Source organism: Pelmatolapia mariae, linkage group LG7 (assembly GCF_036321145.2).
Source record: "Pelmatolapia mariae isolate MD_Pm_ZW linkage group LG7, Pm_UMD_F_2, whole genome shotgun sequence".
Classification (NCBI taxonomy): domain Eukaryota; kingdom Metazoa; phylum Chordata; class Actinopteri; order Cichliformes; family Cichlidae; genus Pelmatolapia; species Pelmatolapia mariae.
The window spans coordinates 12,474,418-12,545,430 of NC_086233.1; the positions used below are offsets into that span (position 1 = coordinate 12,474,418).

Genomic DNA, 71,013 nt, shown 5'->3' on the forward strand with positions numbered 1-71,013 from the left:
CTTTGCTCAAACACTTCTCACAATTTCGCGTCCACTTTAGCAACCAGAGACTGAAAACTTTGTCGTATCTTTCTGTTATTCAGTTATCAGCGAGCTCTATTGAACAAGCTGCTGGACAGCGAGCGGGGGGCGGGGGGCGATTGAGAGACACTCGGGGGCGGGAGAGAGAGGCTCGGGGGCGGGGGTCTGACTCACACTGTTGGTGTGAGGAGTTGCACAACAACACGAACTAACAGAAGTTGTAAAATGTGGAAGGCCTTCACGCAGCAGGACATTACTGACTCCTCTCCAGGTAAGACACAGTCAGTAGTAAGGAGACGGTGGCAGCTCGCAGAATTGTGCAGCAGCTCGCTTCAGTAAGTTCGTGTGTGGCTGAATCATAAAACGCGTCATGGAACAGGATACAGCCTCATTTTGGAGAGCTGCACAACCTTCGTAGCAGTTAACTAGTTAGCAGCAACGTTAACGTGCTGCTTACCCGGACAGAAACGAGACCTTATAGATTCCTGGTCTATAGTTTAAACATATTATTATAATTTTTTTTTCTATTTTAAACAATCGTGCCGCACCAGGCCCGGAAAAGAGCACGCAGCAGAACACTTGGACTGAAATTCACATCCATTTAATTTCCATGTTTCCATTGCCACTTTAAAGTAATTATCGGCGACCTGTCACTCAAGCTAAATGAAGTAATGGTGAGTGTTATTGGGGTAATTCTCTTCTCTGCAGGCTCTTCTTTCACAACAGGAAACCACTGCAATACTCGTAACTTCTGCAGCTCCTGGTTTATCTTCCTGTGAATATAATTTTTGTACTTTTGACTTAGACCAATTTGGATTATACATTAAGTTAATCAATTACAACTAAACGTGAGGTAATTGGATAGAACAGAGATGTGGCATTGGGTGTATTATGTGATAGCATCTCTGTCATTAGTTTAAAAAACAAAACAAACAAAAAAAAACCCCAAACAAAACACATCCATATAACAATGACAATATTTATGTATCAAACAGGAGTAACAAGCTGTACCCCCACCCCTCCTGTCTGGGTGTGTGGTTTCTGTGTAGAAGTGAACATTATATGTAGAAACAGTATAAGAAAACCACTGTACTTGTTTACATTTCTTGAAGAGGTTTCAACTTTCATCCAAGAGCTTTTGCAGTTCTAAAACCAAATGTTGGAGAGTACCAGGTATTGGGGTTTGTCCTTTAAGATGTTTGTTGACCCACTCCTTATCATATGCTCATCACATGAGCCAAGGTGTGAAAAAAAGGTATGGGTCATTACAACTAGAAGTTTTAGGTGAAACCACTGTGAGACTTTGCCTCACTCTATCATGTGACCTGTTGAGATTACCCAATTAAGTTTTTGTTGTTGTTGTTTTACCAACAGTAGCCAAAAGCCAATGGGCAATAGTTTCATAGAGCACTCGACATCGTTGAATATGAAGGGAAAGGTTGAGTAGTAAGACTGTCTATACAGGAAGCGACTAATAGTCATGTGGCATCCAGAGATTGCCAATGACATTGAGCAACTTCAATCAACAACGATTTTCTGCTGGCATATGAGGGCGTGGCAGCTATGTCAGATTGTTGTTCTTTTGGCTGGTCCCGTTAGGGATCCCCACAGCAGATGCCACCATCTTACCTTAGCATGTCTCATCAACCCTCTGCATGTTCTTCTTCACTACATGAAGAGTTATGTTTATGTCAAAAGCTGCATGTGAGAAAAAAGATAATCAGAAGCAATGCATTTCATTTCACAGGTGCGGGTATTCCTTGAGACTTTTGCCAAAAGTCAAAAACATATGTGCATACAACTTAGCAAAAATGCATTTGTGGGTTGAGTAGCATAGTTGTGCCCATGAACATGCCAAACTCTACCAATGCCAAACAGCTTATTCTGCTATTCACTCTTTTTCTTAACTTCTGGTAATCAGATGTCCTGATTAGTGCATGATTAGCATGGACCTTGTTACAGCGATCAGTTGGTATCTGCTCCAAGCATGTCATATTTGCATTTGGCAATGCATTTATTACTTTCTAGGCTGGACTATTATAATTAATTATTATCAGATTGTTTTGAAAATTCCTTAAAAAACCTTCAATTGATCCAAAACGTTTGCTTTTGGTTTGTTTTCATTGGACTCTTAAGTTGCGAGAGAAGGTACAAAATTGTTAAAATAACTCATCTAGTCATAATAACTTAGCACACACTGAGATGGAGTACCAGTTATTTTGAGTCACTTTTAGTGATCTGGTGGTCTAAAAATAGCTTTGTTTTTTTTTCAGTAAAACTAGAACAAAGGCTTGAATTATTGTAGTCACCACAGGACCCAAACCTGTTGTCCAAACCTGGCAACAGAGTCCTTTTGTAACTGGAGAAAAGTTAATGAAGAGTTAATGACTCCACATTGCAATTAAGTACAGTATCCAGATGAATGAGTCATTAAAAAAATTACCCTATTCAAGAGTTGTTATGATTTGGATAACTATCCATAGAAATCTGATTCTTGTAATAAACTATAAAAATGCTCTTATATGATGTTCAGTTGGGTATTTAAACATACCCAACTGTGCAGTCTTGTCCTATGGATGTGACATGTACACTGCTAAATTGAATGTTACAGCTGTGACTCAGGGGTTGAGTCGGGTCATCCACCAATCAATCAATCCCTCACTCCTCCATTCAGCATGTTGAAGTGTCTTTGGGCAAATTGAACCCCAATGCTTTCATCATAATGATGTAGGAGTCTGCACGTGACAAGTACAGGGTGGGCCATTTATATGGATACACCGTAATAAAATGGGAATGGTTGGTGATATTAAAAGTCCTGTTTGTGGCACATTAGTATATGTGAGGGGGCAAACTCCTCAAGATGGGTGGTGACCATGGTGGCCATTTAGAAGTCGGCCATCTTGGATACAACTTTTGTTTTTTCAATAGGAAGAGGGCCATGTGACACATCAAACTTATTGGTAATGTCACAAGAAAAACAATGGTGTGCTTGGTTTCAACGTAACTTTATTCTTTCATGAGTTATTTTGCAAATATGCGCTATGAATCCTGGGATAGGTTGGGCCACGACGGTTTTACACCAGACCCATCCTTCAAATCTGGGCAAAAGGAGGAAGTATTTGGAGGAGTCTTTGAATTTGGACAGCCTTCGTCGCATCGTTGTAACGCAATCGGCCTACAAATGCGGCCTCCGAAGGATGCAGCCCCTGAATTTGGACATAGCTACGATACCGGAGGTTGCTTCTTCTTCTTCGGGGTTTAACGGCAGCTGTCATCCTCGTAGATGCATTGCTGCCATCTTCTGTTTCAGTCCGTTATTACATTCTTAAAACCTACTTATGCCTACGTCTTTCAGTATCTTACAAAGCTTCAAACGACGCGTCGACTATTAAATTAGCCATCGGCGATCGTCGACGTAATCGTGACTAGTCAACTAATCGTGGCAGCCCTAATTGTTTTTCTCCTCTTTCCATCTTCTCTCGCGCGTTGCTACATGGGAGCCTCAAAACAACTCTCAAATGACCTGCAAACAAAGATTGTTCAACATCATGGTTTAGGGGAAGTATACGAAAAGCTATCTCAGAGATTTCAGCTGTCAGTTTCCACTGTGAGGAACATAGTGAGGAAATGGAAGACCACAGGGACAGTTCTAGTTAAGGCCGGAAGTGACAGGTCAAGAAAAATCTTAGATTAGCAGAGGCAACAGATGGTGAGAACAGTCATAGTCAACCCACAGACCAGCTCCAAAGACCTGCAACATCATCTTGCTACAGATGGTGTCACTGTGCATTGTTCAACTATTCAGCGCACTTTGCACAAGGAGATGCTGTATGGGAGAGTAATGCAGAAGAAGCCTTTTCTACGCACATGCCACAAACAGAGTCGCTTGAGGTATGCTTAAGCACATTTGGACAAACCAGCATCATTTTGGAATAAGGTGCTGTGGACTGATGAAACTAAAATTGAGTTATTTGGGCATAACAAGAGGCGGTATGCATGGCAGAAACGGAGCACAGCATTCCAAGAGAAACGCTTGCTACCCACATTAAAATGTGGTGGTGGTTACATCATGCTGTGGGGCTGTGTGGCCAGTGCAGGTACTGGGAATCTTGTTAAAGTTGAGGGTCGCATGGATTCCAGTCGGTATCAGCAGATTCTTGAGAACAATGTTCAAGAATCAGTGACAAAGTTGAAGTTGCACCAGGGCTGGATATTTCAACAAGACAACGACCCTTAACACTGTTCAAAATCTACTAAGGCATTCAGGCAGAGGATAAAGTACAACGTTCTGGAATGGCCATCTCACTCCCCAGACCTGAATATTATTGAAAAGCTATGGTGTGACTTAAAGCGGGCTGTCCATGCTTGGAAACCATCAAACCTGACTGAACTGATGTTTTGTAAAGACGAAAGGTCCAAAATACCTTCAACCAGAATCCAGGCTCTCATTGGAAGCTATAGGAAGTGTTTGGAGGCATTATTTCTGCAAAAGGAGGATCTACTAAATATTGATGTAATTTTTCTGTTGGGGTGCCCAAATGTATGCACCTACCTAATTTAGTTTAAGTAACTATTGCACACTTTCTGTAAATCCTATAAGCTTCATTTCACTTCTCAAATATCATTGTGTTGTACTATATGATATATTTAAATGAAATTGCTGATCCAAACAACCAATGATTTATGAAGGAAAATCATGAAAATTATCAAGGGTGCCCAGACTTTTGCATACCACTGTATATGAAAGAACACCTAGAGAAGTAAGTTCAAGAGCTACATGTCTTAAACTAACAGGTCAGTTTTATAACAGATGATCTTGATTTTAACTCAGTTTAATTTTATTTTTATTTATATGTGCCAAATCACAGTTATATACAAACTGTAATGGTTATAAAGCATAAAGAGTAGGGCTGGGTATCGTCACTGATCTCTAGAATCGATTTGATTTGATTCAATTTGAATCGGGAAATTTTGCCTCAGACAGTCAGAAATATTATAATTCTGATCACGTATCAGTACATATCCATATTTTTTATATATATAAAAAGAAAGCTGACACTTGGCAGACTTTATCAAAGGTGTAAACATCACAGCAGATGCCTTTGTGTCAGAGTAACTGAGGATAAAACACAGAAAAACATGAAGGCGACTTTCCTGGTCTGGGATTCTATTGCAGAATTTGACCTTAAAAATATTCTGCGGTAGATCAAAAACGAAAGAAAACCATTAATCAACATATGAACATTACCTGATGCTACTGAAGTGAAGCAGAGCAAAGTTACAGAGGTTGTATTAGGGACACAGCTAAGCATTTTGCATAATTTTAAAAAGTTTAAATTTGTTCAGTATTGAACAGCAGAAATGAGGCTTTCTTTTCAGAAGAAAGGAAAAGGAAAAAAAAAAACAGCGGCCGACAGCACTGTAAACAACGGTAGACTTGCGCGTAATAAACAAGCGAATAATGCAGAAAACAGAGATTTCTAGATTGGAAGCTGTTCTTGAAGTACACAGAGAGAGAGTGAGAGCTGTGCATGAAGTGTGATTTTTATCGTGCTGGAAGAGAAACAGCAAAAGTAAGGAATTCATGACGATGTTTATGTGAAGCGAAATGTGAAGCGTAGTTTGGATCTTCTTTTGCTGCTGGTTCATTCAATATTGTTTGAAGAGAGATAAAACCTGCAGCTTCAGAATCTAGTGCAAAAAGGACATAAACACAAAGCATGGACCCGCCGAAACATCAGAATCAGTGAGCTGTTGGCTTTCAGCCCCGACCGTGTCCATGCCCGTGCCATCGGGTGAGAAAGGCGACATCTCACTGATTCCGATCCGTCGGCGGGTCCGCGCTTTGTGTTTACATCTTTGTGCAGTATCTGTGTACCTGCTCTCATTTACTGTTTTAGCTGTTTTGGTGGTTGTTGAAATTTTGTGAGGTTTAACCTGAGATTCTGGCGTTTCGGACAAAATAAATTTATATTTAAAAATCGATTCAGGATTTTAATGAATCGATATCACGTTATCCAAGCTAGAATCGATTTTAATCCCTAAGTCAATAATCAAAACCCACCCCTAATAAAGACCATCCTGTGACCATGTAGTAATACAATAATTCATATAAGCAAAGACCAAGAAATGCATGTACATTTTAGCTGCATAAACAGACATCTTATTTCATATGTATGTACATTCAATTCAGTTTTATACAACCAAATCACAACAACAGTTGCCTGACACTTTATATTAAGATAAAGACCCTACAATAATACAGAGAAAACCCAACAACCAGATGATCCCCTATGAAGAAGCACTTTGGTGAAATGGAGAAAGAAAAAACCATCTTGTAGCTGGTAGAAACCTGTGGCAGAACCGGCCTCAAGGAGGTGCAGCCATCTGCCGTGACCGGTTCAGAGTGAGGGGAGAACGAAAAAAAAAAAAAACACTGTGGAAAAGAGTCAGAGATTAATAGTGATTAAGATTAATAACAAAGATTAATGGTTAAATGCAGGGAGGGGTATAAACACATAGTGAGTGAAGAAGAAATACTCAGTGCATCATGGGAATAGCCTAGACCTATTGCAGCGTAACTAAGGGAGGATTCAGGCTCTCCTGATCCAGCCATAACTATATGCTTTATCAAAAAGGAAAATTTTAAACCTAATCTTAAAAGTAGCGAGGGTGTCTGTGTCTTAAATCCAAGTAGAATCTGGTTCCACAGAAAGAGGGCCTGGGAGCTAAAGGCTCTGCCTCCATTCTACTTTTAAATACCACAAGTAAGTCAGCAGTCTGACAGCGAAGTGCTCTAATGGGGTGATATGCTACTATGAGGTCATTAAGATAACATGGCCTGATTATTCAAGACCTTGTGGTGGGAGTATTTTAAATTTGGATTTAAATTCTGGATTTAACAGGAAGCCAAGCCAGAAGCAGATATAGGAGAAAAATGCTCTCTCTTTCTAGTCCCTGTCATAACTCTTGCTGCAGCATTTTGAATTAACTGAAGGAAGTAGTTCAACCTAGAAGTAATAAATGCATTAACTAGTTTTTCACCGTCATGCTTACACTTTATCCCAGTTTCTGCGTATTATGACTGGAGTTTTTTGTTTTTTTGTTTTTTTAATGTTTTAAGCAAATGTTCCATGATTTTAAATAAGTCATTTCAACTATTCTTTGTTGCAGAGGTGGGTAGGTGTGATGCAAACATGGAGGTGCAGAACAACAACCAGCCCGCCTTAGACAAACACAATAATCTCTACAAGATACCAAGCCAAGAAGATCAGGTAGGTAGTAGTATTGACCCAAAAAATAGTATTGGCCTTTTTTTCTTTCTTTTTTTTCTTTCTTTTTTTTTTGTTTGCCAAAAGAAGAGCATTACATGTTCCAAAATGTATAGTGTCTATATGACATTGTAAGTTAAGGCAGTGTACAAGACAAGTTTAGACACTGTGGCTAACAGAGTTTAATGTTTTTCTTCTATTAGCATGTGGTAGTTGATGATAACTACCATCAACATATTCAAAATGTTCTGTCTGTATTAGCCTTAGACTTTGAAACAACACATAGTATTGAAAGATATGTTAAAATCACCAAGCTGAAAGAAAAAAATGACGTCTATTGAGATCATAATATGCTGCTTTGTTTTACTGCTGATGGTGTTTTCTTGTTCAGAAAAATGTTCCAAGCTATAATTACTGCTGCACAATGGCAAACTTCCACATTGAGAAGAAGATCGGTCGGGGTCAGTTCAGTGAGGTCTATAAAGCAACATATCTGCTTGATGGACAGCTGGTGGCACTCAAGAAGGTCCAGGTACAGCTCTTTGTACTTAGTCGCCATACATGTGGTGTTAGATCTCACTGCAGTGCAATATCATTTCCTGTTTATGTTTATTACAGTGGAAATTGGTGTTTTGCAAGTTAATGTGTTTAACTTGATTACTTAAAGTATTTTATTTTACAAAGTAAACTGTACACGCCTTATCAAATACATTCTTCTGCTTAATCATCTGCAACTTGTAGGCATAATGTTAATTTATTTTAGTCTTTGCTAGCTTAGCTTTAACCACTGTTTAACCACTGGTAGCATAGTTGTTTACATGAATGTAATAATAGTGCTAATAATACTTGTAATATAATTTAGCCTGTTTGTATATTTGGAGGCCAGACTTAGTGAAGTGGAGATGCTACTGTTCCACACCATTTAAAGTTATACAGGTAGCTAGTCTGTAGTTGGTGTGTATTTAAGTAGGGTTGGGCGATATGAGGAAAATCTAATAACACAATATTTTTTGCCTATATCATGATCCACAATATGTATATGTTTAAACAACCTCCAAAAACAAATCTTGTTTTCAACCATAGTGCCTAAACTTATTCAAACTGACCATTCATTATTATTTCTACTTTGAATACAAAAATCTTAACGAATTCAAATGTTTTATTTTAACTGTTTTTTTGTTTTTTTTTACCATGAGTTGCACACAGGTTTTTCACAGCTGATTTATTTATCATTTTCTTTGGTGTGTGGGAAGACGTTGACATGCAGAGTTTAAAACAGTCTTCATTTTTCAGTGACTGACTTTTTAGCTGGTGGAATAAATTTGTGATGCTGCTACCTTTTGCGGCAACAGTTTTATGGCATGTTTTGCAAATTACTGCATTTATTTTGACATCCTCCTCGTGAAATCTAAACCACAGTGAGTCTCATTCCCTCTCTCATGTGAACCTCTCTTCTGATATATAGAAAGGAAAATATGTGACTATATGAAAGGACTTATGACTATACGCCTAAAACACTGCAAACTGCTTAACTCACGGTAAAAATTAAATTGGCTGCCTGTAAAACCAAGATGCATGAAGCTGAATTCAGTTCTGCTGTGTTACCAGTATAATACCAGTATAACTCAGGAGTAGAAGTATGTTGGGCTTAGCTTTAAACCTGCAAGGTGAGGATTGAGTGAGGCGACTAGTGGTAGCTATCACAGTTGCACCAAACACAAACTAAGACATACTTTTTCTTGGAATTTAGTGAAATTGTAATTTATTCAAATACTATCCTTCCAAAATTTTGCACTCACAAAAGTTCCTGCAAATAGAAAAGCAATAAGACTAGCCTAAAAAGAAAAGTTGATAAATCTTTCCCAAAGTGTTTATTGATTCATATCTTCAACTCTTCCATCTTAATTGCATCAGAGTAGGGTGCAAGAAAACATCCCACCTTAACAGCTGTTGATAGCTACTAGTTTTCATGTTAAGTAAAATTCAGACAAAACTAGGAACACATTGCTTGAATAACATTAACACTGTATTTCATCTTCCACTGACTGATGTTTATTTCCCTCAGGAGCCTAAGATACCTGAGCTCTTGATCTTCCTTCTGTTTAATAAACCAATTAGAGTATAGTTATAGTAATCCATATGAGATCTTTCATGAGATCTTTCTGTCTGCTCCCACGCTACCAAATGTTCTCCATTATAGTGTTTATTCAAACTCAACACTCCCTAGACCTGTTTAGAGTTAAGTATTTTAATATTTCACTGCACAGAAAGACTTCATCTTCTGTGTTCTTATTCTGAAACATGAGTAAGAAGTTTTGTGGAAAACAAACCATCTTTTACTTGTTAATAACAATGGTAAATGAGGAAAGCTGTGATTTTGGCATTCACCCACTCATAACTGTTTATTAATTGACACATTATTCTACCGTGAGAAAGAGGTAGACATGAACATCTACGAAAGATCTCAGAAATACTTATAATTTAATAAAGATAGTCTGACAAAGAAGATGGAGATGGTTTTATGATCTATTAATAAAGTCAAACTAAGATTTGATCATGTAATCAGTCTAATGCATATAATCTTGTTACTGTGGATATATGCTAATTGAAACAACAGCAGCAACTCAATGGTGCTGAAAGGTATATACAGGTCTTATACTGACATGCCCTCCCATCCAGACATCATCTTAAGGAAAGGTCTTGCATATTTCAGCAAGATAATGCTAAACCGCATACTACATCTATTTAAACAGCATGACTTTGTAGAGACGACGTTAAGTGCTGAACTGATGTGCCTGCAGTCCAGACCTTTTACCAGTTGAAAGCAACTAGACAAGAATGGCACAACATTCCTCTCCATCAACTGGTCTCTTCAGTTCCTACATTTTTATTCACTGTTGTTAAAAAATGCGGGATGGTACACAGTGGTAAACATGACCTTGCCCCAACTTTTTTTAGACCTGTTGCTGCCATCAAATTAAATAATTAGCCAATATTTTTCGTAAAATTGTTCATTTTATCACTTTAAACATTTGGTATTGTTTTATGTGTTGTGAATAAAACATGGGTTTATGACATTTGCCAATCATTTCATTATGTTTTATTTACATTTACATATCTTTTCCAAATTTGGGGGAATTGGGACTGTATTTCCTGACGTGGTTATTTCTTAAAACATTTAATTTTACAATAATGGACTACACAGCACTGGGGGTGAGTTTCAGTACACTAGATATCTATCTGAAAGTACTATAACTAAATGTAAGGCAGTGATTCCTCCATTGTTGTTTTCTTAAGCATCATGAGCCAACACAATGTGGAGGAGCTATCAGAACTTTACTCATACAGAAGCTAATTATCGTGTCAGTAGTGTCACAGTCTCAATATAATACAGCCTTAATAATTACTGATGGTTTATTTAGATTGTTTCTCTTCTATTGACTGCTTTTAGCTGACTTGAGTAATTAATTTTTCCAAATCATCTTTTCTTCCCTCACCACTAAATTGCTTGTTGAAGATTTGCAGAAGGTCTCTTTCAGTTAAAATGAAGTTCTTTCTTTCCACATTTGCTCACAATGTATCTTTGCAGATCTTTGAGATGATGGATGCTAAGGCTCGTCAGGACTGCATCAAAGAGATTGATTTACTGAAGGTAAAGTCTGTCAAAGCAAATTATACTCTGGTTGATAATAAGTGAATGAGTGCGAAATTGGGTGGCTGTTACTCAGGAGAAAGACCAGGTCATCACTAATTGGAAGGTTGGTGGTTCAATCCTTGGCTACTCAAGTCTGTGTGCCTAATATCCTTGGGCAAGATTCTAACCCCAGGTGGCTCTCCGACGTCGCCATCGGAGTATGAATGTTAGATAGAAAGTACTTAAGGATAAAAAACAGTGCTTGTGTGAATGGGTGTGAATGAGGCAAGTTGTATAAACTGCTTTAAGTGCTCAGGCAGAGTAGAAAAGTGGCATATAAGAACCAGTCTCAAATCTGAGGCTACATCAGAATGCTTTTTACCCCCAGCCATTAAAGACTTGTGGTCACCAGAGATGGGCAGTAACGCATTACAAGTAAGTTACAAGTAACACGTTACTGTAATCTGATTACTTTTTTCAAGTAACGAGTAAAGTAAAGGATTGTAATTAGATTAGTTACTTTTCCATAAGCATCCTGCGTTACTGTGTTACTAAACCGTGATTTTGTTTGTGAGAGTGTCTAATGACAATGATGTACGAATGTGCGACGTCCGTGGTAGCAACACACGTTTAGATCAACAGTGGATAATATGGAGTGTGGGAGAGAGTACGACCATGCAGCGTTTAAAGCTTACTTTGAGTTTGATTCCGTAAAAAGTGACAAAAACATTAGCGTCCACTGTACACTCTGCGTAGGAAGAAAACTTGTTTCTACAGCGAAAAAAATTAAACTTCAAATCTGAACAAGCACCTAGCATGCTGCCACGACAATGTGAAATTCAGAGAAACCCCCGGATCCCCCCACTGACATGACCGCAAACCTCCACCGGCCCTACTCCTGCTAAACAGGTGACAATAAATATAAGAGCGACAGGACTCGGTGCCGCTGAATCTTTGATTTCATTTATTTTTTGCTGTGTTTTACTTGCATCTATTTGAAAGAGTGAGTGTAAACATAAAAAAATGATTTAATTTTATATGCTGGAATAAGCGGAAAATAGGTTTAAATGTTAAACAAATTTCTTCCAGTCAGAGAATGTTGCATACAATTTAATTTTTGCTTGATGCAAAGTGCATAAAGTTAAAAGATTAACAAATTTTAAAAAGAGACTTTTTCATTTGATTCAATTTTATATGATTGATTATGCAGAAAAAATACAATTGGGCTGAAAGGTCTATTGCTTTATTATGTATTCAGGTTATGTATCATGTTTTTAAAAAGTAACCAAGTAGTAAAGTAACTAATTACTTTTGAAAATAAGTAATCAGTAAAGGGATTACTTTCTTGGAGAAGTAATCAGTAAATAGCGACTAATTACTTTTTTCAAGTAACTTGACCAACACTGGTGGTCACCCTGCCAGACAGGTAGATGGCATGGACCCAAGTTTGTGAATGCTATAACTTGAGAGTGAGGCAACTTAAGAGTTTCAAGTTCACCATAGGTGTATCTACTAAAAATCTCGGATGTGTTTAAAACTCAGTGACAATGACCTTGGCGAAGGTCACTGAGTTTTCAGGAAATCTTGTGAGGCAGCACAGGATTTTGAAATTAATGCCATTTGATGCCGCCAGTATTTTATAAAATGTGTTTGAAACATTTGCATGGACGGCTCTGCTATACGCCTTGCTTGTGACAGCTCCATTGACGCTACCATTTTTCTTTTGTCCACTGCAGCAGCTGAATCACCCCAATGTAATCAAGTACCTTGATTCTTTTATTGAAGAAAATGAGCTCAACATTGTTCTGGAGCTTGCGGATGCTGGAGATCTGTCCCAGATGATAAAGGTCAGAAAACCCTATGACTCGTTCAAATCTCAGTCAAAGATCAGAGGAAATGTTTTCTTGTGAATTCAACAACTCGAGAACGATGCAAAATAGGATTTTGAAATTGATGCCATAGGTGTGTTTACTAATAGGCTGAGGGATAGTGCTAGGAGTTGCCAATATTTTTCCACTTCCTTGATTAACTTTTTGTATATAAATGGCCCTGAGTATTCCTGTGATCATTTGAATTTATGCTTGCATTTTGGATACAGTTATTACTTAGTATGTAATTTATCAATTCACATATAAAAATGTATTGTTAATTAATAAGCTCATATATAATAAAAGTCTAAAGAAGTGATTTAAATATTTAAGTGCACATTAATTTCAAATATATAATGATAAAGATATGAGCTCATTGTTTGTGAAGGTGTTAATAAAGGTTTAATGAATATTTGTGTGGCCTCATTTAAAGTGAGGACTATTTTTGCCTTGTAAAGCGTTTATAAATAAAGTCTCAGCTATCTTCATTTTACGTCCCCACATGAAAGCTAGGCAAAGAGGGTGGGGGACAGTAACAATTTGATCCGGATTGGAATGAAAAGGACGCCAGGCAGAGGTGTTTAACACAAAATAAGTTTTTATTATAACCAATAACCATATAAACAGTATCAACAGAAAGAGGCAGCAACGCTGCTTTGACGATAAATCAGACAGGCCAATCCAAGGAAAAGGAGGCCGCTTCACCTACAAGAAACAACTGCCCACTCACAAAAGAGCCACGCACGGTGGGGCTGGTCACACACGCACAGTGGGCCTTTTCCACACCTAGGCCAGACTCACACACAGACCAGCGCAGAGGAAATTCACCAAAAGCCTCTCCCACACCCGCACTGCTCTCCTCCAGCTTATATCACCTCTGGAGGGTAATTGGTGGTAAATGAGGGCAGATGAGCAGCAGCTGTGTCCCAAAGGAGAAGGCAGGGGTAGAGAGAGACAAGGAGAGGGGCAAGAAAGAAGGAGGAGGAGAGGGAGAGGACAACACCACGGCCACACACTCCCACAGCCTCACAGGATGTAACACTTCACGACAGAAAAATGACACAGACAACCACACAGATACATACAGATATTTATTGCTAAATGCAAACATAACCTACCTGAGGTTTGCACAACACTGAAATGTAGATAAGACTGGTGTGTGTGTGTGTGTGTGTGTGTGTGTGTGTGTGTGTGTGTGTGTGTGTGTGTGTGTGTGTATATATATATATACACACACAAAATATACATATATCCTTGTGAATGATGCTGACCCAGTATTGCCACTGATGTATCCCATAATGTTTGTGTGTGTGTGTGTGTGTGTGTGTGTAAAAGCTAGACAAAACACTTAAAGTGCTAGGAATAAAGAGCTGAAAGTGTGTTTAAATGATTGAGGGATAGTTAGAGCAATAATATTGTGTCATTGTTCTAACACGTAGAATTGGATTAGTTACACTTCTTCCTTCTTTCTGTTCAGTACTTCAAGAAGAAGAGACGACTTATCCCAGAGAGAACAATTTGGAAATATTTTGTGCAGCTGTGCAGCGCTCTGGAGCACATGCATTCACGCAGAGTAATGCACCGTGGTAAACAACTAGTCACACTCCACTTTGCATTTTTACCATGCACACCTCCTCTCCATTGCCATCATTGTGCTGATGTAGTTAATCTGCTCAAACCATTCTCTCACCTCAGTTGTTGTGCATTCATATCTTCCTAAACTTCTTTCTTTTGTCAGTCAAAATTAAAATACAAGGAACTGATATGTACAGGTGTATCCAACAATTGGGAATAATAACATGTTACATGATGTTAAAATAAAAAGAATCTCTTTCTAAAGGAAAAAACAATTTGCAAAATGTTGGATCCTGTTGTTATTTGCACTTTATTCAACACGCCCAAAAGAATTTTAGTACGGAGTTTGTATTTTAATACTGTGGTACTTGCCAGGTTGAAAAAGATTTAGGTAGGCCAAAAAGCAGAATCTGATTGTCAGAGAAGTTGTGATTTTTATATTGATAATGATGCTTTCCATTAAAATTAAAAAAGAAAATCACAGTAAGGTGTCAGTTTCACTGAAAATCAGATTATGCTTTTTGGCCTACTTAAATCTTTTTAAATCTGATTTTCAAAGAAATTGTGATTTTTTTTTTCTATTTTAATGGAAAGTATTGTTAAATAGAAAAATAACAGCACAGACCAAACATTTCTAATATCCCCCCAAAACCAAGCAAAGTTGAATTGGTTTGTGATGTAATTACAGCAGTTTTCACTGGACATGGTAAATGTTGGAACTGTAACTTGTCTGTAAACAGAAAACGGCATGGTTCTTTCTTAAAATTGAATTAGCCATAAGCACACCTCTCATAGTTGCAGGAAATCAACTACTGTGTGTAGAGTGTATATAATGTGACTAGATTCTTGGGTTTAGAACAGAATTGCAGTGTATTTGCAATGAATGTCAATGTGTGCATGTGTTTAAACCAGATATCAAGCCAGCCAACGTGTTTATAACAGCCACCGGAGAGGTAAAGCTGGGAGACCTTGGACTAGGACGCTTCTTCAGTTCCAAGACCACTGTAGCACATTCTTTAGGTGAAGCACACACACAACACACATTTATGCACAATTTCTATGTTGTGCATAATGTTCTGTCAGATCAGCTGTTGATTCAGGCATGCAGATCATATAGAACACAGGATTAAATATTTTAGTGACGAAAATGGAAACTGTATAAAACAAAAATCTAAACAAAGATATCTTGGGGGTGTGGTAATAAAAAAATAAAAAAATAAACAATTCACTGTCGTGTGTGTTTTCCTACTATAAGGTGTAACACTCAAACTACTGCATAAATAGTGTTTTCATCTTTTTCATTTGTGCACAAAATGACAAGTCTGTTGTTTTCTGTGTGTCAGTGGGAACACCTTACTACATGTCACCCGAGAGAATCCATGAGAATGGCTACAATTTTAAGTCAGATATCTGGTCCCTGGGCTGTCTTCTGTATGAGGTAGGTCCAAAGACACTTTGACCTTTTCATTGTGTTTATAGTGAATGATTCAACAGAAAATGACTTTCTTACCCTGGAAACAAGAAAACCAAGCTTGTGGTGCCCGTTGGCTGATTAGTGCTGGTGCTATACTATAAGTGAATCTACTATGAGGCGAACAGTATTTTCAACAGGTTTCAACTTCAAACCCAGAGGTGGGATCTTATAAATAAGCTTAAACGTTTTCTTTTATTTACACTTCCGCCGAGCACCCTGGCACGAGAATAGAGACCTCTCTGAACACCACAATGTTACTTGAACTCCGGTTAGGAATAATATTTCACTTGTAGGTAGTGCCAACCAAGCTAATTCATTTTTCTTCTTTCCTTATCCCATGAACCCCCTTCCTCTTTGCTCCAGATGGCTGCACTGCAGAGTCCATTTTATGGGGACAAGATGAACCTTCTGTCCCTCTGTCAGAAGATAGAGCAGTGTGATTACCCCCCTCTCCCCCCGGACCATTACTCTGATAAGGTAAAGTAATACAAAGCCACGTTTGGTTTTGATTTGAATTTGAGTTTCATTAACTTTTTGGTTTATTATGTTGCTAGTTTTATTTTTCTGTTTGGCAAAAAAGGTGTACAGAGCCCTGCAGGGGCCATATGAAGAATACATAGGTCCTTATATTGAGCGCTTGAAAAGCTATTCCATGAAAGCTAACACAGTTTGTTTCAACATGTTAGTTGTTCACACAAGATAAGTGAATATATGGAGAGGGAGCCTACCTTCTCCACTCGCACTGACATTGGTAAACTTGGACAGATAATCATAGATTTGACCTTCCCCGATCAATAACGCACAAGCGCAATGCTGTTGAAACAGTGGCTCATTCCAGTCATTGCAAGTTAAAAGGTTTAGACAGCATAATGTGTGGTATTTTGCAATATAAAGAAAGTACTATATTTGCCCTTGCATTTCTTTCTGTGTCTGTGGTCTTACTGACCACAGAAAGTGCTTTAGCTACAAGCCACATTTAATACATTCATACAGTGTTATATTCTTTAAACTTTAAACACAACCTCATAACTTTGGTTAATTTAGTATACCAGGTGCATAACTTTGGACTGTGAGAGGCAGGCACAGGGAGAGCATGTATAATCAACACTGAAAGCAGTCTAGGGCGTCACAAGGTGATGAGCTTCGAGAATAGCGTGCGCTGCTGCATCTCGACTGTGCCTATAAAATTATGTTTAGCATGACGGAACAATTCTGAGAACATGGCCTGTGGGTAAAGTAAACTCTCAAGTCCTTTACTACTACTTACTTTAGCTGCTTCCCTGAATGTGGTGATTTTTGTTCTGTAAAATAGCCCTGAAGCATGTGTCCTTTTGCTTACACCAATTTATGCACAGCGTAGTTTGTTTTGTTTTTTCGGTTTTTAAAAGCTGAAATAACAGCCTCATGCTTTTTGCAGCTGCGTGACCTGGTCAGCATGTGCATCAACCCAGACCCGGACCAGAGGCCTGACATTGTCTTTGTGCTGCAGTTTGCAAAACAGATGCATATGTGGACTTCCAGCACCTGAGTGACACTTTCAAGCCCTCTTCTCTGCTCAATTTGAGGCTTTCCACTCACTATGTGCCTGTCCTTGCACAAGCAAGTTTGCCCTTACCTCATCTTAGCAGACTGTAACCTTGGAAATACTGTGATGTATCTTTTCAGTCATGGAAGATGTGAAGAAGTACATGGGTATACTCACGGAAAACAAAAGTGAGAGGTAACCGTATGTCTGCCTGTTTCTTTAGCTGAGAACATAGCCAAAAGAGCTGTGTCTCCCTCTGATGACAGATTCCTCAAATAAGAGTTGCATTCCCAGTTCAACCATATCTTCCTGTGTAGTAGGGCTGGGCAGTTTGAATATTTGTCATGTCGTCTACTATAATCATATCATACATGTTTTTATACATTGTAAAGTACCTCATTTAGTGTTCAAAATGGACAGCTAATAAATGCCCATTCTCAGAAAAAAAAAAACAAAAGAATGCAGTTTCAGGGGAAACTGAAATTGAAGTGAAATCATAAAATAAAAAATAGTTTTATGATCAGATGAAGCGTATCTAGTTAATATTGCCTTTTACAAACAGTGGGGAGCTCAGCTAGCACTTCTGGAATATAAATATAGATAAATCTCACATAGGTTATTCTATTTAAGCTGCTTCGGCCTACATACATTTGCTGCTCTTTGCAACCCATCTCCAACTCCTTTTTTTCATCTTATTCTTATGTGAAATAATCAGTGCTTGCGTGTTGGCACTGATGCCTGATCTGTTTGTGCTGAAAACCTTTTAAGCTTTTTGTTGTGGGTAAGGCAGGGAGGTCATCCACGAATAAGGCCAGAAATTGAAAAATTTTTAACTGAGAAGTTCCTGACAGAACTGTGGCTGAAAGCTTAAAGAAGTAGCCAGGTTTATGGGATTATTCAATAATCACTTATAATAATGCTTTCTCATGGATGTCACATTCATTCACCTGTGGACAAGCAGCTGAGCACCCACAGTGTTTCTGCCTTTTCTGATTCAGTATATTCTCTAAGTCTATGGAAGCCCTAAGAACAATTTGGGAAGTTTTCTTAAGGGCAGTTCTCCATCATGTAGTGATTTATACATTTTCCCTGCTTAAAGACCTGGTGAAGGATCAAAGCCTGTTAGGGTTGCATCCAGTGTATAAATTTGTGAAATCAAATATGTGGAGCTGTCTGCTGTGCAAACCCCCTATGAATGAGGAAGCAGTCAAAAGAAGATGTTGCTTCTGACTGAGGACAGTTTGTCATGTATGTATCTAAAGGTTGCCACCAGTGGCTCAAATCTGAAAGTGAACTTACATATTCATAGAACTTTCCAGTCATATGTTGGGCTTTAAAGACTGAGTTACCACTGAATTTCTTGGATCAAGCCTTGTGAAGTCAAATGTGGCCGTATTTTAATTTTATGAGTTGGGAAATCATGTTGTGTCCACCTTATAAATCTCACTTTACTCTCCTTTTATATGTGCTTTGGTTTCCACAGGTTTCAAAAAGAAACATTTGAAGCTGTTTCAGTTCTCCACTGTGTTCACATGCTGGTCTGTTATCCTCAGCGTCTTAAAGCCTGTTACTTACAAGTAGTAAAGTTCTGTCAGTCAATACCCAAGTTACTGTTAAGACTACGCTTGATTTGGTTGGTTTAATTTGCGTTGTCACATTAAAACTGGTGGAACAATAGAATCAAGAATCAGATGATAGTGAAAGACAAATGTTGTGTTGCTGGGAGGAGCAGTCATGGGACTGTGAGAACTTATTTAACTCCATCCTGTTAAATTTTGTTTATATCACATTCTGTCAGTCCTGCAAACCAAAGACATAGAACAAAGGTGACCTGAATAAATGAAAAATACAAGTTATAAATGACTACCAAACTGATAATTGGCTGAAAGTATAAAAACGACTCTGGCTGAACCTCTGAAATCTCAGAATTTACAAAAAAGAAAAAAAAAACATCATCATGTGCCCAATTGGCATTGACCACAGAGCACCACATAGGGCACCCATTTAGTTCACAAGTGAAACAGGTTCACAGTGAACAATGTGACAGGCATGAATAGGTCTAGATGGTGGCAGACCTGTCAGTTCTGATATTCTCTGCTGAATTCCAGTTGAGCCACATGATAATTGTGAGTGAGCAGTAAAAGAAATCGGGCTCTAATGCCATTAATTGCCAAAATGTTTCTTTGTGTTGTTGCTCGGTCACTGTGAACTGAATAGACATATGTGCTCCTCCACATAAAACTCAACAACTTTACCAGCCCCAATCAGCTCCATAGATAACTATATTTAGAGATCTGGAGATTGTTTGTTTTTTATTGTTGTTGTTGCCTAAATGTTTACATTTTGCATATCTGCAGTTTTGGGAAAGAAAAAGTGCTTCATGCAACAGTTTGAGTAAAGGAGAACAAATCAAACACACACAGAAATTAATCTGGAATTGATACTGTTGTGGTGAGTGTTGCTCCAGTGGTGTTGTAGTTTTGTGTTGATTGTATGAGAATGCAGTCATGGTCTGCTTCTAATTTATAAATCTAGACCAATCTTGCTGTGAAACTGTAAACACCATAAACATTAGATGCTGTGAAAATGAAAGAATGAATTACGCAATGTTTTTGAAATACATGTATTAGATGCACAGAGTGAGAGCTTACAGTTTTCATCTTGTTTAAATAACTTGTATCTTCATCTTCCATCTACCATGCTTATCAATTGTCTCCAAAGCATTGTGCCATTATGTTTATGTTGACTGTGCTTTTCTGTGCAAAGTAATATTAAATTCAGTTCAGTCATTTTTCTTTTGATGTAAAGCTTTGCTTTTAGCTTAATCACACTGAAACCTGCAGCAGATTTCAGTGTGAGGATGAATATGTTTGCTGTAGGTGAATTTAAATTTTTTTTAAATATGTTGGTTTAAATTCATCAACATCCCTCATTCATAACTGTCAGAATCCTGAAAACATGAGTTTGCTAGAGTAGCAACAGTCTTTCATGGTAGCTAATCAATGAAAGACTTAGCTATAATTTTCTTGAATGTCTTACTTTATCCTTCAGCGCCCTAACAGGTACACACACAAGTTTTGTATTTATTATCGTTTAGACCCGGAGTTTACCCAGTTTCTGTCTGATCTTTGAGACTTTTTGTCTGAAAATTAAATTAATATCTTGAAATATTTTTATATTATTGTAGGGTTTTTAGCCTTACTTCAGAAAGTGACTTGAGGCAACTGTTGTTGAGATTTGGCGTTATATAAATTGAATTGAGCTGAACCTAAATGAATATAGGAAAATCCACAATTGTCACAGGAACATACCTGCATTACAGTAATGATAAAAGCTTGTTTTCTAGTTTCTAGTAGGCATACATGTAGTATGCCTACTTAAACTTTTGATTTGACTTGACGAAACAGTCCTTAAGGTATGATGTAATGTCTGGCACCAAGATGTTTGCAAGAGATCCTTTACGTCCTGTAAGTTGTGAGGTGAGGGCTTCATGAATTTAACTTATTTTGCCTAGCACATCCCACAGATCCTCATTTGGATTGAGATCTGGAGAATTTGGAGGTCAACACCTCAGTCCTCAAAGTTGTTCTCAAACCAATCGTGGACCGTTTTTGCATTTGCTTTATGCCAGGGCACGTTATCTTGCTGTCAGGGAACACCATTTCCATGAAAGCATGTAGATGCTTTGCAGCAATGATTAGGTAGGTGGCGCACAAGGGGAAGAGAAAATGTGGCTGATCAGACAAGATTACGTGTTTTTGTTGCTCCCTGCTCGAAGTTCTGTTGCTCGCATGTTGGCGGTGGACAGGCCGGCATGGGTCTGTGGTTATGCAGCTGATACCCAACAAACTATGATGCACTGTGTATTTTTACACATTTCTATCAGACCTGACATTAAATTTGTCTGTTCCTTTCTCTGACCACTTTTGATAGATACTGATCAACTTATTGTTGAATGCCTAGAGCCAATCCTAGATGCCGTAGAGCAAAAGGTGGGATACTTCCTGGTCGCAGGACTAACACAGAGAGACAGACAACCATTCCTTCCTATGACCAATTTAGAGGCTTCAATTAACCTAACCCCACAAACTGCATGCCTTTGGGCTGTGGGAGGAAGCTGGAGAACCAAGAGAAAAGCCACTCAGATGGGGAGAATATACAATACATAAAGGTCCCAAGGAGATGGTGGATTTGAACCCAAGACCTGGCAATAGTGCTACTTTCTCACTGTGCTGGCCCTTACTAGTTTTTAAAATTATTTAAATACTCTCTCATATCATATAATCTTAACACACAAAATATTACAAGGGGTCTTTTTTTTCTGACAAAACTAATCAAAAATAAAGAAGCAGTGTGTGGAAAAATGACTAAACACCTGCTTACAAAGGAAATAATAGGATAAGTAACAGCCAGCTAATCAAATGTCTCTTATTAAGAATAATAATACAAACAATAAGAAAAACTTTATTGATCCCAGCATTTTTTCTGATGCTGCCTCTCCAGCAGACTAGAAAAGCACACTTATTGTTCAGTTATTCCAAGCACACTGCCACAGACTGATAGAACATCTGCAGCTGATGATAAAGGATTATTAGCAAGTGCAACTATCTACAACAGCCGATGTCTTAGTTTGCTAGTCGGGAGCATTCAGAAGTGTGTTAATTATTAGTTGAAAACACATCAGTAATGATCTTAGAGAAACGAAAACAATTTGAAGTCCAACATTCTACAGTGAGAAATATTCACAAACGCAATATTCAGAGAGACATCTGTTTGTGTGGTAAATATTAAAGTTCTTGACAGTAATTGGAAAAAGACTAAATAATTATTACTTGTTCAGAAGGGTTACTAGGAGCAAGACCCTTCACCATAAGAAGAACACATCAGCACAGCTTGAGTTTGCAAAGCTGTATCTCAGCAAACAATAAGACTTTTTAAACAAGATGAGACAGAATGGAAGAAAGTGGAAACGTTTGGCCAAGTTTGGAGAAAACCAAATGTAGCGTATCAGCACAAACATCTAATTCCAACTGTCAAGCACATTGGTGGAGGCATAATCTTTTGGCCTTGTTTTGCTCTGAGTCAACCATGAACTCCTCTGTATAGTATTCTAGAGTAAAATGTGGGGCCATCTTTCCAACAACTAAAGCCTGGCTGAAACTGTGTCGTGCAGCGGGAAATTATTCCCAGCACACCAGCAAATATACAACAGAGTGGCTAAAAAGAAAATAATCAGTGTGTTGCAACTGCCCAGTCAACATTAAGACCTAAACCTTGAAATGTTGTGGTGAGAGTTTAAGAGATCTCAGAATGCCTGGAAACCTCGATGAGCCTCAATGACATAAAGAAGAGTGTGCCTATTTTCATCCACAGGCATGTAAGAGACTGATAAAGTCATTAAGAAAATCATTACTTAAATATTTTGCTGCTATGGTGGTTTCTATAAGCTCTTGAATCATGGTGTGTACATTCATTTGACAAAAACTAAACCAAAAGGGCAGCATTATGTTAAAAACTGACACCCTGTAATATGTCACATGTTGTTCTTCATTTGAATTTAAATAATTTTGAACCCAGGTAACGACCTGGTGATGGTCTGCAAAGGGTGTACTATCTTTTATTATTTTTGACTATATCCAAATCAAAAATTACTCCATGATTCCTCACATTGTACAAAACTTTCCTGTTTTGGGGGGCTACTCACTTGTTTTAAAAAAATAGGGACAACCTAAACGCTCCCCAAAAAATGAAGCCGAAACATATCTATCGCCCCTGGTGTCTGGGTGCAGTATAGGTCATAAACCCTGTCTCTTCCATGTGAGCGGATGGGACTAGGGTCAAGTCAACACAAACAAGGTCTCCTCAGATAAATTTTTTCCCATAGATGCTTTATGCAATTATTTGTATTTAGTATACTAGATGCTTGTATAGGCATTTGTATATAAGAGTATGCTTATGTATATGTGGATGCTGTTAGGAATAAAATTATTAAATAAAGCTGTTTTTGTGATTTTTATATACACATTCCAAGTCTGCTCATTAAGAGCTGGCACTCCGTGTAGTAAAGGTCAGAAGCATTAGTTCAGATTGATTGAATTGAACTATTGAGACTGACATGTTGAGTTGCAGTGGGATTTGCAAATATGCTTATACATCATAACTAGTTAAAGTCAGGGGGATATTTTTCTGGGCCAAGGGAGTGTGAACAGAATGTCTCAGACTTAGCTAGCAATTCTCAGCCTGTTATTTTCTACTTATTATCTAATATTAATAAAGCAAGGTTAGGGAGCGAGGTGTTTTTCTTTCTCTGTCTTTTTCCAGGAAAAGGAGCAGGGTCGAGACGATGAATGAAGTGCAGAAGAATATCCAGTCAGAGATGACAGGACCGGCCGCATTGTTTTTCAGGAGAAGATAGTCATAATAATATTTGTTTTTGTTGTGATATAAAACTGCATTACCCCATCATCATCGTCATCCCCTTTGTGAAGCAGATCGTTGGTTCACATTGATTCCAGCGTGCTGTAACTTGTAATTTCAACTGCTGAAACAAATTAAATCTTTTAAAAGACAGTCACTCTCCTGGATTCCTGAAGGAAAGAAACAAAGAAAACAATGTCTTGTAATCTTTTTACCTTTTTTAAACCCATTTTTTGAGCACTTAATTTACACCTGAGGGGCCCATGCTTTGTTTATGGTCACCCAATTTTCAAAAATTGTGGAAACGCTCCTGCTTCGCTTTCACCCTCTAGCTCATTAGGGTGGACACTCTCCCTCTCTAACTGGTTCTGTAAGTAAGGAGGTTCTGCAATTTTAAATGTTTACGCAATAAGGATCACTAGATCGCTAGGGTCTGCCCCTTACTACATAAAGCACATTGAAATGCGAAGTGTTGTAAAAGAGTACTATATAAACAAAATTGAATTGAAAACTGCATACTTGGAGGTGCATACTTCCATCTAGTAAATACACAGTAGGGAGTGTTCATCACTGCTACTTCTCTGGGCATCAGCACAGCTCGTATCTTTTCTTCCAATTGTTCTTCACTCTTTTCCCTTCTGAGAGTTGTAGTGCTTTGGTGAGAGCCACAATCTCTGGCACCTGATCTGAGGCTGGCTGTGTAATTTTTCCCTTTTCCGTTCCCTTTCTCTCCCCTGTAACAACATCAGTCTGTATACAAGGTGAGATCCGGATGCTCCAGTGGTTCAGTTCGTAGATCTGATGTAGATGCAGGTAATTCTTCATAATCTATTTCATCCTGTGTGTCATCTTTATCCCTCTGGCTTCTGAGTATCACTGGCGAACCATATGACCAATCTTAGTCACTCATCCTCTCATTTCCTCAGGGCTGCTGAACTCCAATTGAAATCCCCTGATGTGGAGGAATCGGCATAGACCAGGGCCTCAACGACCATGTGCCCTCCTTACCTGAGATCTGTGCAGTTTAAGTTTGCTTATCTGTGGTTACATCCTCTTTGGCAGTCATATTGGGCCAATCTGTCATTAACTCCTTCTTTAATCTCTTGGTCCCCTCCTTCAAAAAGGACCACCTTCTCTCTTCCTCACACTGTTCACCAGCATCCTGTTGTTTTTCCTCCCTCTGCATCAGGTTCTCCCATAGGTGTGACATCCATTATCCCTGAATTCAACTACTGCCTGAACTGGAGACCAGCGTTCCCATGTGTGCTGTAATATTTAGGCAAACTCACACAATCAGGTAATTCTGGGTAAAGTTTGGGCACAGTACAAACTCCAGGTCTTGTAGTCAGCAGTCCAGTTCTTTGTGATGTGGTCTTCACCTTGAAACTTGTAGTCTGGATTTTTACTTAGTCCAGTAGCACATATCTACGGTCGTCACGTGCTCTCGCTTGATATCCATTTCATCCCTCCTTCCTTCCATTCTTTATGTGCTTGCTCATATTCTCCTAAGGTATTAGCCCCCCAAGACAAGATGATACATACCATTCCTTTTTCCAGTTACCCCATCTCTTGTTGAATTTCTTTTCTATTGTGGATCTGGCTTTCTTATCTTCTATACTATCCAACATCCTGTCGTTGACATATTTTTCTAATTGACCCAAATTCTCCATTTCAGGTGAGATTGCAATGTCCACCATTACGGTCTCATTTAAATTCTCTTTTTACTATTTAATGTATTTTCAAATTTCTATCTCTTTTTCTTTTAACGTTTTAATGTTTGTTTTATCTGTTTTTATTTTTGTTTATCTTCTAGGGATAAGGACTCCCTTACTCCCAGGTCTAATTATTATTTCTTTCCTTCCCTTTTCCATTACATTTCTCTTTTATTCTTTAAAACCAAACACAAAAACTTCGCCAGTTACTAAGAATTAAACAAAAAAATATATATTTTAAAATAATCACAACGCAATGTTTTTCTCTTTTTCCAAAACTGGAAACCTCAACTTTAACAAAAATAATTTTAAAGTAAAAAACTTTTAGAATTAAACATTTAAGACAGTAAGCAGCTTTGATATGACTGAATCTTTTGAGACCATTTTATTTCTAGTTCAAATTTAGGAACAGCCAGGAACAAAACCAGGGAAAAATATTTTATTTCAAAAATGGGAAAAACATGCAATGTGTTTTAGGCTTTCTCAGGGTAGTGAGTCACAACATTCTATTTTAGGAGGTGTCCATGGTCTGTACAGACTCCTCCAGCAGCTCCAGGTCAATTGGAGTTACAGCCTTGGTCAGCACACCCGTAGTTCCCCGTTTGTACTTGTAGTCGCCGGTTCTACAAAGAGATACATGGAATAAAGATTTCCAATTAAAAAAACAAAAACCCCAGAGCTCATCGCTTCCATGTAACAAGTCTGTGCTGGCGCTCATTTAATACACGTTTCATTTTTATTAGCACAACATGCCACTTCATCTAAAGCACACTGCCATGCACATTAGTTAGGCGAAGTCACACTAAGCAGGCCTAATGGACCCAAATCAGAAATGTGGTTAGTAGTCCACTCAGGTAAAGGTGACAGACTGTTAGGCTTGGACTACAAAAAATGCACCCTGTATACTCACAGCTGTAAGGCTTCAAGCTCAGTGACTCTTCAAGCAGAACAAGACAACAATTCAGCGTCTGATCATCAAATGCTTCTTGTCCACATGTCCAATTTAACACAAGTGTACAAGTGCAGCAGCTAAATATCTTGAATTCTCAGGTCTCATACTGACTCACAGTCCTAAATGACAATTTATTAAAGGAACAGAACTTTCACTGTTCTTTACAATCCATTTGACTTGTGTTGGTCAGACATGAAGCAGCAGCAGCATCTGCTCTTACAACTGGCTGCATTTGAGTGCTCAACGCGAATTGTGTGACAACAACCTCAACTTTGAACTGAAAATCCCCCAAATATGAGACGTTTTAGTTCCCCAACACAATAAACAACGTGCCTCGAGTTTGCGTTCACCACGTAATCACAGTTAAGCACAGGGTATAAAATAAAACAATAATTCATTCGCTCATTTCAAAGGGATGGAGCCTTTCCAAATACCATCAGTCTATGACCATGTTAAAATGCAGATGGCAGCAATCACACATGCAGGACTAATGATTAATAATTCCAATAAGGTGACAAAAAACAAAACAAAAAGTGTCCTGGGTTTAAACAGTGACCAGAACTTGACAGCTGCCTCATAATGGATCCCCTCTGTGTGATGTCTGGGTGCAAGAACGGACATGGCTCTTTACAGAAAGACTGGTCTTTTGATTGCAAACTCAAAACCAGCCAAGAGGTGATTAAAAAACTGATGCCAGTGCAATGTAGGAAGAACACTGGCAACCACCAGCGCGACTCCTCAGCCTCTTAGTAGAGATACCTATGGTATCAATTTGGAAATACTACATCACTGTGTTCTTAAGTTATCACATTGAGAAGATTTTCAGAAAACTTACTCTGACCTTGAGATCAAGGTCACAGATTCAAACTCATCCGAGACTTTTGGCAGATGCACATAATCAATTTGAAGCGCCTACATTATCACATTCACAAACTTAAGTGTCCACGCCGCCCACCTGCCTGGTGGGGTGAGGACAACACCCCATCAGTCTTTTACAGCCGAGGGGTAAAAATTTGTATTGGCCTGTTAAGGAGTACGTTTACCAGAAGAAAGTTGTGTGAAATTTTTACAAGTTGTTCATTTAGATACTTGTAAGGCTGCTTTTAGGGTCACAGCTTACCCCCTTAGTATGAGGAAAATAAACTTTGTGTCACTTCCTTCAGGCTGAGCAGGAGTTGAGGAGACAGAATCTGTAGTTATACTTGAAAACCAGAATTCAGAATTAACTCATCTGTTTCTGGGACTGAAAACTCCCAGAAAAACATTTCCATCAGCTCTGGATTATCCAACTCATGTCATCATGGTAACAATCTCAGGAAGGGATGAAATTCAGATGCTAATTCAAAAGCTAAACTATCGTTTCTGAAGCATTATCGTTCTTACCTGACACCTTTCTTGTTGGCCTCATCATGTGGTCTGATGTAGTTCACTTTGCTCTTGGTGATGACACACAGGTCGATGTTGCTGCCAGAGCCCAAATCATTAAAGATGCCTGCAGCAATGGCATCACGCACAAGCTGCTTGGCTGCGTCCTCCTTTGGAAAAAAATGTAAAAAAAAAAATAAAAAAAAAAAAATTACATCATCACAATTTTTTTTTTTTAAATCTGCAGGTAGCATGTTGTGTCTATGTGAACTACTTGTCTGACCATGCATTAACCTTTATTTTAGTATAATGGTCTGTAAAACATTGGGAAAGAGTTCAGTACTGTGTTTCCATTTGAAAATGATTAACAAAATCTTCCTCCACTGTTATTTTTTTAATGTCACATGTGGTTTAATGTTACACGTGGTTTCATTTCTTTAAAATAGAATACGTGGCAAAGCCTTCAGGTATTACACTCCTCTTCTTTGGAACCTGCTCCCAGTTTGGGACATAATCTCTACTTTTAAGATTAAGCTTAGGCTGCTAACGTACTTGCATTTAAATGTCATTACTGCATGTTAGTTTCTGTTTTGTCCTTGTCTTTGCACTTTTTTCACCCTCTTCCCTTTCAGTGACCAATGGCTGCTGGAACCTTCCCAAGCATGACTCTTCTGGTGGTTTCTTCACATTAAAAAGGGAGTTCTTTGTTCCCACTGTCACCAAGTGCACCTCATAGTCTTAATGTTAAGGTTTTCTCTCTAATACTGTAGGATCTTTAGTTTACAATATCAAGTACCTTGAGGTGAGTCCTGTTGTGAACTGGTGATATATAAATGGAATTAATTAAACTGAATAAAATACATAAGTGGCAGAATCACCTCCATGTCAGGCTTGTAACGGTCCTCAAACACTGCCATGGCAGCTAGGGACCCGGAACCTGTAGGGGAAAAAAAAAAAGTACATTACTAAGGTGATAACAGCCATAATTAACCGAGTCAGAAAACACGACAAACAGAACACATTACCACCATAACTCATCTCCAGTCACCTGACACGACTCATTAAACTACATTAAACACCATTAATCATGATTAAGAATCAATTCTGTCTGCACGAACCAGGTCACAGACCTATATTCATTCTTTTAAATATGTAGGATCAGACCCTCATATAATCCTACTTCAAATACACCAAATTATTCCTAAATGAGTGAAAACAACTTTCCCAGTGAAAAGGTGAATAAGCTGGGTAACAGAAGGAAATGTGAAACAGTTTTACCCAGACTGCAACACCACCTGACAGAAATTTAAATTTGTGAATTATCATTTTTATTTCATTTATTTTTTGCAATTTATGTTGGTCCGTCTATTTTAGTAGAAACATTTGTGACATTTTACAGGAAAATACCAGGATATATACATTTAAGACTATCAAACTAAAAATATCAACGTTTGATGTTTGGTTCATGTTGCCACTGTTGGTTTTGCACAAATCCAACGAGACGTAAAGCTGTAGCTTATACATGAGAGGCATATAGCAGTGTGTGGCACTGACCCATAGTAACATAGGGCAACTTGTCAGTTGAGCCGTGAGGGTAGATGCTGTAAAGATGAGGGCCATTGCAGTCTACTCCACCCAGGACCAGGGCAGCACCAATGTAACCCTGGTACCTACAAACACAATCACATATACCATTTTCTTTTTTTATATAAACTTTTAACAAGAGCAGAACTATGCAATGTAATTTGTTCCTCACTTTCTTTAGGACTACTATTACATGATAATACTGAGTTACAAAGAAGGAAGCGTATACCTGAACAGCATCTGTTTGAGCATGCGGTTGGCGGTGGCAACCCGTGGCAGCCTGCCTGTGGAGAGGGAGTGCAACTCCAGGTTGGAGGAGATAAGCTGAGTGGTCATCTCTGTGTCTGCAGCTGTTCCTGCCCCACAGCAGCTGGACAATAATGCAGTTGCACCAGAATCAATGAGATCCATAGAAACCCTCACTTCAATCAATCACATTAATTTAAAAAATAAATAAATAGCTTTGTGTGTACGTATAAGTATAAAATCTAGATTTAAAAGAGAAAAAAAAATCACAAAGCTCAAAAACCTGTTACTTACTAAATGTTTGGGGATATGTAGTGGATCTTGGAGCAGTTCTTGTCTGCCACTATCATTCCCTCAGTGGCTCGTGTGTCAGCTCCAAGGACAACTCCATCCTTCACGAAAAAAAACACAACACAACATTCAAACTCTAAAGCGCCACTCTGAAACACTGCTGGCTTTAGTGCTATTCAGCAAAGGTAAATAATAATTTAATACTTTGTTTCTGAACCCAAGTATCTTATAGTACGAGTATGGCACTTCTGCAGAAGACTAAATTCTGATTAACTGTTTAATTCTTTAACAGTCAACAGTTTTTCATTATTGTAATACTTTGTTTAAATCTATTGAAAGCAAACTTTAAAAAAAGTACCCTATGTTTATATTCACTCAACAATAACCCTGTCAGTGCGCCCCAGGGCAGCTGTGGCTACAATGTAGCTTGCCATTAGGGCTGCCACAAACGATTATTTTGATAGTCGACTAGTCACCGATTATTTTTGCGATTAGTCGACTAATCAGATTATGCATCCATTGAACGTAAAACGTACAGCTTATTGCACCAGCAGCATCTGCTCTTATATAACTATCATTAGCTTACAGCTTTAAGTGTTTAAGGTATGTGCTAACTAAAAATAAAAACAAGATGATAGTTTATTAAATTTAAATGAAATTTGCAGATTGTTTCGGTTAAGTTTAATAAACTCCTTGTTATCTAAAATATAACGGGACATCGGAGTATATTCTCGAGCATCTCACACTTCTGATAATCAGCTGTCTGCTTGACGTTTATTCAGCTGTGTAAAAACTATAACTTTAATCTCAGCCAAACCGATTTACTCAGGAACAAATAAAATACTGAAAAAAGCCAAACAATAACATTTTTAAGTTATCTAAGTGACTCATATATCATGTTTAACCTGAGCAGTGAAAGACAGCGGTGGGTTTGAAAACAATTTGCCGGGAGTCCGCTGTTCTCACGGGCTCTAGTGAGGCTTGCCCCCGGCTCGCTATCGAGCTAGTGGGTAACAGACGTCTCCGAAAACGTCGGAGCGCTTTTGAAAATATGTGGTGTCTTGATAAACTGAGCAGATATTTGAAGTTTACACAGCTACATTCTCGCCTGAAAATATGTTAAACGTTTATTTTGTGACCCAGAAAGAATAATAAGATATTAAAACTAACTAGCTGCCGCCATTGTTGGAAACTGAGCAGGGCCGCGCTATGAATTCTGGGACACAGTTTCTTCTTCTTCTGGGTTTAACGGCAGCTGGCATCCTTGTACATGCAGTGCTGCCATCTTCGGTTTCATTCCGTTATTACACTCTTAAATCCTACTACTTATTTCTGCGTCTTTTGGGATCTTACAAAGCTTCAAACGATGCATCGACTATTAAATTAGTCGTCGACGATTTTGATAGTCGACGTAATCGTGACTAGTCGACCAATCGTGGCAGCCCTACTTGCCATCACCAGTGTGTGAATGGGTGAATGACTGAATGTAGTGTAAAGCGCTTTGGGGTCCGTGGACTAAATAAAGCGCTATACAAATACAGGCCATTTACAACACACTCGCTCCTAACTGACCAATGTGCAGCAGCCTGGTTTTGGTAGCTCACCTTAAAGACAACACCGCAGATTGTGGTTCCTGTTTTTCGAGCAGCAGGGACGCTGCAACCCACTTTGCTAGCTTCAACTTCCAAAACTGCATTTCTGAGAAGAAAAATATACCTGGTGCTGTAAATCAGACACAACCTAACACGACTGCACAGTTACACAAACACAATTGTGTTCATATGTCATCTATTGAACAATTTTTACTTTCTACTGAAGCAGCCTTGCATCACAGTCAAAAGTTCAAAACATTCTTTACTTACATTGCCAATAAACAAATAATACAAACATAAAAAAGCTTTGGTTTAGAATAGCACTCACAATGACAATAACAGAGCTCAGTTTTGTTTTTTGTCTTACATGTTTTTGAATTTCCAGAGCAAGATGGCTAGTTTTAATACATTTTCTTTAATGAGTCGCCTTTATCAGGGGAACGTTTAAAGAGCACATAGGTTTTAGAATATTAGTTCAGTTAGTTTTGCATTTCTATTTTATGTCAGTTAGCCAAAATGTTTTTCATATTTATATTATAACACAACAATTTATATCATAACACGTTATAATATAAGGGTATATTAATATATTATAACAATTATATAATAAAAATAATAATAATTGTTAATGTAACTAACTTGTTTCAGTCCACTTTTCATGTCCATAACTGAATTGGGGGTTCGCTTCGTGTTTTTATCGTTTTAAATATTTTTTCCTTAGCTCATTTTGAATATTTATTTTAAATTCAGTTGCGTTTTAATTTGTTTATAGTGTACAAGATCCTGACTGCGAGTCGCTGGAAGCGGGTGAAGTAAGGGACTGCCGAATGTTGACTGGTTGACAAGTGTGCCGGCATAGAGCACAGTGATCGCGGAGTTGATCGTGAATGAGAAAACCCCGAAAAAAAACCCCGTCAAAGATAAAAAAATAAATAAAAAATAAAAATCAGAAAAGAATGAAAAGGACAGAGTGTGAACACTTTTTAACACTCAGTTCCACTTCAGCTTTTTATATGTTACGACCCAACAAGAGCGGACAGACACTTAAAACTATGCACACTTCATATTTAATTTAACCAATTTTGCAATATGGTTTCAGTTAATCTTCATACTATTTCAGACGTCTCGTTTTTAATTTGGATGTGAGTTCATGTTTTTTTCACAACTAGCTAACCATAATCACCTGATTGGCTAGGCTAGGCGGGGGGTTCGGGTTCCTAAATAAAAACTGCCAGGACCCGTTTTATTTTACCTAACGAAGTTCAGACTCTTTTTTTTTTTCGAACGAAATGACTTCACTGCAATATATATAAAAACACACGCAAAAACCACTATGAACAGCAAAGCCTGTCGTGGTTTTAAACATGAGCGGCATGTGAATCGTTAATACTAACACGGGGGAAAAGCCTGAGTCACTGTGTGGACGCCGAGTTAGCATCACTGGGAAAGCCAAACGAAAAGGCGACAAACCTAAGCGGCGTCCACATTTAAACAGTGGCATCTATTAAACTCAATGATGTACTTCCTCTGCTCTAATTTTCATTCGCGGAAAAACGCTCACCTTTTACAGTTGTCGAAACTGAAACCCCCGAAAGCTGGTCGGATTGCTGTCAGTGTCGCCATCTTAGTGAATGAATGCTGTATTTCCGGGAAGTAAAGGAAGTTGCTCTATGTGTTATGGGGACCATATTGCGGTATGGCAAGCCAGAAGAGCCAAACATCGGCACCGAGTGGCGTTTTGAATGCCCCCACTTGAGTGGCAGAAAACTAAAAACGTACCCCTGCTCAAATTATCTCAAGTCCTAAAAGCAAAAAGTCAAGCTTAAGTTTCAAATTCTTCTTTTATTAGAAATAATCAGTGTATTACATGCTTACATTATTATTACATTATTATTTACATGCCAGAAATATGCACTGTCATGAACAAATGCTTCGCCAAAAATATAAACCGAATTTTCCATAATTTATTGGGTTAACCCTCTGGGCTCCAGGGTATAACTGGTCATTTTTGACTACTTTTGATTTTACCTTTATATTTCACCTTTAAAACTATTGTCTTGTCTTGTTAGTATCAATATTTTCAGCACAAACTCACATGTCTGAATATACACTTATTTTTCACAGCTGATCTAAATCCGAGTAGGGAAAACCTTTTTTTTCTGTAAAAAAACACAAAAATGTTCAGTGAATGATTTTTATAACTTGAAATGCAAATATAAATTGTAGATTTTAAAACACTTATGCACAAACTTTGTAGTTATATACAACTATTTACCTAAAAATGCTGACAATGCCTCTGCCGTTTTTTGTACAAACATTTAAAACTACTCAACTACTAAAACAGAACAATTTATTTGGCACAAACAAATTTTTGCCATTCCAAAAAATAGTTTGTTTGCCACAAGACAAAAGGGAAACTTCCCTGGCCTGAAACCTGCAGGTCTAACAACAGGAGGTGTAGCACTCCTGTTTTACACCTGGAGACAGCGTTTACACTGCAATCTGCAGATTAGCATTGCTGCTAAAATGCCAATCAGCAATCTGGCATTTTAGCAGCAATTGTGACATTCACTAGTACTCTCATTATTTTGACACACAAAGCAAAATAAATAACCACACGTCACACTACCTACAAAGAGCAACACAACCAGGGGCAGATCTACAGGGGTGGCATGGGGTTCCACCTTAAAATAATCTCTTGCCATCTATAGTGCCACCCCAGTTTTGCATTTGACAGTACATTTTTCCACCAATAAGAAAGGGGTGGCACTTTTTTCTTGGTTTATTTTTGCATTGTCCTTAGAAAATGCTGTTTGTACCATTTCTCCCTGCATTAAAAGTGACAATAGTATTGAGAAAAAAGTGATGTGTATTTTTTTTAATTAAAACCCTGGTTTTAGTGGCCTATAAATAAAATGTAAAAACAAGTATATAGTATGAAGTCTGAACTTTCAACACAAGTTGATGTGTCTCCGCATCTTGTTGCTATGTCAGCTTGAATCAGTTATGTGATTTAGAGACACCAGCGTGTCTGTCAACCCTAGAGAGTTAATAACATTTACCTTCCTTCAATTTCCAGACTTACAGTCAACCGCCTGTGTTGAAATCTAAAACAAAGGTGAGTTCTGGCATAATCATAGGCGTCAGTTGCTACTGACAACAAGAAATAAAGTCATTCCACGCTATGGGCTGAACCATTTTTTATTGATTGCAATATGTTCAGTTCTAGAATTTACATTCAGTGTTAATTGTAGCTAGGCTTGAAGTGTTAATGTTAGCTTATTTTAGTAAACAACTTTATCATATGCAAAACTAGATATGGAGCCCGAGTTATTACAGTCATTGTTTTTCAGTATGTTGTGCTGTGTATACTATGCGTTTGCTGTGTGTATCTGATCTGCGCATGTGAGGATAGATGACTCATGACTATAAAACAAATCTACCTGTCAGTATAAATAAAGTATCCAGAACCTGAAGCTGACCCATAAACAGGCCTTTTGCCAACTTTATTTTTATTTTCAAATTTTCCCACTGCTCTCATGGACAGCGGACATGCTTCCTCTGATAAAACCAGCTTTGTCTGCTCCAGTAGATGTTACTCCATATATATGTGTGTGTGTACTGTAGGTATTAATTTTTACCTGCTATTATCAGAGAATGCTAAGATTAAGATCAAAGTGTTAGTCCACATTATCTGCATTATATGTTTATTCAAAATAAACAGAGATTAGTTAGCTGTTAGTGTTTTCTAGTAGATAGGTGACGAGCTGTTGTGTTTATTTAGACGAACAAACGTCTGCTATATTTGAAACAAAACTAAACAAAACCCACCCACCCCCCAAGAATGCAAAAATCAGATGTCCCAGTTTTATACTAGTACTGAACACAACCTAGGTTTGTGTAGACATGTGGAGTCCCAATGTTCCTTCTAAGCTGCGCGCGTGCGCAATTGCGCACTGCTGGCACGCTCTCGGCGCACAGAAAATCTGCGTTGCGCACAAAAAAATCTAACCTGAATTGAAATTAAAATTAATACTTTAACAATTCTGTTTTGCAGTGTTAGTAAGTGACTGGCTGCTCCCGTATGGGATTAGAACGATGCCATCTTATCCCATAGTCCAGCCAATAATGCGATTCACATTCGTATATACGCAGCTAATCAACGTCATTGACAGGCTATGACAGCGTCCTTATATGCCGACACCGGTGTTTTAGCTAGCAAAGCGGCGTGGCTGATGTGGAGTGAAGCCACGTTAATGACAACGTGTACAACCATTGGAGATGTGAGCAGGACAGACAGAACAATTGACGGGAAAAGTGAGGACTTTATACCAGTTTTTAAATTGTGTTGATAGGCCACGTAAAACCAGAGTTATGATAAAAAATATATGCAATGTTTGGTTTTCTCCCTGAATACTACCGTTGTTTATATTTACTGTGGGAAGAAACGGTAAAAACTGCGTTTTTCTGGCATTGTTCTCCTTCGTTTTGTACATTCCTTTTTTGGGGAGCAAAGAAAAACCAAGAAGGTATTGGAACCGGAGAATGAACGTTTTGCGGTGCTGCAAATGCTTGCATTTGATGCGGTACTTGGATTGTTTTGCCACGAGTTCCCGGCATGCAATGCGGGAAAGTCACGTGGTCTGTCAATCAGGAAAGCCTCGAAAGCACTCTCCACCTGTGAGCAAAAACAAAACCAAAAAAACCCCCACCCTTTCCTATTGGTGGAAAAATGTACCATGGCGCCCAATCAAAAAATGATATGGCAACATGGCATTTATTGTTTAGGAAGGGGGGAAGTTTTAGGAGTGACGGTGGTGTCTTGAGATGTGAGAGATTTGCGACGTTTAGCGCAAATCTTGTGTAGTTAGTGTGTAGTGTAGTCAATAGTTTTGTTGTGTGTGTCAGAACAATGAGGCGACTACTGAATGTTACAGGTGTTACAAGAGTGATACATCTCCTGTTGTCAGGCCTGCAGGTATCAGGCTGTTGTTCTCCTTTATCTCATAGTGGACAGAAATTATTTTTTGGAGTGGCACAAATCATTTGTGTGGCATCAATTTTGATGCAGAACAGCTGATTGTTCTGTAAATAGTTTGAAATGTTTATTTAAAAAAACGCCTTGGCTGCATTTTTAGGTAAACAGCTGCAAAAAAACTTTGTTGTTGGCATAACTCAGTTACTTTTTTGAAGAAGTAACTATATAATTAATTGCCCAGCATTGGTCATTATATACTGTATTTTGCAGGCAGAGAGTTACAGGACTCTCTCCCAGACCACAGACTCATACTCATAATACAAGTCAGACCTTTATAAAAAAAAAAAAAAAAGAAAAGAAAAAGAAAAAGAAAAGAAAAAGAAAGAAAGTTTTGTTTTCAAAATTGGAGTTCAAGTTATTTTTACTTCCAATAGTGTTAACATACTACACAGGTCATGAACAAGATATTTTAAATTTTTCATTGTAAGTGGGCTGAAGCAGTTAATTAAAAGTAGTCCGACATAAATGTAAATGCTGTAATTTGATTATTTTAATAAACCATGTAACTTGGATGGATTCGATGCTGGCGTGACCACAGTGCACACATCTGTTATTGCTCACAAGAGACCGCTCAGAGAGTTTGTATGTTCGCTCAGACACATGAAAAATTAGAGGGAACGTTGATGTGGACATGTGACATGAGCTGTTATTTATGCAGCGATACAAATGTTTTAATAACGAAGAACATTAAAACAATACTGTTGGCCACATGTCGGCAAAATTAGTGGTGTTAGTACTTAACGCGGTTCAGGTTCTACTTGGTTTTAAAGCCTTTAAAATATACGGCGTTCAATAGTTAACTTTAATCTTACAGAGAATGTGACGAGCTTTTCGACAATTAAAGTCAGCGTTATATCCACAAACAGAACAAGCTGAAATGTAGACAGGTTGTGAATGCTGCCTGGTTTTCAGTCCCGAATATGCACGGTACAACCAGGATTCATAGCACTGTTAATGTTAGCTCGATTACTGCGCTGCCTCTGTTCCGTGGTGTCAAGCCAAATGGACTTTAACGTTTGTTTTAACGAGCTGATGATTTACTCGTTAAGCTAAAAGAAAGGTGCTTTATTCATAGAAGTCAAACATGTGGTCACTGTACCAGCTGGGATCTTATTTAGTACTGCTAATAACACAAACAGAGAATACTCCTGTTACTGTTTTGTTATAGTCTATACACCTGAGACTGTCACCTTTCTGTCTGTCCTGCTCTTTTCCCTTCTCTCTCTCATTGTTTAATAAACTTTATTTATAAGTTACACTTGTGTTTGAATCCTGCAGCTTATCATACATTCGATTTCCATGTGTGAGAACTTCAAGTGTCCAAAGTCAGGATAGACTGAGGGACCCACTGCTGCAGATCACTGCTCCTGAGAACTTTCACAAAATACACTCTACAGTTTATTACTGTAACTGATTTTAATTCAGATCAGTTCAGCTTAGATTTATTTCTTATATTTCACATATTGTTGATTCTTCTAAATGAGTTAAATACTGCTTTTTGAGGGTTTGAGATCAAACTTCAAACAAAAAGCTTGAAATATCTCACTTTGTTTATAAAACAAAAAGACAAACAAATGGTGCAATATACCATTTTTTTTATATGTACTACTATATTTCAGTTCATGAAATGGTTAAAAATGTGACTTAAAGACAAACAGGTTAAAGCAGTAGGTTCCCAACAGGCATTTTTTATTTTTCATAGGAAAAGCAAAAGAAAAAGCAAAGAATTACTATAAAGCGACAGTAACTAAACAAATAAAAGAAAGAAGCAACAGTACATGTTAACATCATTCTTCAGAGTATATTCAAGTTGAAAATCATCACTTTATGATAGAAAATAATTATTTTCACCTTGTTTTCACCCCTCCATGCTAGCTGAAAAAGGAGGCTGCAGTGAAGTAACAGTGGAACAGTCAGTCCCTCATGCACAGGGAGCAGTATGAACCATCTAGGTTTCAGCATGCAGATGGCCACTAGTGCACAAAACTACAATCAGAACACAGTCTACATGCTAAAATCAATTCAACTCTCATTCACTGAAAGGACTTTACTTCAGTTTTTTTCTTTTCAAAAATAAATTGCTGTTGACCTTCACCAACCTGTCAGCTCTTTGGGTCCTTCTACTATCCAGACTTCACACTTACAGGTTTTCCATGTTCCACTTCTGAACACTCTTGTGGGACCATAAAAAGCCTGTGAGTACAAAATGTTAATGCAGAAATCCAGCAGATCCCTTCAAACTTCCCTAAAAGCCCTACAAAATCATGGTGGGACCTTTTTACTGCTCTCTATTTAAATGTTTGGCAATTCCTCTGACGCACAGATACATACAAAGGTGCATTATGACAAAGAATTGGGTCTGAACATCCATAAGTAAAAAATAAATAAATAAAATGAAAACAAACAAACAAACAACAACACACACACACACACAAAAAAAAAAAAACCCCAAACATGGCTTGGTTGTCTTATAGCAATATAGATATTGAAAATTAAGGTGTTGTGTGAATGGTAGAATGCTTTCAAATTAAAGGAGGAAACACCTCAAGCGGTCAACCCAAAGACAGACATTCAGATTTTTTAGCCGGGTTGAAACAGGCGAAATCTCACTTGACTCATATTAATATGATTCAGTAAACAGTCTCTTTTGAAAAGTCTGAAACCATAAAAACCATCCCCTCTTGGCTATTTTTCTCTTGGGATCGATTCAAAAAACAGATAACATTCTTCTGCTGAAGGAGTAATGGACTGACTGATCTTTCCACCTCCATAGTACATCAAGTCTCAGAAATCCAAATGTAGGCCATGTGACAGAAATGGTGACATGCCTTATTAAAAAGGGAAAAAACACACAGTGTAATACTAATATCTAAGTAAGACAACGCTGCTGTAGATGATATTAGTTCCCTGTTAGAAACATGAAGATGTTCCACTTGTCCAAGTACATACAGCTGTTCAGATCAGGTTGTCATTTCAGTAACCATTCACATAAATACATTAAACTCAATACCATGTGCATTGACCTAATGTGAGCATCACTGTGTGTGTGTGTGTGTGTCTCAGACATCTGATTCAGTTCCTCTAGAGTAAACATTTGATACTTAGCAGTATGCTGCTGCCATGAGCAGAGTGAAACATATTGGTGGTGGTAGTCCATGTGTGCTGAGGAATGCGGTGTCCTTAATCACAGGCTGCTGCAGAACTGACCATATATATGTCTGTGTTCACGCTCGTCCAGATGCTACGTTGATGCTTTAAGGATGACCTATGTCCTTAGTTGTTTTAACGAGTAACAGGAGCCTCCTGACCAGCTTCACATTGCCTTCTACCAAGAGGGGGCGGTGTTGGCCAGTCGTCTCATACGCCTACAAAAACAGTTTATTTGAAGAAGAATTCTTTAAAAACTGTAGGAATGATCAGAGATTTTACAAGCCTGATAACCCAGTGCAAAGTATGATTTGGTCAAACTGAAAAAGACATGCATACGTTCTAGTGCCACAATACATACACACTGATCTTAATTATTGAGATGACACCATTAAACAATCAGTAAATTATTGTAAAGAAGGTTCAATGCCTGGCTCTTGCAGTCTGCAAGATACTGCAAGAGTGTGAATGTTAGATAGAAAGCACGTCAGCGTATGCTTGTCTATATGCTTGTATGCATGAATGACTGATGCATGTTGCATTAAGTGCTCAGAGTAGAAAAGCAGCATATAGGAACTTATAAGGAGTCCATTTTATATACTGGCCCAAACTATGTAAATATTAATAGTTAATACTACTCCCATTGCAAGGAAATTAAAATTCACAATGACTATATCATCCATATCACGTCTTTGCAATAGATGATGCAAGAATTATGGCTTCTGAAAAAGAGGTTTCAAAACACTACTGTGTAAATGACTCTACACTACTGATTATAGATTATTTCATGAGAAAAAAACCCATTTACTATTTAAATTAATATGCAAGGATGGACAGACAAGTCAAAAACAATGCCTCCAGCCAAGGCTCCCCAAGGTGTGGAATACTGAAAATGGTGGCTAGAGCCTTCCATTACTTCAATGATGGAATAAGAGGAATAATGAAGCTTTTATGAAGAGCGTGAGACGGGTGAGATGCACTGTTGTTGAAAATCAGAGATTTTTAGAACGTCTCTGCAGGGAAACATTGTTAAGCTGATTTTGATATTGCAGTATTAACACTCAGAGTTGAACCAGTTCTGCTCAGCTGCTCTGAAAATAAAGCCTCGATATTACATTTCATCATGAGCTCATCAACCATGTTCTGAAGCGTAGACTAATTAACATGTACAACATGTACACTTTGAATTTGTGACTCTGCCCATTTATGGAATTTTTTTTTTTTTTTTAATTACTAACCTATTTAGTGGCACCATATGACTGTCAGTCTGATAAAAGTCAATGGAGCAGATAATAACTATATTAAATGCATCTGACTGTGTCACCTTGTGTTTCTGTCTTGGTCTCTGATCTTCTTCTCCATTTCAGCATCTGTCAGGGTCTCCAACAGGGGGCACCACTGGTCTGCATCACCTGTGTTGCGAATGGCAATCTCTACTGTGGGTAGTGGGTTCTCACTGGACACATTCCAAGTATGAGAGTAACAAATGAGTGCACCATAACACACCAAGATTCACACAGTCATTCTCAAAGGCTTATTACAGTGACTTGCCTGAAAGCATAGGTCCTCTGGTGCCAGCTGAGCTGACCACGGATGCTGTAGGCAATAGTGGTGACAAACTCCCCGCCGAGACCCAGCTCAGAGCACAGCTTCAATGCAAATGACTCTGGAGAGTTCTCCCTCTCTGACATGTCCCACTCAAACTGGTCCACCAAAGAGATGTTCCCTACATGGATGTTCAGCTGTGGGACATACGAAATTTTCATATACCAACCTATTATAGACGTATTTCTGTTCAACACTGCCAAGATTTGTTTACATTATACATGCTTCCCTTAGGCAGCCATTTTCATTGCTATGCAGATGATACACAGGTCTATCTATCCATGAAGCCAGATGACACAACAAATAGCTTAACTGCAGGAATATCTTCAAGACAAAGACCTGGATGACCTCTAATTTCCTGCTTCTAAATTCAGATAAAACTGAGATAATTGTACTCAGCCTTAAAAATCTTAGAAATATGGTATCTAAATAGATGCTTGTGTACGATGGCATTATCTTGACCTCCAGTAACACTGTAAGGAATCTTGGAGTCATTTTGATCAGGATATGTCCTTCAATGTGCTTTTTAGTTACTATTAATCCTTTCAGTGTAATTTTTGTCCTGTCATCACCCCCAACTGGTCTTTACAGACCCCACTGTTGTGCTTGTGCTTGGCCAAAGGGGGGTCAATTGATTGCTTTGGCATGCATACTGCATTATTATGGGGTCTTTGCCTTACACTATAAAGTGCCTTGATGTAACTGCTATGATTTGGTGCTGTATAAATAAAACTGAATTAAATCAAATCAGGTTAAGATATACATCATTGATCGTGGCTGATGAATTTGTCTAAAAAATTTTCTTAATTTTCTTGCTAGACATGTCATTTCTTGACTTCCTGTTAAAATTGTTACTTTGGTGCAGCACCTACCTTGATGATGACTCTCTGGTCTGCCTGGTCTTCTAAGAGACTGTCAGTGGGGTAAGACTCAATCTGCTGACGAATAGCTGATGCGATGGCTGGGACAAAAGCCAGAGGATTCAAGTCGAGGTCATCACACAAAATCTCAGCAAACATCTCTGGGGTCATAAGTTTTTCTAAGGAAAAAGCAGGTAATTAAACACAAAATAGCACGAGATGCTGCAGATATTTTCAAAGTTGTAGACGTGTATAAGTACCATTCATATTCCATGTGAAGGTATCCCGTAGTTTCTGCCCATCTATCTCCATGTCTAGACGAACAGGGACCAGTGCCTCTATCTGGGCTGCATTCTCATGGATTACTGCAGGGTCGTGGTCATCAAAACTAAGTGAGATGCATACAATCTGATGTTGCATTATTCTTGTTTTACTCAAAATTGTCAACACTAATCCAAATTAAAATTCTACACAGAGCTCACATATCACTTTCTCAAGGTCATAGATACAATTCAGACCTTTCTCCGCTGTGCCCTAAATGTAAAATATAGGTGGGCAAACTCACGCATTGTCTATGGTCCTGCAGGAAAATACAACAATTTTGGTTTGTTATAAAATGTGAACTGGATAAGATCTTCTCTACTGACACTGAATGTGATCCATTGTGCATGCTACTCGGAGCGGCGAATGACAAAAATCAGAGGGAAGTTTGGAAAGCAGCTTTACAGGCTGCTAACGTTCTGTGCAAGGAAATGTGTCCTTTTGAACTGGATCACGGGCACGGGCCCATCTAAGACTCAATGGCAGCAGAAGGTACTGGAATATGTGTTGTAAGACTTCCTAACATGCAAGTTACATAGTAGGGACCATAGGTTTCATAAAATATGGGACCTATTTATGCTGCACGCCGGTTTGGATATTGCTGCTATTTTCTCACGGGCCCTGGTATAATATAAGCATGCCAATGCTACTTTACATATGACTATTGCTAACTCTATCTCATAATCAAAGTATATGGATTTTCTATTTATTTACTTGTATTCTTAAGCCAGGTTGCCTGTTTTGTTCTGTTATGTTGGTTTTGTTTGTTTCATAAGTTTCAGGTATGTAGTAACATGACTTTGTAACATTCACATTCTGATGAGGACACTGGGAGCAAGGATACTTTGGCATCCATACTAGAGCAGCCAAGAATTGAATCAACAACCTTCCAACTGGCAGATGACCTCCTCAACTGCCTGAGTCACAGCAACCCTAGTGTGACCAATGCTATCTACCAAGAGCTGAGCAAATTACTGAATAAAAGTGAAATTACTGAAAAAACCTACTAGACTATGTACAAAAAAAAGACTATCCAAATGAGCAAGTGAGTAAAGACAATCAATGTTGTTGATATAAAAAGTAAACAACTGATGGAGACTGTGTGGGATCTTGAAAGCTGAGGTAGCTGTTCTCTAAATAAATGTGAGCAGGATTCATCAAGAGTGGCTTTACTACAAGCAAATCCAGAAAGACCTGAAACATATCTAACAGCTGGCCAATAGAATAAGTAGAACAACACAAAACATTTACTGTCAGATGGTGATTGATCCAAATATTAATTTTAATTTTTAATATTATATTAATTTCTGTCACTTAAATTGGCAGGAATCTTTTGTGTTGGCCCCAGGTTAGCTGCCAAACAGCCCTGACTGCTCAAGGCATCAACTCCACTAGACCCTTGAAGGTGTGCTCTGGTATTTGGCACCAAGATGTTAGCAACAGATTTATTCAGTTCTGTAAGCTGGGTGGGGCCTGCGTGGATCAGACTTGTTTGTCCAGCACATCCCACATATGCTGATTGCTGTGCATCTTTGCTTTGTGGCAGAGGACATTACTCGGCTGAAAGAGGCCACAGCCATCAGCAAATACCATTTCCGTGACAGGATCTACATGGTCTGCAACAATGCTTAGGTAGGTGGTACATGTGAAAGTAACATCCACATGAATGGCAGGACTCAAGATTTCCAAGCAGATCATTGTCCAAAGCATCATATTGCCTCCATGGGCTCACCTTCTTCCCGTAGTGCATCCTGGTGCTAGGTGTTTCCCAGGTAAGATGCACACTCATCTAGTGTAATGTAAAAGAACATGTAGTTTATCAGACCAGGCCACCTTCTTCCATTGCTCTGTGATCAAGTTCTGATGCTCACACACCCATTATTGGTGCCCTTGGTAGTTGACATGGGCATCCTAGCTCATCTGAATGCTATGCAGCCCCATATACAACAAACTGTGGGACACTGTAACTTTCTATCATAACCAGCATTACAATTTTCAGATATTTGATTTACTGTTGTTAATCAAACTGTCTGTTGGACTGAACCACATGGCCCAGCTTTCTCTCTCCATATGCATCAAGGAGCTTTACTGACTGTCACTGGTTCATCACTGGTCCTTCCTTAGACACAGACCACTGCAGACTGGGAACACCCCACAAGAGCTGCAGTTATGTAGATGCTCTCACCTAGTCTTCTAGCCATCACAATGTGGCCAGCCAAGCCATCAAACTTGTTGAAAGACACTTTCCCATTTTAAGGACAAATCGTTCACTCGCTCCCACCCACTAACAGGTGCCACGACGAAGAGTGTTATTCACTTCATATGTCAGTGATCATATTATTATGCCTGATTTCTGTATGTACTACAGACTATGCTGAGAAGTTCAGAAACAATGTAGTGGGATAAATTCTACTAGATAAGCTATGAGATATGATCATTTTAATGGTCATTGGTGAGTTGTAGTTGCTGACAAATGAATAAAGAATGATGCGTTCATTTTTTTTTTAAGGCCCAGGATTGTGTTGTTGAATTATATTACATGATGGTGTGTCATTGCTAACCTTAACTCTGACATGAACAAGCACAATACATACAGTAGTAATAAGTCCACAAAACACATGAGAATGGGAACAAACAGCCTCCATACCAAAGAGGGAAGGTCCTCTTCTTGTCACGGCCCATCCGGTTCCGGTTGATGGTGGTGGAGCAAGGCACAGCATCCAGATGGTGAGAGCTGTTGGGCAGTGTGGGAACCCACTGACTACTTCTCTTTGCCTTTTGCTCCCTTTACAAGAAGAACAAACAAACATCTTCTGTCTCAACAATGATCAGCAATAAGGGATTTCATCACTTAGAATTACAGACTTATCAAAGCTCTCTTGAAGCTTTGCTAAAATGTAAAAAAACAAAACAAAACAAAACAAAAAACTCCATTCATCTATGCAACCAACAAAACTGAGTGAGTCATGAGTTGATGTCATCATATAACTGGGGTCTGCATTCATCAGCAGATTACCTGAGGTAAGCAGGGGGCTCTGTGTTGATAGACACTGCTTTGTATTTCTCATCATTTCCATCAAAGATCTCTTCACACTCTGAAGCCTTCAGCAGAGTAACACTGGTGGCTGTAAATGAACAACCGTCCAGAGAACAAAGACACATGTTTTACATTAGCTTTAGCTTTTTTTAGGGGTTTTTTGGGCAATATTTGTTTGCGGCAAGAAGTTCAGCTCAACACCAAAATTAAAGACATTTCCTATAAATTTTACTTTAAACAGGAACAATTTTTACTATTGCACCTTAATTAAAAAATATTAAAGTACACAAGCAATATTGTATACTTTTTGTTCTTACTGTTTTTTAATTTTTTGTAAGTACACAATATTAAAAGGATTTATTTTATTTCAGTTACAGGAAATGTTTTTGGATTTTTTTAAGTTTACTTTTAGTTATCTGTAACAACACTGACAGTCACATCAATCTGTAAAGGTAAAGTCTCAAGATACATGATGTTATTGATAGTCCAGTAATAAACTCAGGCATAATATTGTTTAAATACTTGAAATGTTTGCAGTTTTTGCCTAACGGACTTAACTCCATTTCGAAGGCAAAATGTACTTTTTATTTCTGCACAGCTGAGTGTATTGCTTACATTTCTCCATGTCATTTTGAGTAACTGATTGAAAGTAGGACTTGAGTATTTTTTTGTTGTGGTAGTGTCTGGGTTTTTTCCTCAAACTGCCTTCATGTCTGCAGAAGATTTTGTGGATAGGAAATTCTATACAACCCTGGGAGTAGTCCAAATCATGTTAATATCCACAGTAACCCCTTACCCTGCACACATACAAAAAGCCACTCACCATGTGACGATGCTACAATTTTCTTTCTCTCCTCCACAGAGGCCAGCCTCCTCCATAAAGATGGATATCTTTTATAAAGGGAGCCTCTGAACATCCGCAGATAGTTTCCAACCTTGAACAGCAAAGTGCATGTGTTTTTCCAATCCACAGTGAAACAAATGTTAAAAACAAAGAACCAAAGAAACAGATAACAGCACCTGTCATAACTGCAGTTCTATCAAAAGGACCATTTCATTTTTTGTTTATAGTGATTTAGCTGTAATTGTTCTTCCATGTTCTTAAATGCAGATCCAACTACTCCTTTCTGCTGGCTAGATGATGCTAGCATGCTAACGAGCACCACTGATGCCTCAATAAACAAAGAAGCATGTGAAACGAAGAGCAGGGTGTACACTCAGTCAAACAAGCTGCTACCAAAGCTCTAATTGTGCCGTTCAAAACCAGTAAAAACTAACCTCAGCTTCTGCCGTTTTGCTGCAACTTCGTATTCCCCACTCGTTAACTTGGGTTACTGCAGTTAGTTGAAATGGGTTATGTTAAAATAAAGTAAGACTGGAAAAAATGTCTTTCTGCTTTGTGCAACATGCTTAAGCGACGCAGCTTGAGCCGTCTGTCATTATTATTAAGACCGTTTTGATGTCACTTTTGCACTGCTCAAAAGGTAGTCACAAGATATCAATCAATCGGTGTGACGCTATGAAGACACTGTGGACCCAAATCTCTGAGGAATGTTTCCAGTTCCTTGTTAAATATGTGAAACAGAACTAAATCAGTTTTGACAGTGGGGATAGACTTTAGCCCAAACAAACTGGATAATCTGAAGAAAATGGATGTTGTCTTAACTATAAGCACACTAAAGATGCAAATCAGTCATTAAGAAAAACAAATGTTTCCAAACCACCTTGCAAATGTTAATAAACATTAGGACTGCTTTTCATTGTCATGCCAACTAATTTGAAAGCTATCAAACATTTCAATCACTGTTTGTAGAAACAAAAGGAGCTGCACCAGTTGTAAGCATGGCACAGTCCTGGCTTTGAAATACCATAAATCTAATCCTATCTTGATCTGCCTTATTTCCAAACTAGTCTTCTGCTTTAAAAAACGAAAAACAAAACACACACACACACTTTTTTTTTCCAACCAGGTGTGAAAATAAACCCCGTTTCTCTTCTTGTAAGGAAAAATGTGGACATAATGAGAGGATCAGACCCTTTAACCCGCACATGCATACAGTAATTTACCAAGAAGAAACTCCTAACAAGACAACGTCAGGGCTAGAAGCTATAGCAGCTCATGACATTCCCTCCAAACAGCTGAGGTAGGATGTGACATTCGAAGGTGCCACAGCTCAGTGTTGATGCCATGTTTTGAGCTAACTGTCAATCAAATTTGAACCATTCTTTAAAGGATCAGCAGTGAGTCACAAAACATCCTAAGACACCCATTGGTGCCTCCAAAATGCTGCTGTGGTGAAAAATTTAGCTGAACTCTGCAAAGGGTGATTACAAAAAATACCTTTAAGGTCTTCCAAACAGTGCCAGCCCGCACAGTGCAGTGGACAACTATACGTTTTTATTCACCTTTTTTACCAAGTGGGTTGTATTTGTCGACTCAAGTAGTGCAAAAGTGACATCAAAACGGTCAGAATAATAATGGCAGACGGCTCAAGCTCAAGCTTAGTGGAAATGGGTTATGTTAAAATAAAGTAACTGCAGTAACCCAAGTTAACGAGTGGGGAATACGAAGTTACAGCAAAACGGCAGAAGCTGAGGTTAGTTTTTACTGGTTTTGAACGGCACAATTAGAGCTTTGGTAGCAGCTTGTTTGACTGAGTGTACACCCCGCTCTTCGTTTCACATGCTTCTTTGTTTATTGAGGCATCAGTGGCGCTCGTTAGCATGCTAGCATCAGCTAGCCAGCAGAAAGGATAACTGCAGCAAGCATAAGAGATTTAGGCCCCGAAAGTTTGTGTAAAGACCGTCACATACCTCCGACCCCACCATGTAAAAGTCTCCATCTTGTTCGAGCTGAAATTTTACCGGCTTCTGGCCAAACGTTTTACTGAGAGCTAATTGCATCTTTACGCAGTCACTATACTGCTAATTATTTGAGTAGCCTTTCTTCAGGTGCGTTCGCAGCCTGAGTTGAAAATGGGAAATCCGATATCGTCCCTTCAAATAGGTTTTGCTTACTTATACCAATTAGGAGCATGTCTGCTCACCAAGTATAAAACGACATAAAGATTATCCACAAAAAATTGAAAACTACAGCAATTTCTGTACCAGTCCCTATTTAGATGGATTAAATGAGGACATTCAAATTTGGAAGAATTTTTCCCGAAAAGTCTAAACGCTTCATGGGATGCTACTCTCTTTCTGTCCTCGTTCAAAGTGGATGAACAATTTTCAGTGCTCATTACCGCCCCTACTGTTCTACATTGAAAATTAGATTTAACTCCTCCAGCAGCAGAGGTTATCTGCGATGTCCATATTATTGTAGAGTTCTCACAATTCCTTATGAATCTAATGCAGCGGTCCCCAGCCTTTCAGCCTTTTTTGCGCCACGGACCGGTTTATGTCCGATAATATTTTCACGGACCGGCCTTTAAGGTGTCGCGGATAAATACAACAAAATAAAACCAGTACCGGTACCACAAAAAGGAGATTTATTCATAACACACGGGAAAAGACCCAGGGAAACCGAGTTAATGATTTAAAAAAAAAATGCTAAAAACCGATAAAACCTTGAAAACCATAAATTTCACACCCGAGCCTCAACTCTCACGGTCCGGTACCAAACAACTCATGGACTGGTACCAGCTTGGGGGTTGGGGACTGCTGATCTAATGCAAACGGCACATAGGTCTTCTAGATATTGGATCAAAATACACACAGAGAGAGTGCCAAATAACCGAGATTAGCCCAAGTATTCATAAATCCATTTTTTAGGCACATGTAGGATTCTTTCAACTCCAGTAAGTCTACTATAAAAATGGATTGTGTATTACAGATATGTTTAAAGCTATCTCAATCAAATTAAATATGACAATAGTGCAGAAGATACCAATATTCCAGAAGTGCGTGCAAGGAACAAAATTTACATACTTGTCTTTCTGGAACACTTAAAAACATATTTGCCATTTGAATTTTCAAAAAGTCAGAATTTTGTTTTGCTACCAATAAGGCAAGAAAAACTAACTGTTCTTGTAAAAAGATATTGCTTAATAATAACTGGCTGCATAAATGCCTGGAGGCGTTTCCAAATGGCTAGCTTTGGCATGCCATTACCAACCACTTTACACTTATAACAGATTCAGCAAGTCTGACATGACAATGAAATGTCTGCCTTTAGGCTCAAGATAGCTTGCTAACCCATTATTCTCACTTTGCACCACACCTCATGGGCTATGAAATCAGAAACAGTAAAAATCCTGACATCTCCGTCTCTAACAATGAGACAAGTTACAAGAGTCTTTCAACTGACATGTTGCATTTTTACACTCAGAATTGGTAAGAACATCTTTGGTTTCAAGCGAAAACTAAAACATTTCAAAGAGATGAAACCAAACTATTGTTTGCAACAGACATTTATTCTTTAAAAAAGTGAAATAAAAAAAATGCACTCTTTGTAAATAAATTCATTTCAATAATATTCCACTGCTGTCATTTTCCTCTTTCATATAATTGTATGCCATAATTTATTCATTTATTTTTCCCCAGAGACAAAGACAAACATCACCTGAGGCCCTCAGGTTCACCATCCACAGTTCCATCGGAAGCTTGTATTCTATCAAATAGTCTTAGAGCGACGATCTGGCATCAAGAAGAGTTTGTGAAGATGATTAAAGCCCATATACACAGACAACACACCGTTATCTCCAAACCACTTGTGGCTGTTTGGCATTCCTCATCCACAACTAAACAAACACGTCAAAAACAAAGACCATGTCTTCAACTCTCTGAGAGAAGGTCCCTGAAGGTGACCTGATGATCAGGGATGAAATAGAGGGTGTATTTAACCACCAAGGCGCTGTCCTTCCCCCCACGCAAACCCGCCCGGGCGGTCCTCTGGCAGGGGGTTATAGTTGGCATCTTCTTCTGGAGTGTCAAAGAGCATCTTTCTGTGGGAGAAACACGGCAAAAGGAGAATGAGTCATTTCTACAAACACAGAAGTAGTGCTATTGATGCAGCTAAGAATGGATTTTTGTTAGATTGACATATTTTTTTATGTTGGACAATCAAACTGAAGATACACAGCAGCTTTATCCAGAACAAAGTATGGAAACGGACTGCTGTCTACATATGTAGGCCTCTTGTCTTTTTTAGGGTTCGCCTTGATTTCAAGAGCCACATAGGAACCTCCCATGAATTTATTATGAATTTCTACCATAGCCCCTTTTGATGATGTCATTTTTTAAGAATCCACTATTTTTGATAGAAAAAAAAAATGGCCTGCTCTTATCTGCGTTTTGCAACTTGTGCAATTTCAGTTAGTCTTCGAAGACACTGTTTAGTACTTTGTGAATTCCAAGTTTTATTTCTGTTAATGAAGAATATAGCTTGAGCATATGTGAACATAATGTTTAAATGACAAAAGCATTTTGTGAAACAACAATTGGATTTCAGCCAACCAAATTAATTTGTGCTTGAAGTGTGTTTTGTAGCTCTTTATTGATTCTAAGGGCATGACATGCTTTTTCCACTGTTCCCCTACTTCAGCTGGCCTCAGGGAAGAGAGAAAAATCAAAGGAAAGAACAATAACTGGATCTTAGAAAAGTAGTTAAATCATGACAGACACCTCTGTGTGTGTAAAGACCAGCTGCACATGGTGGTTAAAGGTGACTGCAGCCACATGTCTGTTTAGAGAAATTCCCATCTGCTACTTAAAACTTCTCTCACACCACAAATATTAGAATTATTCTGTGACTCACATGATTGATGGGGTCTTGAGCCACCTTCCACCACCTGGTTGATTTGGGAAAACATCCTCCAGGAAGAAGTACACATGACCAACAGCAATACCTCAAGAGAAAAATACAAATCAGTTTTATTCTAACCCATCAAAACCTTGCTGTACACCACTAAACACAGCAGGTACCTGCAAATCTTAGCATACCACCAAAGTACCGAACACTGATAGCAGGGGTCAATTATAAGCACCTAAAAGATCCACGATGATAGAGTTGCCCAGCAGAAGTGAGAATCCCATTAGCACCCAGGGCAGGAAGGGTGCCTGAAAGTTGAGCAGGCCAAAGAAGTTCATGCGAACATTCGGGTTCCGTCGACTCCACACGTATACCAGCATGATGGTGAAGGCCTGGCCCAGGAACACCAGACTCACAAAAGTGCCAAATATCTGAGACTTCATTGAGGACAAATGGCTGAACATTACTGCTGACTGTTTGTGTCTGCCCAACATTAACAGACGGCAATCAACGGCAGCACAGAGATCGAAAAGTTGCTTACCACATAAGGAGTGTATGTATGTATATATGTCGTATATAAAGTCATTCTCTGAACGATCTAAGAGGATACAGTCATCAGAAGTCCACCAAAGAGGAACATGAAGACAAAGTCAGCCGTGCGTCCCCTGAAAGAGCCCTCCTCCAGCATTCGACAGTATCTGTACCTGCAAGTACATGGTTAAGGAAAGCTGCAAGAAAAATGTACACATCATCACCATCATCCCAATTTGTGCTTTAATTTTTTTTTTTTTTTTACTTTATTTTTTTTACAAGAACTCTATTTTTACATAACTTTTTAACATATCATCTCTAAAATCACACCCGGCGTTCCCCAGTGAAACAGAAAGTAAAGCATGCATAGCGACTTTATGTGTAAAGAGCTGTGGAACTGAGAAGGATACAGAAAAATCATATTGAACAGGAAATTGAAACCAACCGGACCAAAAAACAGGAAGTTGGTTATTAGTCGCCATACCTAGAAGCGAAAAAGACAATATTCAGCTGCAGATAACAGTAAAACTACTACATCCATTTGTCCAGTTTAAAATAATGTCAGTGCAGGCCTTGTTTAATCCTCAGCTCAACAAGTTCACATTCACATAGAAATGTTGAAATCTTGATTTTTTATTTAATTATGTAATTATTTTACTGTAGTTTATATTTTGCACCAGCAGTTTTACATTTTTCGTTAAATGGAACCAGATCTGTTACTTTCCGGTTTCTTATTTTTAGTATTAGTCTAGAGTAGTCCAGAGTAGCTTTGATTGAGTCACAGTTCAAAATAATCATTATTTGTCTTATACTGCCCATTGTTGAGGTCCCTCAGTTTTACTGCTTACCCATATATTTTCAATCTTCTGACTGGCTGCTTAAACAGCGGGTTTTCATTTTGGTATGGTCTTAATCTGAGGGTCAGATAACTCACCTGATAATTTCTTAGAATTAAATCTGGGTTGAAGTAGAGCTGAAATGGTGTGATGATCTCTAGTTGCTGAAAGAGAAAGCAAAGTAAAGAATAAGTTACATGTAACAACAATGACAATGGCACAAAAAGATCCAGTGTATCTTTATTAAAACCAAGCTTAGTCCACTGTGTACACAAACAGAAATAATGCTCTGGTTTAGACAAATCTGACCTGGCATTTTCTGGAAAATCAGCTGCATAAGACAGCTGCTCACACAGTATAAGTCTAAGCTTGATTCATCAAGACAACAGAACTGCAGTCAGACAAGTCGGAGTCCTGCTCCGCTTTCTTTTCTACACTTTAATGTTACCTGGAGCTAAAAGCACCAACATCACAATACTTTAATTCAGCGGTCCCAAACCTTTTTTGCGCCACGGACCGGTTTATGCCCGACAATATTTTCACGGACCGGCCTTTAAGGTGTCGCGGATAAATATAACAAAATAAAACCAGTACCGGTACCGAAAAAAATAAGATTTATTCATAACACACGTGAAAAGACCCAGGAAAACCGAGTTAACGATAAAAACGATAACAAAATAACGCTGAAAACCGATAAAAACCCTGAAAACCATACATTTCACACCTGAGCCTCAACTCTCGCGGCCCGGTACCAAACGACTCACGGACCGGTACCGGTCCGAGGCCCGGGGGCTGGGGACCGCTGCTTTAATTTATAAGTATTAGTAATGAACAAGGAATCAAGACATGTAAAACTTTGGGCAAATACTGACACTGAGCCATTATCTACTTCTGTATTTCCTTTTTCTGTTTGAGATCAAAGCAGTGAATGCTGGAGAAACCCTACTGTTTTACTCTGGATTTCTTGATGCCTTTTAGTTATTTATTTTCTCCTTTGTACCAGAGATATATCTTCACAAACAGTTAAATCCACTTAAGGTCCTTCAGCTCTTCATCGTCACACTATTTTTAAACATTAAAAACAAAGCAAATCTAGAAAACATAGATCTATATCAGCCCGTGACACTGGTAAATTCATCTTATGATGAATAGCTGATATTGCCGACTCTGAAAATACCAATATCCAATAATCAATAAGAAGTGCATTTACTTTCAGAACTGTGACAGTACTGTAAAAAGTACACTCAGAATGCCTTATCAGCCAACTCACATGGGGTTTAGGCAGCTATTTTGCATATTTCTTGTTATTGCATCAGAAACTGAGAATGACACGACTGTGCACATTATAACAGTAACTGCAAAATAAGCCATTTTATGCTAATAATTACAATAATTCAAAAAGACTGACTACTGTTTAAAAAAAACCCAATAAGAAGCTCCAAAATACCAAAATTTCACTGTCAGCTTCATGCAGTTCTGTGAAAACTTTTTGCCCCCCTTAATGAATTCTTTCTTTCCCTCTTTTTTGTACTGTCACACATTTTTTTCAGATCAAGCAAATTTTAACATTACATAAAGAGAACCCAAGCAAATACAAATTTCATTTTTTTGACTAGTGATTTTATTCATTAAGGGAAAAAGCTATCCAAACATACCTGACCCTGTGTGGAAAAGTAACTGCCCTCTGACCCTAACTGCTAATGCCACCCCCAGCAACAATAACGGCAAACCAGCCTTTGCGATAACTGGCTATGAGGTTTTTAAGATGTATCTGGGTGAAATCTGGCCCACTCATATTAGCAGAATTAGTGGTTGACGCAGGTTTGGAGTAATTTTGGTAGGCTGGCCTCTCCTGGGAAGGAATGATTTGCACCCAACACCCTATCAACCTACATGGGCTTTAAAATGGCTCCACTGTGACCAACTGAAACATCATCGGCCAGTTCTGTATCACCTTTTCCCACTGCTGCACACACATGCAGAAAAACAAATTCGTCTAATGCAGTGCGACAGTCCCCACATTTTACATCTAAGACAGCTTGAAAGAAAGAGCACATATAACATGTATTCCCTGAAACTGGACTGTAAAATTCTAATAATGTTTATCCATGATGATGAGAGTGACGTGAGCCGCTAGCACCAGGTAGCTCTTAACCCTACAGGATAAATAAACAACAGCTGTAGCTTGTGAGGCGCGCTAAGGAAATTATCGGTCGCTTCAACAGCAGTTTGACAGGTCAGAGAGGGGCCGTGGCACCGGGTACAAGTAGCCCGCTCCGATTATAGCTTCATATCACTTAAACAAGAGATCCAACTAGGTTCAGTTCAGGCACGTACCCTTCTAACAGGTTCCCAAGCACCGAGCTAGCACCGAAGTAACCACCTTACGATGACCGCGGTAAGCAGTGCGAGTTTATTATTCCCTGTCTAACCCTGAGAACACCTGAATGAGTCTTACCACCGCAGCAGTTGTGAGTACACAGGCGGTTGTGTATGCCCTGGTAACAACAGGAATCTGTAGGTATTCCTGTTGCAGCGTCTGGTAAGCCATTTTAGACCGACTGAAAGCTTCCGGCACTTTCTTGACACGTCATCCCACAAAGCCAACGGTGCTGCATTCAAGCACGTGGGACAAATGGCAAATGTTCCAGTTTCTACACTTTTATACAATCTATGGTCTTTCGCCGATGTTTTTACTGAATATACAGATGTGGATCGTAAGACTGATGGTTAAACGTGTTTTTGTAGTTTCCATATTTCAAGAAGAACTAATGTAGTACAGTTTTTATTTATTTTGTTTTGACATGTTTGACATGATAATGTTCCAAAAAAAAAAAAAAAAATAGACGTAGACTTCAAAATACACGAAATATTCCAAGACGAAATAGGATATTACCTGGAGATTGTTATACACTTTAGGTTGCTCTATTCTTTTTACTGAAATATCTTAAAGATGTATGAGGGTATATTACCTTTCAGAACATAAGTCCTGTCGAAATTATTTTAGCCAAGAATCAGCATATTATCAGAGGCGTGTGGAGAAGCGTGTTGCCAACATTCATGGGGTATTCCCTTTTTACACTGGCTGTGTCAAGATCCAGCCTTGGAAAAGAAAGCTTTCAAATTTTAAGCTCGTAAATTTTTTGTGTGTGCAAAATGTATTTTTAAAGTGTGTGTGTGTGTGTGTGTGTGTGTGTGTGTGTGTGTGTGTGTGTGTGTGCGTGTGTGTGTGTGTGTGTGTGTGTAATAGAAATCACTTAAAGTTCGAGAACAAAACACTGAATGCCTGGAAAAATACACTGCTCAAAAAATAGGGGAGGAGTTAAAACACATATCTTGATGAATGAAATCTTCCCCAGGTAAGCACGTGTACCAGGACATTCATGTGATGTAAAAGAAAATGTGATTCATCAGACCAGGGCAGCTTCTTCCATTGCTCTGTGGATTAGTTCTGATGCTTACACATCCGTTATTGGCACTGATCTGAAGCCATGCTGCCTCATAAGTAACTGTGATGGACTGTGTATTCTGACACTTTTCTATCAGAACCTATATTAACTTTTCAGCAGTTTGAGCTATAGTTAACTAATTTGTTGTATCCGATTATACAGGCCAGCCCGAGCCTCGACTCCCCACATGGATGCCATACTATGCTTGCCATAAACCTACTGTGGGTTCACCACTGTTCCTTCCTTGGACCACTTTTGATAGATAACGAACACTGCAGACCAGGAACATCCCACAAGAGCTGCAGTTTCGGAGGTGCTCCAGTCCAGTCGTCTGACCATTACAATGTGGCCTTTGTGCAAATTTGACAATCTTTATGCTTGCCTATATATCCAGCTGCTATAACAACATTTGGAAGAAGCAACTGCTATTACAACTAGAGATTGATGAGGTCCAACACAAATGCTATGACAAGGGAGAGCCAGGATATCAGATAAGCAGGAAGATGTCATCGTCCCTACCTGCCAAGCAAAGACTCACAGCCTTGCCTAACTGCCTAAAGAGATATACCAGAGAGAAGCCAGGAGAATAAACCAGCTCTACTCAACTGAGCCATCCAAGATGTACTCTCAGTGGCAGGGGGATAATATGAGAACAGCCCTGCCAAGGCTAGAGACTAAGCAATTCTCAAAGAGCACATGGGAGAAAGAGGCAACACATAAAAACAATGCTTAGTGGCTAGCAACCTCCATCAGCAAGCTCCAAAAATCATCACAGTGGAAGACATCCAAGAAAGAGTCTCAAGCATAAAGAGCTAAATGGCACCATGATTCACAGTTACTGGCTAAAGAAGCTAACTGCACTCCACTGTCAAATAGAACAAGTGAACCAGCTAGGATAGGGATAATAGATAATGGATGTGATATATATTCAGACTGACTAACTGAAGGCTGAACAGTCCCGAGTCTCAGAAGGGGCCACTTCCATCCAACTACTGACCAATAACTGGCCTCAGCACCAAATGGAAGCTCCTGCCAGGCATCATAGCGGTCATGACGAAAAGTTCATGTTCAATACATGAGCAAGGCCCAGAAAGGAATTAGCAGCAACACCAGTGGGGCAAAATCCCAGCTACTGGTACAACTACTCATGGATGGTAAGACCAGGCGTACCAACCTGTGCACTGCCTGGATTTACTACAAGAAGGCCTTTGACTCAGTGAACTAAATAAGAGCCTTCATCAGGAATGCAATGGGGATATGGTAAACAGCCAACTTCAAGCCAGATGGACAAGTCACCATCAAGTGTGGGATTTACCAAGGAAATGCTCTGTTCCCACTGCTGTTCAGCATAGGCCTGAGTCCCCTCAGCCAGCTCATTAATAAGACTGGCTACGGACTGGAGCAAATGTCAGCCGCTTCCTCTACATGGTTGGCATCAAGTTATACGCCAGGAGTAAACAAGACATCCATTCACCAATCCACACCACTTGGATCTACTGCAACAGCATTGGAATGTTATTCGGACTGGAAAAAGTGTGTTTATATGGTAAAAAAGAGAGGGAAGTTAATCAGAACTGAGGGGAGTGAACTACCAGAAAGCCGCATTGCAGGCATTGAGGATAGCTACCTGTACCTGTACCCACACAAATGGGAACCATGAAGTAGCTGCTAGGAAAACCACAGCCACCAAATAAGGCAAGTTCTGAGGAGTCAGCTGAATGGGAAGGACAAGATCTGGGCAACAGCTACACTCTGCCAATCAACAGATGCTCTGCCGGAATAATAAGCTGGCCAAAGGAGCCACTGACGTCAACACAAGAAAGCTCCATGGAGGGTTTCAACCAAAGTCCAGCACCCTGGGAATATATGGTAAGTGGAAGGAAGGAAGCCAGTGATTAGTCAATGAACACATCAGGAGGATGGCCACAACTAATCACGTGCCTAGTTGTTGTAAAGACTCACCTTTCAGCACACTCACTTCACCAGATGCACCTTGTTTCTTTTCCTCACCTTTGGTTGGGTGTGGTGCTTGCACTTAATTGCACTCATCTCTCACCCGTTATATAAGGACTGCACTCACCTACAGCTCACTCTTTCTTAACTCCCACATGGGGCGGCAGCTGAGGTGAGTTTCTGTTTGAGTCTCTTGAGTTCATGTATTATTTTGAGTTACTGAATGACTTAAATCACACTTCATTTCCTTTCAGAGTTAGCAGTCCATGTGTGTCTTTCCTTTAATACTGACTGTTCAATAAAACGAGAAACCTGCAAGTGATTGCTGACTGTTCATTCTCATCCTGACCGGATGAGCCCATGATGGTAACAATCTCCAACCTCCTGAGCCTTCCTTCAAAACACTAGTGAATACCTCAGGAAGTAGAACCCCGAGAAAGAAGAGGAGCAAGAACAGGAATCAGCATGGAAGGACAGACACGTACCACCAACAGATCGAACAGTCACTGTGACCGACTGATGTTGAAAAATTCTTAGTGGTTAGGTTCGATCCCTGGCTCCTCTAGTCTGCATGCCAAGTATCCTTGGGCAAGATACTAACCCCAAATTGCTCTCCGATGCGTTCATCGGAGTATGAATGTGTATGAATGGTAGTGAGGAAGCACTAAGAAACTTAGAAGACAGTGCTTGTGTGAATGGGTACATTGTATAGAGCACTTTGAGTACTCCGGGAGAGTAGAAAATTGCTATATAACAATCAGTCCATTTACCATATTAGTTATCAAGAAGGGATTCAGGTCTGTTATACTTCAGACACAGACTTGGGTCAAGGTATGGCTTACCAGTGGGTGAATGGGCTGCCAAACGAGGACTGTGAATGACTGAATGATTGTGAATGCCCACCCCTGATGCACAAATTCAGTTTGATTGGTTGCAGAGGCTGCTTCCTGTTAGTGTTTGTACACCTTGAAAAGGATTTAAAAGAAAACATTGTTAATCTTAAAGTCAAAAGTAAACGATGAGGGAAACCTGCTGAAAAGCAAGCACAGATGAGAATAGGTTCAATCTCTGTACATGTGACAGATGTGAAAGGGTCTGGAGAAGTGATCAAGAAAGTTTTGCTGCCTGTAACACTGATGCACATCCATGGAGGGATGCACAGACATCTACACGCTAGGCAATGGCACCCTGACTCTCAGTAGGTATCAGGAAGAAATCTTTGGAGTCCCTCTTATACCCTACACTGGTGCACTACAATAACCAGTCTCGTTGCGAGAATATGCAGGCAGTTCCTGGAGGGCGAAGGAATTGATAGCACTGACTGGCTCCCATGCTTGCCTGAACCTAAATCTAATAGAACTCCTCTGGCACCAAAGGAGACTTCTGTCCATCCGACGCCATCAGGTTGCACCTCAGACTGTCATGGAGCTCAGCGATACCCTGGTCCAGATCTAGATCAAGTAGTGTATAATCCAGATAAGCAAAATAATAATATTCTTTAATTTGACTTACTGTTTAATAAGGTGCGTTTCCTTAGTATGTTTAATTTGAACTAGTTTCAAATCATAGTCAAAAATTAACACAGACAATTAAAATAGTCCAGCCATTAAGCAATTTATTTACAGATTCTTTTTAACATTTTGAAATGTACAAGAATCATGAGTTAACGATCTATAACATAAGAGCTTTTTACGACATGTTTTATTTTAACATAAACAAATAAAATACAGTTGAAAAATAAAGTTGAATGACTCGTATTAATCAACCAATTGCTTTGAATTTTGCTATCAAATAGCTTCTTTACCTAGGATCTAGGTAGAGCCATCTGGCTCTAGCTTAGTTTCCTCCAGCAGCATCTTCATGTCTAGCAGTGTATCTTCTAGGGTTTGTATCAGTCGTACCACATTATTTTCTTTGCAGCTTTTCCAGGCTGACACTACAAAGGTGAAATCGTCACTTGTAACACTGTAGCAAAAATCATATATGTTTAGTTTTTCTGGAACAGCAGAAGCCAGACAGGCAGCCTTGAATGACACCTTGTGAATAACAGAAGTGAGAATGTAATCGTTAGTTACTGGTGATCGTTTGTCATAATCAATTTTAGAGCATATAAGAAGGTATTGGATAAAAAATAAATAAATAAATAAAAAATCTCTTTTTGAACTGCAGTAGGCTTATAGTATGAAACATTTTCAGGCCCAGCCCTCACCTGACTTGTAGAAAGTAGAAAGTTAAAGGCTTTATTAAGGGAGGTATCTGTGTAGATGTCTGGCATGGGGATATTGTTCTCAATAGCTTGAACTTTCAGGGCCAAAAAGTGTCCAAATGTTGTCCGGCCACGAATTTCCTGTCATGATGGAGACGAGTCAATTTATTTGTAACAATAATCACCAGATGTAGTATTGCTGTAGTATTATTATTCACGGGGTACAATTTTCTGTTAAAGGATGAGGTTTAGCAAAACTAAATGTTATTCTTCCTAAGATGAATTACTTTAAATAGATTTGACTACACAGCAAAACCGTTATACCCAATACACACAGACAACATGAACAATGTCTGTCTACTTCCAGGAACAACTCAAACCTTGTGCTTTAGGTCATCCTCTCCTCACTTCAAATACTGTCTAAGGACCAGCTGTGTTTGACATTTTATACCATTACAGTTGTATTTTAAGTGATTAGACTGTTTCTCAAAAACTTGACTCTGTCAGGTTTGACTTAGAAAAACAAAGGGAACAAAAGGTCATTTAATGTAGTCAGCAACTGAAAACAGTAATCACAGGGCATAACAATTCACCTCCCCAAAATAAATCTGCCATGATGGACCTACAGTGCCGTGATGAGTTAGTGGTGTCCAAATCCTAACTCGTGATACTTTTCCAGTTATAGCCTAAAGGCCAGTGAGCTCATCATCCACAAAGCTAGGTAGTGGACTAGGCACCATTGGCAGATACTCCCTGGAGAACTAAACTTCATCTTCTTAGATCATTTTACTGCTATAACAAGAATGTCCCAATACGGGCTAAATAAAGCATTTCTCATCTCATCATTTGACTTCAAGTTTCTGAGGTGAAGGTTCAGATTATTAACTGTGCGCGCGCACACACACACACGCGCGCACTTTTCTTTCAACTCTATGTGGCAACAAGTATCTGATACAGACAGCAAAACAGCTAAAGAGGAAATAAGTCAGACTTCAGAAACTTGTCAAGAATATCAGTTGAGATATTTCAACAAACTATTTTTGGGGGGGAAACAAACAACACAAACATCTTTACAGTTTATAAATTGTAGTCACACTAATGTACTGAACGGTTATGGAAATGATACTCACCATGTTGGTGTTCCACGTATGCACTTTTATAGCATTTTCCAATAAATTACGTTTCTCTGAGTTCTGGAAAAAACAAGACAAGGTTATAAGTCATACTTGTAACCAAAGACGTTGTGTTAGACACCCAAAGCAGTGACACAACACAAAACCACAGGATTTAAGTAGAAAACAGCTTGGGGTTTAAAATATCACATTAACCCGAAGCATACGTTAGTCGGAGATGCTGCTAGCACTTTGGTTAACGCTTCACCCGGCTTGCGACAAACCACTCTCAAAGAACGTCAGGGCCTCAGTAAGTATACCTTGGACAAACTGACTGACACAATTCCCAAGTGGATTGCAACAAACTGCAGACCTATTAATATCGTCGAGGACACAGGCTTTACAAAGGTTTTGCAAGATTCATTGAACAAGGCTCCAAGAAGAAGCACAATAATGTCAAAAATGCATGGGCTCTGCGAAACCGAAAAGGAAAAAAAGCATGAGGATTTAGCTGTAGCCAAGCATGTCGCCCTGACATGTGACTACTGGACTTCTGTGAGTAACATTAACTATCTTGGTGTTACTGGACATTTAAATACCGCATGTATTGAACATTTTTTAACAGTGGCGCATGAGTGGGAAATTGGGGAAAGAAAAAAAAAAAAAAAAAAATCACAACTGTAGAAACTGAGTGTACACGTAACATGACACCTGCAGCTAAACTTTTGCCATTTGAGCACATGCCTTGTGTGGCTCACATCTTACACATCTTACACACCAAGGTGTGTCAAGTGCTGGAAAAATTGTTGGCCGCTTCAAACATAGTCCAGCGACGCCTCAGAGCTGGAAACACAGCAAACAACCCTGGGGCAGGGGAAGGAGCCATTGATCCAGGACGTGCCAACACGCTGGAATTCAACACTAGAAATGGTCAAGCGTCTAAACCGCAACCAAGCAGCAATTAAAGCGACCTTAGACCAACAGAGCCACAAACTTGTCAGGCTGATGCCAAAAGAATGCCAAACAGCAGAAAGTGGAGCCCTGGAAGTCAGCAATCTATGTAACATTTAGGCTGAAATAAAATTGATTGAACAAAATCAATTTCTTGATTTGAAAGATGGAAGAAGAACCATTTTGTTCTTCTTCCATCTTTCCCTCTGTGTGTTTTCACTGCAGGTATGTAACTGAGATTCCCGGTGGGGAATCCTACGTTTCCATCTCAGTGGTACTGCCTGCCCTCTTCCACTTGCATCGTGTTATGGAAATCCCTGACGATGATGATATGTCGCTAGGTTTAAAACAGCATTCCAAGCAGACCTAACCTCCCCTTAAGAAAACAATATCAACGATGAATGAATCAAGATTGCAACAGCTTTGGATGCTCGTTTCAAGGACTTGAAAGGCCTCTCCAAGAGTGACAGAGAGAGGGTGTGGACCACAGTTGGAAGAATGCTGAATGATCAGTCCCCACCTTGACAGACTTATGAAGATGGGCCACCTAAGAAAATGAGTCTTTTACAGATGGGTTCAGATTCAGAATCATTGACACATTAGCAGAATTGACACATTGATGTAACACCGTATTGCACGGTTGCATATTGACATCGATTAGAATTCTTCCTCTTTGACCTGCTTTTTGGGATCATCAAAAGACTTGACAAAGGCAGCTGAGGCACTGGAGGTTGAAAGGATTACACCTAACCGTCCTTTCCTGAACAAACGCATGGAGGCTGCTTCATATGATGCACAGCACTGCTGGTGGATCCTGCCAAGATAAGAAAAGAAATAAAAAGTGGTCAACTCAGCATATGAAATGTTGAAATCATCACCTGAGAGCTATGTTAAAACTGCATAATTCACCATTGTTAATGGAAACAAGACTTTTCCTTTCTTTTTTCTTTTTTTAAAATCACGCTTTTAGTCCTTTAGTATCTCACCTATAGTAGGCCAGCTGTATTGCCATCTGTATAAAAGCATCTGGGCTTATTCGATGTGCTTTTGGAATTTTTTTTCCAAAGTGATTGAATACCAAAACCCTGAGGTCCAGGTCTTGGGCATGCCTGTGATGGTGGAGATAGAAGACATGTGTAACAGTCACACAGTTATGCTAGTGTTCTTCATTTCAGATCCATGTGGCTGTTCCCTCTTTCTTTGGAGCTGTACCCTAAACTTCCATGTTTTCTGTAAATAATCCACTGTCTGTGGAAACAATCTGATTAATTTAAGTTCTGAGAAAATAACTCTGGAGCTCATTTAATCTGTTTTCCTGGTACATTTCTAAAGTCTGATTTAATAAGACTTTTGCAAATAATGCTCCCCACTATAGGCATGCTTTAAAATGAGCCTACCTAATGATTCAGGTAGGTTGCTGCTATCATGGTCCTGTGCCTTACACACCCAGGTTATTCAGTTTTTGCACTTTAAAAAAAATTCTGCTTATTACTCAAAATTAATTTATTAATTGCTTATTTTGTACTTTTTACATTAGAGTTTATTAGTTTTCATGGCATTTCTCTCAGTTCTCCTTTTCCTGTGCCAAATGTATTTTTGTCTGAGTTTTCTTGTTACAGTTATTGTAACCCACTTCCTGTTTTGCTTCTCTTGTTTGACTGTCCCAGTTGTGTTCAGCTGGCTCTCATTGCACTTGTTTATATTTAAAGTTCTGCTCTTACTTCTCACTACGTCTATCGCTTTTCCTTGTGTTCTCACTGCTTGTTACTAGAATTTGATTCTTTTTACTAGTTACCGGCAAAAACAAGGCTTTGTGAACCAGAAACAGGGATGTCAAACTCATTTTACATCACATGCCACATACAGCACACTTTGTTCTTAATAGTTTGTCAGTTTAAATAAAAAAAAATATAATAATAAAAAAAAAAAAAAACTTAACTATGCATTTAATACTCAAGACATCTTAATATAAGAGAAAATGCAATTTTAATAATATGTTCAAGTTTTTCTATATGATACAGAAACCCTGCTCTAGTAAATAGAAAAAAAATCTCTCAGGACACACAAAAAATATGATCCTTTTGCCATTTTATTGTTTATTTATTACTTAAGTAGTTTGATGTAATATCAATGGCTTGGTTTTTAAACCTATGAAAATGTTCTTAAAAGTCCAAAAACTTAAAAAGTCATCCACTGGACTGGATTGGAGGCCCTCAATCCTTATGTTTGACAACCCTGTACTGAAAGGATCAAAATAACTGTAATGGAAAACAATCTGACCACCATCCCCACAGTGAAACCTTCTGGTCACTTTTGCCACTGTGACATCTTGATAATGCAATTCTTGTGAAAACAAAAACAAGCATACCTCTAATCCACACAGAATGTCCCTTAGCAGGTTACACCTCCACAGATGTCTTGGTAGCCATCAACAAGTTTCTGGCATAATTCTGCCTGGATATTTGACCACTACTTGGCAGAATTACTTTAAAACTGGTTAGTTTCTTGGCTCGGACCCAGCTTTTAATCATCGTCCACAAAAGATTTAATCTGTTAATGGGTTGGGGTATTGGGAGGGCCATTTCAGAAGCTTAATGTTGGTTTTGGAAGGGATAACTGTTTGGGAACCCCCAACTGTTAATTATAGGTGATGTACACTCCGCTGTGTTGTAGGAGTTGAATAAATTGCTTTAAGTGACCAGCTACATTTTTGATTGACCAGCATTACTATTTATTGATGTGACTCCTGACAGAAATAACAGGATGATTTGTTAAGTGTACCATGCAAAACTCTGCCTTGAGAAACTCTCCTTTTGCAATATGCTTGTGATTATTTTCTATTTGCACCAAAGTGGTGTTGAGTCAGTTTTTGAAGGATTTGGCTGAATATTTTCCAATACTCAAGTCAGTCATTTGATCACAGTCCACAAAGACATACTTTTTAGTTCCTGAAAAGAAAATTGAATGCAGAAAGATATGCAGTACATCAAAGGGAAAAACAAACAAACAAATGCAGCCTTTGGTGATGTGCATGGATTCGGGACTTCAGCCAGTCAAATGATTTTCATCTAAGTATACTGTATATAGGGGTGAAGAAAAAAACAAACAAAGAGACGTCCAATTACAGCTTGATGGTCTCTGAATATGGACTGTGTACAGCAATAGATGTATTTCCTAAACTGCAATGAAATATTTGTTAAATCCCTTGAATTGAAGCTGAAAGTCTGCACTTTAATCATTGTCCAAATACATATGAACTGTGACTGTCAGTATGGACAACAGGAAGAGTGTTATGTAGTACTGTAGAATAATTTCAAACTCTGGCATTTCTTAACGCCACGTCCAAGAGAATCAGTTCACAGTTTCTGATTTCCACTCTCCCACAGTAAATGGACTCCTAGGTACATGCCCTCAACACCTCACCTTCATGCTGCTTCCCTCTGCTATGATATCTGCTGTTCTTATGCTAGCTTGTATGGTTACTGACAAAGGAGAGTTCACACCCAGTTAAAGCTAAACTTAAACATTACTACAGAGTTTTAAATTAAAATGTTTTAGTTGTCCAACCTTTTAACTGTAGTGCAAAACTACAAACCTAGTGTTTCTGAGACAGACTTGCATGAAATAGGAATTTTAATAATGGTGGTATGGATAGAATATAGATTTGGTCAAAATAAACTTTTATTTTCGTACCTGGTAAAGGGTTGTAATTTTCTTGAGCCTCTTAAGTTACATAAAAGCCCATTCATGTATCTAACAGAGCTTAAACCGGCATGTGCGCTTACTTGTCAACGCTCTGTTTAGCCTCCTCAATGGCCGTTTTAATGTCAGGTGTGATGTTAAAGTGTAGTTTCTGAGGCATTGGCAAAAGTGCCACAGGAGACTCCATCATCTGTGGTTTCTTCCTGTCTCCACACATTAAAAAAAATAAGTAGAACAGAACATCAAATCTAGTGACAGACGAAGTGACAGTCACTGTTAGGTGTGCTAGAAAATTGCTTAATGATGTTTAAGATGACATAATTACATTTGCAAAAACAACAGAAATTTAAATTTATAAAGAAAACGTGACATGCTCCTGAAGTGTGGTTTTTTTAGAGGATGTAAACTTACATGGAAGATGTGATATAATCTGATAGAGCCATACATGGTGTGCCATCGATAATGGCATGCAACATGTTAAACCCACATGTCCCATCTTCACCAACAATAAACTGAAAGAAAGACACACAAATTAAGTACTACATTACTTTCAACTTTGAGACTGTTTCTTCATGTGCGGTTCTGTTACTGAGCTTCTATGATAGGGAAGTTTTTTAGTAAATTGGGCCATCAATATAGGCTTTTAAAGTGCTGGTTTAAAATGTAAAAATAACACTACTACAATAATAATAACAACAACAACAACAACAACAAGTAAGGTAAATGCGCCTAGAAGGTCATTGGCATTTAAACGTAGTAACCCTTCTTACTATTCTCACACTGAGACAGACTGTTTTCACTTTTCTTTTGTATTAGTAGAACTACTCTATTATTAACTTTTCACACAACTTTAATCTGATCTCTATGCAAGGTAAAATAGAGCTTGCCTGACTGATACATCAGTGGTTCAGTTTTCCTTCTCTCACCTGCAGCGATTTGTCAAACCAGCGGTTAGCACTGTTCCACTGGCTGCCGCCTCCATGCAAAACCTGCAGTGGTTCAAACCCGCTATACTTCTCATATGTCCGAGGCATAGCTTTGTCCAAACACAGCACACAGATGCTCCTTTCAATGGCTGAAACTGATTTTTTGTTGGAGGGATCTGAACAAATTAAGCACAAAAACACACAATTTAACAGATCTAATTACATGAAATCCTTACACAATTGTTTAACATTCTGGAAAACCTAAAATGTAATATTCTAATCTGAAGGTTAGCTTTTCTATCCATTCTGCATGCCAAACATCTAACTCCAAGTTGTTTTCCGATTCATCCATGGCAGTATTAATGCATGTGAATGTGTGTGCACATGCATCAAACAGCATGCAGCCTGTTTCAGTTGCTCTTGCTTTTCCTTTTTACTTTAGCTTTTTTCTTACTTATTTCTTTGACCTTAGTACTTAAGAGTGTTCCTCCTTTTTTTAAATATCTCTCTTTTTAAAACATTTGGATCGAGAGAGTTTTTGTTCCGTTTATTGCCACGGAATAGTTACTTTTTTTGAGGAATGGCAGCGCGGAGGAGTCGCTACACACCGCACAGGTTGTTTACTCCAGAGATCAGCTGATCGCCCTGATGCCGTTGGCACGGCACCTGTCATCAAACTGTGCACTGTTGAACTAGGGCTGTATTATTTGCCCAGGAAATGTTCCCATGTGAGCTTGGTGGCTGTTTACGTTCCCCCCTCGACTAACCCCACAGCTGCATGTGACATTATCCACTCTGCTATAGCCCTGTTACACACTCAGCACCAGAACGCTTTCACTTCCATCTTGGGTGACTTCAACCCTGTCGCCTTGGACACTACACTGCCAACTTTCACACAGTATGTGGTCTGTCGCACCAGCATGGGGAGACTTTTAGATGCACTGCATAGTAATGTCAAGGACGCACACAGTTCATTCTCCCTCCCCCCACTCGGTAGGTCAGATCATAACCTGATTCACCTCACACCCTGCTATGTGCTTATTGTGGGGAGGGAGCCTGTGACCACTACAAGTATTAGGAGGTGGTCGGAGGAGGCCTTAGCGGAACAACAGGGTTGTTTTGAATTGACAAACTGGAAGGTTCTTAGAGTGAGGGCATCAATGGAATTACTGATCCTATCACCGACTACATAACCTTCTCCAACTCCACTGTCCCAACTCAGACTGTCCATTGTTACCCAAATAACAAGCTGTGGGTAACTAAGGACATCAAAGCACTCCTGAAGGACAAGAAGAGGGCTTCAGAGTGGGCGATAAAGAGGAGGTGAGAACGGTTCAGGCATTATTGAAGGGCAAGATCAGAGAGGCTGAGGACAATTACAGGAGAAAATCCCACATCATGAAGACCCTGGGAAGACTCATCCTTGACCAGCTCCGACCTCTAGTCTGGCCAAATCAGGATCCCCTTCAGTTTGCTTACCAGCCCCACCTCAGAGCTGAGGACGCCATCATCTACCAGCTCAATTGTGTCTACGCCCATTTGGATGAGCCGGCAAGCATGGTGGGGTCATGTTTTTCGATGTTTCCAGTGCATTCAATACCATGAGGCCAACCCTTCTGGGTGATCCTCTATGCTGTTGCATGCTGGGGCAGCAGGTAGAGGGTTGCAGATGCCAACAGACTCAATAAACTGTTCCGCAAGGCCAGTAATGTTGCTGGGATGGAGCTGGACTCCCTTAGGGTGGTGTCTAAGAGGTGGATGTTGTCTAAGATAAGGATAATGCTGGCCATAATGCCCCCCACCCTACCCTACTCTCTGCTGGCTAGTCACAGGAGCATGTTCAGTGAGAGACCAAGATTACCAAAAAGCACCACTGAACAACTCAGAAAATCATTCCTACCCTGGCCATTCCCTTGCATCTCCTCCATTTAATACACTGCACACACTGCAATATTTACACCCTCTTGCACACGCTCTACAGTAAAATAACAAATGACAGCGTTTCACAGGTTGAGCTTGAAATTGCTTAAAGTGTCTACATTTACACATTTTTAAATAAATAAATGAATACATCTAAAGTGAAGTCAAACTGGAAATAGGTGGTGGTTAGATTATGATATTACTTATTATTCTGACCTAAATTTATTGCTCTTGTATTAACATTTGTGTCCCAATGGTAGGTGGGGTCACACAGGTGACCTTAGCACTTTGCATATGACTAATTATAATCTACCGTGTCCCTTAACAATGAACCTTTTCCCTTAAAATCCTTGTTTTTACTTAATATTACACACAATTTTTGTAAGCCTCTTTACATGTCTATGGAAGTATAATTGTGCTCACCCTGGACCAGTTTGTTATAGTATTTGTACCAAGCGTCCCGGCGCAGGGTCGTGAGAATACCAACATGCTCTGTGTTGGTCTCTAGTGACGAATTACAGATCCGCTCCAGCTGAACACAAAGCTGATCAGCAGTGATCGGAGTGCCATCACTGTGGTAGACCTCCACAGTAAAGAACTGAAAAGAGAGACAACAATGCTGGACTGACAGTTCAACACTAAGAAAGAGACCACTTGTAATTCAGGCATTACTGCCCATTGTTAAAGGAACTGGAATATCAAAACTTATTCCAAATAAATTAAACATGAGTATTCCCGTGAAATGTATGACAATTTTAGTAGCACCTTAAATTAAGCCTTAGAGGTCTAAGAAGCTTAGAAAGAAGAGCGTCTGGACTTCTTTAAGTTGCTTGAAGATGTTTCACCTCTCATCCGAGAAGCTTCTTCAGTTCAAGGGTCAAATGGTGGAGAATCCCAGATTTAAGCCCCGTGGGAGTGTCCCCCCAAGAGGGACAAAAGGACCCCCTAATGATCCTCTACTTAATCACACGAGCCCAGGTGTAAAAACGGGTGTAGGTCACAATCAGGCATGGTTTCGGGTGAGCTCATTGTGAAACCTAGCCCCACCCTATAATGTGATTTCCTGAGTTCAAATGGCCCAGGATGTGAGTGGGCGTTAAGGAGTCTGGGAAGGAATCTCAACACTGGATTATAGATGGCAGACAGTTGGTAAGATGGTCATTCACAGTGGACATAAATGGCTTCTTTCACTCCTCTTTCAAACCATCTGTCTTCTCTGTCCAAAATGTGAAGATTGGCATCCTCAAAAGAGTAACCTTTGTCCCTTAAATCCTCTTTCGAGGATGCCAATGAAATGAAAGTAAATGTAGGGAGAAACCTTGTTTGATTTGTTTTTCTGAGCATACATGTATGTGCTGTGATAACTTTTCAAGAGTTATTAGAAAAAGTTTTTTAGTAAGTACTCCTTGATATAATGTATATAGTGCCTTGTTTTTAATAGTAAGCTGGTGCTTGAGCCAGTGTTTTTTTTACCTGGACTTGTAGAATTCAAGTTTGATAAATAATGGGGCCCTGAACTCAAACACCTCAAGAAAGGTGTATGTTTGACACCTCACCTGAGAGTTTTGTGCCACTGTAATGTGTCTGGGGTTGGAGTTGGAGTTCTTGGCATGGAACACCAATGAGTCAGTCTTCTGTCCAGGGACACGGCAGGATGACAGTGCCCGGAAGTATTGCATCATACAGAGGGGCTCTCCTCGCATATATTGTACTGGTAGTGTCTCACTGCAAAATTAAGAGGGTGTGTCCTAACATACATTCGTGGTTAAATTAAAAAAAAAAAAATCCAAGACAAACAACAACTTTAAAACCTCTATTCAAATATTCTGGTTCATAGAGTTCATTGACTATTTTACATTATTATAAAGTAAACCCAGAGTTTGTCAAACATGCTTCCTGGAATACAGCCCTGGTCCCCAACCAGGCATCTTTCAGTGTTTCACATTGTGTCCATGGTCCACTACACCATCTTTGCCATGTTTGTGATTGCAAGAAGTTTTAAGTGATCTGATGGTACTCACTCCTCAATCATTGTCTTGAAGTCCAAAACAGCTCTTATCACTTTGGCAGCACACCTGGTCAGAAAAAACAGTTATAAAACAATACAACATAAAAAGAAGTTTTCAATGCAATATGACTC

General features: G+C 39.0%; 5 protein-coding genes across 6 annotated transcripts in view; 1 reads left to right on the forward strand and 4 right to left on the reverse strand.

The window, feature by feature from the left end:
- The first annotated feature begins 206 nt into the window (after positions 1-206).
- On the forward strand, positions 207-20,466 carry nek6 (NIMA-related kinase 6). The gene is made up of 10 exons (XM_063477898.1): positions 207-292; positions 7,195-7,295; positions 7,684-7,824; positions 10,882-10,944; positions 12,663-12,773; positions 14,272-14,380; positions 15,282-15,389; positions 15,713-15,807; positions 16,207-16,320; positions 17,261-20,466. The coding sequence occupies exons 1-10, from the start codon at positions 247-249 to the stop codon at positions 17,369-17,371; spliced, it is 999 nt and encodes a 332-aa protein (XP_063333968.1). The 5' UTR covers positions 207-246; the 3' UTR covers positions 17,372-20,466.
- Positions 20,467-25,921: 5,455 nt separating this feature from the next.
- Positions 25,922-33,190, reverse strand: psmb7 (proteasome 20S subunit beta 7). 2 transcript variants are annotated; one of them, XM_063477900.1, is made up of 9 exons: positions 33,089-33,190; positions 31,540-31,633; positions 29,939-30,036; positions 29,628-29,768; positions 29,369-29,484; positions 28,693-28,751; positions 27,833-27,984; positions 26,408-26,434; positions 25,922-26,120 (listed from the first exon to the last, which is right to left on the reverse strand). In XM_063477900.1, the coding sequence occupies exons 1-9, from the start codon at positions 33,148-33,150 to the stop codon at positions 26,009-26,011; spliced, it is 861 nt and encodes a 286-aa protein (XP_063333970.1). In that variant the 5' UTR covers positions 33,151-33,190; the 3' UTR covers positions 25,922-26,008. The 2 variants fall into 2 exon arrangements, with proteins under 2 accessions (XP_063333970.1, XP_063333971.1); XM_063477901.1 differs by lacking the exon at positions 26,408-26,434.
- A 5,032-nt stretch (positions 33,191-38,222) lies between these two features.
- On the reverse strand, positions 38,223-48,588 carry LOC134630549 (SWI/SNF-related matrix-associated actin-dependent regulator of chromatin subfamily B member 1-like). The gene is made up of 9 exons (XM_063477902.1): positions 48,350-48,588; positions 46,359-46,470; positions 45,515-45,623; positions 45,146-45,283; positions 42,438-42,565; positions 42,190-42,356; positions 41,264-41,454; positions 41,037-41,168; positions 38,223-39,930 (listed from the first exon to the last, which is right to left on the reverse strand). The coding sequence occupies exons 1-9, from the start codon at positions 48,437-48,439 to the stop codon at positions 39,891-39,893; spliced, it is 1,107 nt and encodes a 368-aa protein (XP_063333972.1). The 5' UTR covers positions 48,440-48,588; the 3' UTR covers positions 38,223-39,890.
- Positions 48,589-49,931: 1,343 nt separating this feature from the next.
- On the reverse strand, positions 49,932-55,234 carry derl2 (derlin 2). The gene is made up of 7 exons (XM_063480537.1): positions 55,113-55,234; positions 52,753-52,818; positions 52,229-52,302; positions 51,898-51,991; positions 51,523-51,718; positions 51,294-51,384; positions 49,932-50,481 (listed from the first exon to the last, which is right to left on the reverse strand). The coding sequence occupies exons 1-7, from the start codon at positions 55,203-55,205 to the stop codon at positions 50,376-50,378; spliced, it is 720 nt and encodes a 239-aa protein (XP_063336607.1). The 5' UTR covers positions 55,206-55,234; the 3' UTR covers positions 49,932-50,375.
- A 4,633-nt stretch (positions 55,235-59,867) lies between these two features.
- The window catches only part of LOC134631678 (carnitine O-acetyltransferase-like), a 14,704-nt gene continuing 3,558 nt past the window's right edge, over positions 59,868-71,013 (reverse strand). The window contains exons 3-13 of the mRNA XM_063480238.1: positions 70,895-70,948; positions 70,430-70,598; positions 69,297-69,471; positions 66,954-67,129; positions 66,439-66,539; positions 66,111-66,230; positions 63,312-63,434; positions 63,004-63,139; positions 61,393-61,455; positions 60,266-60,403; positions 59,868-60,092 (exon numbers count right to left, since the gene is read on the reverse strand). Coding sequence (XP_063336308.1) covers positions 59,868-60,092; positions 60,266-60,403; positions 61,393-61,455; positions 63,004-63,139; positions 63,312-63,434; positions 66,111-66,230; positions 66,439-66,539; positions 66,954-67,129; positions 69,297-69,471; positions 70,430-70,598; positions 70,895-70,948 — 1,480 coding nt within the window. The remainder of the gene's footprint in view (positions 60,093-60,265; positions 60,404-61,392; positions 61,456-63,003; positions 63,140-63,311; positions 63,435-66,110; positions 66,231-66,438; positions 66,540-66,953; positions 67,130-69,296; positions 69,472-70,429; positions 70,599-70,894; positions 70,949-71,013) is intronic.

Excerpts from the sequence above, each read along its gene's own strand:
- nek6 (XM_063477898.1), top strand. The coding sequence starts at position 247 with ATGTGGAAGGCCTTCACGCAGCAGGACATTACTGACTCCTCTCCAG. Across the intron at positions 293-7,194 it reads CATTACTGACTCCTCTCCAG|AGGTGGGTAGGTGTGATGCA; the intron begins GTAAGACACAGT and ends TCTTTGTTGCAG. Across the intron at positions 7,296-7,683 it reads TACCAAGCCAAGAAGATCAG|AAAAATGTTCCAAGCTATAA; the intron begins GTAGGTAGTAGT and ends TTTCTTGTTCAG.
- psmb7 (XM_063477900.1), bottom strand. The coding sequence starts at position 33,150 with ATGGCGACACTGACAGCAATCCGACCAGCTTTCGGGGGTTTCAGTTTC. Across the intron at positions 29,769-29,938 it reads TACATATCCCCAAACATTTA|CTGCTGTGGGGCAGGAACAG; the intron begins GTAAGTAACAGG and ends ATTATTGTCCAG. Across the intron at positions 29,485-29,627 it reads CTCAAACAGATGCTGTTCAG|GTACCAGGGTTACATTGGTG; the intron begins GTATACGCTTCC and ends TTGTGTTTGTAG.
- LOC134630549 (XM_063477902.1), bottom strand. The coding sequence starts at position 48,439 with ATGCAATTAGCTCTCAGTAAAACGTTTGGCCAGAAGCCGGTAAAATTT. Across the intron at positions 45,624-46,358 it reads AATTGTAGCATCGTCACATG|CCACCAGTGTTACTCTGCTG; the intron begins GTGAGTGGCTTT and ends GTTCATTTACAG. Across the intron at positions 41,455-42,189 it reads ACCAGAGAGTCATCATCAAG|CTGAACATCCATGTAGGGAA; the intron begins GTAGGTGCTGCA and ends TATGTCCCACAG.
- derl2 (XM_063480537.1), bottom strand. The coding sequence starts at position 55,205 with ATGGCTTACCAGACGCTGCAACAGGAATACCTACAGATTCCTGTTGTT. Across the intron at positions 52,819-55,112 it reads TACTCACAACTGCTGCGGTG|CAACTAGAGATCATCACACC; the intron begins GTAAGACTCATT and ends TTTCTCTTTCAG. Across the intron at positions 50,482-51,293 it reads CTCAAGACCCCATCAATCAT|AAAGATGCTCTTTGACACTC; the intron begins GTGAGTCACAGA and ends TTTCTCCCACAG.